Source organism: Solanum lycopersicum, chromosome 8 (genome assembly GCF_036512215.1).
Source record: "Solanum lycopersicum chromosome 8, SLM_r2.1".
Lineage (NCBI taxonomy): Eukaryota > Viridiplantae > Streptophyta > Magnoliopsida > Solanales > Solanaceae > Solanum > Solanum lycopersicum.
In genome coordinates this window covers 20,587,965-20,660,053 of record NC_090807.1, presented here as the reverse complement: position 1 = coordinate 20,660,053, position 72,089 = coordinate 20,587,965, and the positions used below count along the sequence as shown (strand labels likewise).

General features: G+C 35.9%; 1 protein-coding gene across 2 annotated transcripts; it reads right to left on the bottom strand.

Moving 5' to 3' along the window:
• Positions 1-33,730: 33,730 nt before the first annotated feature.
• LOC138337684 (uncharacterized) lies at positions 33,731-66,306 on the bottom strand. Of its 2 annotated transcripts, XM_069287932.1 has the most exons (5): positions 66,098-66,306; positions 49,370-49,434; positions 47,362-48,829; positions 42,283-42,347; positions 33,731-33,801 (listed from the first exon to the last, which is right to left on the bottom strand). In XM_069287932.1, the coding sequence occupies exon 3, from the start codon at positions 48,827-48,829 to the stop codon at positions 47,732-47,734; it is 1,098 nt and encodes a 365-aa protein (XP_069144033.1). In that variant the 5' UTR covers positions 49,370-49,434; positions 66,098-66,306; the 3' UTR covers positions 33,731-33,801; positions 42,283-42,347; positions 47,362-47,731. The 2 variants fall into 2 exon arrangements, with proteins under 2 accessions (XP_069144033.1, XP_069144032.1); XM_069287931.1 differs by lacking the exon at positions 33,731-33,801 and having other exon boundaries at positions 42,092-42,347.
• Positions 66,307-72,089: the final 5,783 nt, after the last annotated feature.

Here is a 72,089-nt window from a genome sequence, read left to right as displayed (position 1 = left end):
TCTATCTTGTTTACTTGATTGTGTGGGGTTATGGTACTTCACATTAACATTTCAGTTTTAAGCTTGGTATGGGACTGTTGGTAAGTGTTTTGTATCGTTATGTTGATATGGTTCTTTGTGTTGAGTTATCTTGATTATGAACACAACTTATGTTGTTGTGATCCTTATGTTGTATATGCTCTCTTGAATGTTCATTAAAGGCTTTCAAAGACTTAGCATGTTTTCTAAAGTATAGGTCCCTTTTCATGAATTTATCAAATTTTTTGTGTTCATGTTTCCATACTAAGTACAAGTGGTGTACTAACCCATATTTCTATGCTTTCTACAATATGTAGGTTTCGGCCATTGAATTTTTAGAAGGACAATTGAAGAAGGCTTGTATTCTCTTTCTCCATGATTGGTAGGTCCTCACCATTCCGAGAATGAGGCTACTATCTAGCTACTTGATATTGTTATTGTCTAAAACATTTAGTTTCCTTCTCTTTTATTTGAAGACTATTATTGTGTAAGCCTATATGTGGATTTTGTTGTAATTAAGTATGGGATATACCCGAATGTTTTACTCATTCTAGATGGTTTAAATGTGAGACATTCATATCATACTATCTTTTTATATTGTGTATGTACCTTAAAAATGGAAGCCTATGTAATCTTTGTATGCCAGAAGTCTAAGTAAACTCCATATGTATATATATTATTAGTAAGAGAGGTCTATGTATACCTTAATATATATAAAAAGTTTGAAATTTTTGGTGTTTTAGCCTATAATATGTGATGACGAATGCTAAGGGCTAGTCTATGTCCTCTCCGAGGATGAAGATGCCGGCTACGTATAGGGGGTGCTCCCCGAATGTGACAGTTCGATAAGTCGATCAAACCCTACTTGAAATTATTTCAATTGTCATTTTATTTTATTCGTTTTGACTTATAGTTTTTTGTTTGTGTCTTCTATAGGTGAATTAGTTATTTTATGTCAAATACGAGAAGTACGAGATCACCTTTGATTCCTTACAATCTTTAATTTGAGAGAACTATTAGAAGAATGATGGATGTACAAGAACATGAACCTTAGAGGCAGAGGCTTAGACCCTAGCGAGGGGTGCTAAAATTAATGCCAACAACTCAAACAAATTTAATGTTGAGGATGAAGTGGAAGATGAGATAGCCCCTCCTGAACGACAACCATTAGAACTAAGAGGTCGAGGCCGAAACATGGCGTGCTTGACATTCGAAGAATATGATATGTAGTTAGATGGAGCTAGATCTATTTAAGTTATTGTACTTATAGCATTGCCGTTAGGAGAAGATGTTATAATTACTAGCACCATGATTCAAGGGTTGAAATTGAAAGGTCTATTTTAGAGGAACAATTAGTGAGCGCGAATGAAATGTTGATGAACTTCACCGTAACTTGTAAATAAAATAAGATCCTAGAGTCTATCAAACTGTGATGAGAATTAGGTTATTTCCCATTGTTTCTAATTGATGCTTCTTCTGTTATTGTGATGAAGGATATTAGCCTACCGTCTGAGTGTGTATAAATCCAAAATGAGTTTAGTATCACAACGAAGGTTTGGGGGGTCGTGTTCCAAGTGTGCGGTAGTGAAAATAGTAGATAAATTAGAATTTTTGTTCTAGTTAGTAATATTTTGAGAAGTTATCGAATAAAAATAGTGTAATTAAGTTTGTGACACTGAAGTGTCAAATATCAAATTAAAGGTTTGTCACAAGTAGTAAAGACAACTAAAATAACAAGGGGAATAAGGTATGGAGAGAAGTTCTAGGGGGTGTGACCGTAATATATCTTGAATTAAACCATTCGTTACATACCTTCGATAGGAAATTTGTAAGATAATAATGACTACACTAAGTTTTAGGGGAAATTAAATTCCCTTTAGGGCAACTTACCCCATATCATATGGGTTCATCTCGAACACCCACTCTTCTAATAAAGACTAGCCTACGCCTTAACAATACACACTCTTTCAATGATGAGAGCTAGGATATGGCACTAGGGTTTACTCTCTCAGGCTGAACCTCATGTCGCCTAAGTCTTTCGGCCATCAATGTAGCGGTTTTGGTTTCACAACCATTCTCTCGAGCAAAAAGAAAACACATGGGTCCTTTTATATTTACAACTACAAACCCATTAAATTAAACAACAACCACTAGGTGAAATAACTATTAAAATGCATCTAACCTATTAGCAAGAAAGACCAAACAATAATATCAACACATATTTCCTATATCACACCCCATGAATGGAGTTATTTAGCCACACATTAAGAAATAAGAAAATACACCTAAAATTATAGAGAAATTAAATGGATATAAAAAACTAAACATTAATATGAGCAAAGAAAGAAGAATGGAAAAGACCCACTTCAAATTTGAGGAAGAAGAGCTCCTTTCTTCAAGTCTTTCACAAAACCGCTGTCCAAACATGAGAGAAAAATACCAAAAACTAATCTTCTAATAGTGAAAAATAATAATAATGTTTGGACCTTTAAATATATCACCTACAACTAATATTTATAGCTTCCAAATTCGGTGCTGGAAGTCCATTTGGTGAAGTTAGTCGGGAATTGCCTAGAAGTTTGGCGGTTCACCCTTCTTCTAATTCATTGCCATTTGTGCTTTGCCTTAACCGTCTATGCATTTTGGATCATTGGGCAGAATAATTATGCTTCGTGAAACTACTTGGTAAAGCGCCGCTTCCTGCTCTTTTTCATCACCTTTTTGATCTACTTTCTTCAAGTTTTGTTTGCTAGAAAAACGGGCGAATTACATCCTTTTCGACTGATCGCCAAGTATACTTTCCGATGATCAGGCTGAAAGTTTAGCTCTTTTCATCCTTTTTGGTCCGTTTTGTGCCCAAGTGTCCTTGCTTACACTAAAACTTCAAATACATGAAACTTAAGAGTTTTGATAAGAATTGATATAGAATGAGCATTTGAGGACACTATTTTCATTAAAAAGAAGTGAGTCCAATTTGAGTACTCATCAACACCCCAAACTTAAATTTTTTTTTGTCCTCAAGTACAACTCATGTTTAGCAATTCAAATACTACAAAAGAACTATATTTACCGACAAACAAAATCCGTCACTATCCAATGAAAATCTGTCACTAAACATGATTAGCAACGGATTAGCAATGACTTATTGATTGTTGCTATTTCGCTCGTTAGTAAGCTCTTAGTGACGAAAATATGATTCTTTCACTAGTTTAACGACGACATAGTGATGAACTATTTCCGTCGCGACTTGTTAGAAACGAACATATTCGTCATTAAATTTATATATTTTGTTGCTAATTTCATTCTTCAACGACGGAAAAATGAGTTCTGTCACAGTTTAGAGACATAATAGTGACGAAATATTTCCATCGCCATTGTTAGCGATTAATATAGTCCTCATTATATTTATATAGTTTTATTGCTAAATTCATAATTCATTAGTTGCTAATCCATTACAAACATTTTTACATAGTAACATCCAAATAGTCACTAAATTTTTTGCTAAAAATTATTCTTCTATAATTATATTAGAAATAAATTAAATTTAAATTACTAAATACTCCAAAAATGACAAGCATTCATATAATATAATACTCATAGACGATTCATAATCTAAATTTCATATTTTCAGTTAGACATACCAAAAGAGAACTATCAAGTACTTTTAAATGAACCTACATTAATCAAAATGTTACTACACAATTAGTAGTTTCCAAAAGACATGTCAATATCAAAAACTAAAGTTGTAGGGGACTAAGGGATACGATCGTCACTTGAAATTGAGGGATCAAACTCATTCACATTAGTAGTAGGAGACACTATGGGTGTCACAAGCGATTGCTTGCCAGAGGGATCAATTTCGCTGCTTCCACTTGCTCAACAGTAATAGGAATAAGATGAATAGCAAGTGTAGGCATCATTTGCTTCACGAACTCATCCATATTTGTTGTTGATGTTAATTGAGAAAATGAAGGTGGTAATGATGATGAGCCACAACGATTCTTCCCATTGTAATTTTTTCCTTCCGATTCTAGATCGTATTTTCTTCTTTTGTTTTCTCCTTCCGCAGCTTGGTAATATGCTTTTTATTAATTAATATAAGTTTGAGACACAATTTTTCCCTAATATTTTTTCATATTTTTCCTAAAGTAAGTAGAGGAAATGAGAAAGAATTAAAGATAAAGAACAAAACAAACTTTGCAGAAATATGCATAAGCTTTTTATTTAAAATGCAATGTACATTTTTCAACCATATAATAGAAACAAGACAAGAGGTTAACACACCCAAACACACACACAAAACACGACAAGAGGTCACAACACCCCCCAAAACAAAAACACAAAAACACTTTACATATGATTAAAAAAAATCATGGAATCAAGTTGCAGGAATTTTCCAATGATGCACAATCCTCAAATTTCTCATTCCGGATTCAAGAAAACCCAATGGTGCCTATTCCAAGTCGCCAAATCCCATTCAAATTGAATTGCGAAAGGAACTTGCAAGCACTCACACTATATACGATCTAAAGAACCCGTCCTACTCAAGATGATAATAAGGAGTTGCACGAAGGCAAAATCAAAGAATAACATATGCAAGTCAATAAGATGAAATCAAGTAGCCCCTTCCTAGCATTAACTTTGATAATGCTTACACTAACAATAATGGTGTAAATGAACCAATTAGCAAGAATGTTACTTCTTTGCAATATGCACTTAAGCATTCCCATAGGGAGAGTGTGATTTCATGTGATTAACTTTAAATTCTCTGTTGACAAATACTAGAACCTAACATCAAATGGACACAAACAGCCTAGGGTAGTCAAAAATCACCAAGAAAAACTTTTTACTTTTAGATTAAGATTGGTGTTATGTATTAAACGGCATATGCAACTTGCACAAATGCCAATTCACATAGGATGAGAGCCTAGTAAAATCCCGATTGATATATTCATTGATTGAAAAAGAGGTCAGGGTCGAGAGCTATAGAAGAAAATAAAAGAAACGAGACGCTTGAATCGTGACTGACCAAGGAACGAAACCGTCACTATCACCTCAAGCTTTAACTTCATGCTAGCAACTTTTTCTTCTTACTAGCACCAACCTTTGATTGCAACAACTCCTATCTATTGCATTCCTTTAACAGAAAGTTAAGTCAATCCCTGAACCAACCCCCTATAGCATTATTCAATCATATGTTGCTCGTCTAAGGCACACTCAGTCTAAAAATGATATTCCTATTGAATTTTACTAGCCTGTTAACACTACTAAACATGGATTGTCAGTAGTGGTACTTTAGAAAGATGATTACATGGTCATGATAGCAGCCAAATGTAAGTTAACTCTTGTTGTATAATGAATCACACCAGAATTACAACTAGCCTGCAACTTGAAGTGTATCTAGAGAGTATTCTAGGCATCATGACAACCAATGAAAAATGCTACATGCTACAACCATGAATATTTAATGAAATTCATAAATATCTCTTTCATAGTTTCTTACTATCCTAAAGATAGATCAGTTTATTCTAACAGAAGCAAAACATAATTAACATTTGTTTTTCATATAGATTGAGTCCATAAACATTCCAATAGAAGCAACAGAAAACAATTCTCAGCACATCACTAACACTTTTGAAAAAAATCCTATATGTACACCTACTTATTGAGTTTATAGTTTTCATTTACAGTAGGTAGTAAACTGAAGTTGTTGCACATGCCATCCGTAGACACTTAACAATGAAGGACATCAGTAAATTATGTTGGGCATTTTGAGCTTCCAGGTTGGAAGTTAACCAATTCCTTCAAAAGAAGTATGACCCAAGCATGTAAATCCAAATATAATATAAATACACTTTAAAAATAGGTACACATATACTTCAAAAATAGGCAGCAGTAACTTAAGATGGAGAAATGACATGATATTAGAAACAATATCACTTTGTTAGAAAATTAGGGAATAACACTAAGTAGAAATATTAGGATAAGTAGAAAGAAGTTACAAGAATAAAATCAAATGAATGGACTAACCCTTTATGAGTTATATAGACAAGGGTCCGTGTATGGCTATTACTAGATTCACCTTTAGTAGTTATGTTGGTATGATCTATTGTATTACTCTTAGAAGACAGACCTTAACCTATTATGTTAATCTGATTTGGTGTAGCAGCAACTGTGTTGGTATGATCAGCTCGGTTGCTCGGAGTAGACAAAATATAATGGTTGGGGTACCACCTTGTTGTGGAGAAACTATAGTAGGCATGACAATAGTAAGCATGTTTTCACAAATAGCAGGATTACTCCTACATGAGGATTTGCCATGACCTCTGCCTCAACCCATGTCTGTAAAAAAATATAACAGTTATATTTTTGTTAGATCATGAATATTACAAAATCGTATAATCCATTATCCATAATAAAGAGAACTATTACAGTAACAGAAATAAGAGTGGAACACTTATCACAACCAATAAATAACTATAAGTAATTCTAATAATGAATTCTCTATATCAACTGTAAGTAATTCTAATAAGGAATTCTCCATATAACTGTAACTAATTCTACTAAATGCATTAAATAGATGATTAATAAATGTCTAATATAATTTTTTTTGGCTTAGATAGAGAGACTATTTTTTAATAAACTCTTGGAGGAAACAATTCTTTTTCTTTCTAAGCTTTTTAATACATATTCAAAACTGATAAGAAAGAGTTTGAACCATAGTATAATTCCTTCAATTTACACAAGAAAAAGCACCAAAAAGTCGAGTCTTTCAAACAATTGCTTATTTAGCGCCACCAATCATCAATATAAACCATAACACATGTCAATTTTAATTGTAACACGTGACATTACGTTAAATCCAATCTTTAGCTCTATCATAATAATCTATAACAGAAAGCTGTTCATTAGGAATAACAACCATAACTTCCATATCACTACCAGGAAAAACACTCATAGTATATTTAAGGTGAGAAAAACATAAAGAACCAGGTTAGAATATCAATCAAAAAAATAAAAAAGAGGTTATATATATCACACAAGTTCAAAAGATACTGAATCAAAATACCAAAATCAACCAGAATCAACTTTTAACACTACATTCAATACTACACCGATATTATATATCAGCAACAGATGAACCCAAAAAAAAGTTTAAACATAAAATTTATATTAACATATTTTTCTAAAATAAAAGATATTGTGCAGGTGAGAAAAAGTGAGAGATACCTTTTACAAAGAGTTACCTGGAGTAGAAAACTAAAAGAAATCAGTGTGAAATCAATGTAATATGCTTGTACCTACCTCAAGATGTTTGCTTGAACCCTAACACCTATTTTAAAAAAAACATTATCAATCTTATTTCAAGCTAAAACAAATAGAATGAGTTCATAGTTAAAATATCATATTTTCATAACACCCAAATGACTAAAATCTCTATTTTTAATGGTCGACTGAAACAATTCCTAGTTAGGGTTTATATTTTGCAATTGAAAAACATTGTATGTCGAGCTGAAACTGAAAAAAATGGTATGTCGAGTTAATATGATATCCTAATACAGGAATTTGACCAAAATTCCTACTGAGTATTCCTGTTATTTAGAGAGAAAGAGTTGAAAGTCATCATATAGAAGTTGGCCTAGATTTAGAAATACTACAAAGTCGAGATAGGGTTTTGATTTTATAACTAATTCTTGTTAAACCCAACTTGGGAAATTGATTCCCCTTGATAGCTGAACAAAAATTTCCATTTGGGGAAATTGAAGTTGTGATATAACAAAATGGAGAGTTGCTTTAGAGCTTCGATAGGAGACTTGCTTCAGAGCTACGAGTGTTACCATCTTCTAGATGAAGTCAAAAATTGAAATAGAGTTTCAAAGATGGTGGATTGGAGTTTCAGAGCTTCATCTTTAAAAAGTGTGAGTGTGAATATTGTGGCCTAAGCATATATATTATAAAAATAATTTGTAACGAAATTCGTGACGGGTTATAAGATCTGTGACTTACAAATAAGTATATATATTTGGAAAATATTATATTTAGGGATATTTTTCCGTCGCTAATTCCGTCACAATATATTAATTTAATTTGTCACCCTTATTTCGTTGCTAAATCCCTAAGGAAAATTAGGCGCCAAACTTTTGCGCTAATATTTAATGAAGAATTAAATATTCCGTTGCGAATCCCTCGCTATATTATAAATCAAAAAATCAATTGTTAATTTTCCAAAAAAATGGTAATTCCATTGCAAATTCGTCGTTATATAGTGATGAAATATAGTTCGTCGCTAATATCCGCCGTAAAATGTTATTTTGTAAGTAGTGAAATATGATGTGTTAAATAGTTCTACACAAGACTCAATCATGAACATGTACAACAAGATTCAATTTATTCATTGAAATATCAATTGTATACTCAAATATTCAAGTTGTGACTCACAATTGACAAAGATCTTGTGCTCGCAATACTTGATACTCATGCAAGTTCAAGCTCAAAACAATATTTACCAACCCTCACACAAAGAATGAATCCATATTCACACACAAGGATTAATCAATTTAAGATCAGAATCAGATGCAACAATCAAACTCACAAAAAGCAACGCAATGCATGTTTTCATCCATAGGTTTGTCAATATTTTCCAATCGATATTCGGCTTGGCTCAACCAAGATCAAAAAGGTCTTTCTAAGGGTTACAATGAGGTTGAGTTTAAAGGTATGGTCGTTTAGTCTCAGTGGCTTTTGATTATGAGATATGGTATTTTCAAGATATTTATTTCTCTTCCTTTTATCAATTCTTTTTCAAGTTCTTCTAAGTCGTCTTTTTAATCACCTCCGTGGATTGCATGGAAACCCAAGTTCTTTCGTGCTTTTAATCCACAATTTTTTCTTTTTCAGTCTTTTATTTTCTTTTTCTTTACTTTTTCTCTTTTTTCTATGGAGGGTTTTAATTTTTTCTCACCACCATGGGTTAAGGAAGGCTTTTCTTGCACTTTTGAACTACTCTTTGTCTTTTTCACCACAGCCCCAACATAGGATTTTGGCCTAAGTTGACTATTCACTTTAAACTACAAATCAAGAGGATTATAGGTTGTAGATCACATTTAGGGTTCATCAAATTTCGTCAGGAGACATGTAAGGCTCAAATGGTGTTCAAAAGAGTTTCACACACTCATGGGTGAGACACAAAATAGGTATAAGATCATCCCAATATAACAACCTTAAAAATAGATATACTAAGTGATGCTTAATGTGTCAAGAATGCCTATGATTAGACTAGGGTTCACACGGGTTGAAGCGCGTAGAACCATACCTCGAAACCCTTACTACAGCTAAGCCAACTAACTTGGGGAGTTAGTGGAGCTTTGAAAGGTTGGGTCCAACCACATAGGGCTCTCGAATACAAAGATTTACTCGAAGGAGTCTTTACCAGACTTAAAACAAGGAAATCTTAGGCTTGGAGGATCTAGGGGTAAAATGGTCTTTTTCCAGGATAAGGGTAATATAGTAATTACCCTAAATATAAAATTAATTATTTAATTAATAAGGTGGAGGGGCAATTTGGGGAGAGAGAGCCGAAATTGAGGTCTTGAAGTGAAGTCTTGCTTCACCAAGGTTCGAACTTAGGTAGAAGCAATTAATTAATGTGATTTTTATTTAAGCTATTGAATTAATATAATTAATTAATAATTATTATTCATTAGCTGATTTAAAATAAAATAAAAATTAGATTTTCAATAATTAAGTAAACCTTAATGGACTAAGTCCTAAAACTGGACTCCTAAGCCTCCTATAACTCCAACTCTCTCACGTTTATCTCTCCATTAACACACTCCATATCTCTTCCTCTTTCATAAAAAAATTCTCTGCCAAAATAAGATACAAAATCATAAAAATAAACCAAGTTCTTCAAATTTGAAGAACTCACACGAAAATATAAGAAAACAGGCTAAGGGAACATGTTAGGCAATGAGAGGGTTTTTCCGTTGAAAGTCTTGTGTTGAAAACTTTGCTTGGATGTGAGTTTTGGAGAGGGTTTGGACAAAAAATTCAAGGTTTGAACATAAAAATAATGTATGGGTTTTCTTCTCTCTAGGTCCCTTTCCCAAGAGACCCCTTAAGGTTCATATTATTCATTCAAAACTAGGATTGTTTCCCCTCTTGCATGCCCCTGTCACTAGCTCCCAATATATGGTAGGTTGGGTATGACTGCTGGTAGATTTAGGTGTATGTTATGTTTTTGTGATGAATATGAGTATGTTTGTGTACTTTAAATCGTGTGAAAAGCAACCATGCATTCAAAATTATGTGCAAGTGTGTGTGTCTCTACAAGTATGTTACTGTAAATGGGGTTCTTGGGTAAAGGCTTTAACTTTGATAATGTTTTGGTTGTGATTTTACGTGAATAAAGCTATGTAAATCGTAATGTTCATTAAAATGAAAGTGTGGCGGATTTGAGTATCAATATTTTGGCTAAAAGAATCTATGGAAATGCACCCCAAAAAGTGTTAAATGATATATGAACTTCCCTAAGATTTCAAGCGAAAATATTGGTGAAAAATAAGCTAAAAAAATGACTAAATTCCAGCAAACATACAAGTTTGGTTTAGGCTAAATAATGATGAATAAATCTAGAAATTTATTTGAATTGAAAGGGATGAGTCCACCAGGATTCGAACCTTTGACCTAATCCGTAAGTACAACTGTGTAATAATTCCATACAACTCTATTTTTTTAGGTACATGCACAGGTGAACGCTAGAGCTTACATGTTGATGTTGCAGCTATCCTGACGTGGAGCTTTCATCTGTACTTGGTAGGCCCTCATGCTTTTGAGGATGTCTACTGTTATTATCTAGCTTAGATGTAGGCTTTAGCTAGTGAAGCATGTTCCACTAGTGTTTCATTTCCCATTTCATTTCAGACTTGGTATTGGTTCCGTTTTAGCAAGTACACATTTAATGTAGTTATGAACTATTTCTTTCATTTGATGATCTTAATTTTAGATGGTTGATGGTGATTAATTATATATGAAATAGAAAGTTTAGTAAGCATGTTAGGAGACAAAAAAAATTTTCAATTTTTCCGCTAAAATTAATCTATATGAAGTAAGAATGACGTATGTAGGCTTGTCTGTGACCTCTAAGAGGTCAACGACGCTGTTCTCATCTGGGGTCTTGAATCCGGTCATGACAAAGTTGGTATGAGAGCACTAGGTTGAATTTCGAGGATAATAAGTTCACATTAACCACATTGAGTAGTTTCTAAGTCATGGTAGTGAAGTGCACTACTATCATGGATTAAAAGACTGCATGATGCGTAGGAAAATTTCCCTTCTTCTGATCTTATCGTGCCTTTCCTGATGGTTGAGATCTTGGTTTTATGAGCGTGTATAAAATAAAATCCTTGTTGTTCATAGAGAATGAACACTAGGAGAGATATTGGTCAAGGGAGAGGAGCAGCAGATGTTAGGGATAATCAAGCTCCACCCCAGGCTCCATCTGAAGGAGTAGACATGCCAGTTAACTGTGCTGGGTTGACTGATGCTGAGGTGAGGGCATCTCTGGCCCAGATGGCACAGGCCATCACCATGCAAGCTCAGGCCATGACTAACCAGGTCAATCGGCAAAAGGACTAGAGAGAGAATTCATCGGTTCGCAGTATGACTGACAGATTGAGGGATTTCACGAGGATGAATCCTCCTATTTTCATAGGGTCTAAGGCTTCGGAGGATCCCCAAGATTTTGTGGATGAGGTGCATAAGATTTTTGTGGCTATTGAGGCCACATATATTGAGAAAGAAAAGTCGACTTCTTATCAGCTCAAGGATGTTGCACAGACTAGGTGCAAGATGTGGCAGGATAGCCGATCTTTGATCATAGTTCTAGTCACTTGGGAGCTGTTTAATATAGCCTTCCTGGGGACATTCTTTCCCAGAAAGATGAGGGAGGCGAAGGTTGAGGAGTTTATCAACATTAAGCAGGGATCAATGACTGTCAGGGAGTATTCCCTGATGTTTGTGAAACTATCCAGGTATGGTACTTCCCTTGTATCTAACATCAGGGATGAAATGAATAGATTCTTGACAGGAATTGCTGAGGAGATCGAGGAGGAGTGTAGGGCAACTATACTTCATGACAACATGTACCTTTCCAGGCTTATGGTCCATTTCCAGCAAGTGGAGGAAAGCAAAATGAGGAAACACATTAGGGCAGGGAACATGTCAAGGCCAGGTGAGGAGAATTTTTCAAGGAAGAGTAGTACTTAAATCAGGGATAAACCCAGGTTTAAGAAGGGATTCTTCTATCAAGGGGAGTAAAGTTCATCCAAGGGTCTCTATGATAGGAATTCCGAGTCCAGAGTTAAGAGAAACAATGACGTAGATACACCTCAGGAGAGACCACATTGTAGAAGTGTGGCGAACAATATGGAGGAGAGTGTATAATAGGCACTAACGCTTGTTATAATTGTGGCAAACCGGTTCATATGGTGAAGGATTGTCCAAATAGGAGAAGTTAAGAACAAGGGAAGGAGAGAACGCAACCTAATGGTCAAAGTGAAGAGGATCCTAGGAGGCAACGATTCTTCGCACTCAAGTCTAGGGGTGCAAGGGAAGACATCTCTAGTGAAGTCTCGGGTGAGTAGCCTTAATTAGTCCTTAAGGTATTTGACTGTGTATGATGTTTATGCAATAGTATGAGGTTAAAATGTTTCAGTCATCATGTTGGTTGCTGATTTTGTATGACTTATATGTTTACTTATATTGTATGCTTTAATGAGACTAGCTTAGGAAAGAGATCCTTAGTCTATTTATGCGAAGCTACTAGTAGGTTTCAAGGATGTGCAACATCATGTCAATATGTGCATCAGATATTCACCAATGGGGAGTATTAAATTACCTATGTATGCATACGTCCTATAAAGGACTTAGTTATTGTTAGTAAAGAGTAGTTTAATTTGGGGATGAATCTTCCTAATGGGGGAGGAGGGGTGGGGATAATGTAACAACCCTAAAAATTTATATACTAAGTGATGCTTAATGTGTCAAGAATGCCAATAATTAGACTAGGGTTCACACGGATTGGCGCGCGTTGAACCAAAACTCGGAACCCTTGCTACAACCAAGCCAACTTACTTGGGGAGTTATTTCAGCTTAGAAAGGTTGGGTCCAACCATGTAGGGCTCCCGAGTACGAAGATTTACTCGAAGGAGTCTTTACTGGACTTAAAAGTGGAAATCTTAGGTTTGGGAGGGTGTTGGGGTAAAATGACCTTTTTCCAGGCTAAGGGTAATATCGTAATTACCCTAAATATATAATTACTTATTTAATTAATAATGTGGATGGGCAATTTGGGGAGAGTGAGAGCCGAAATTGAGCTCTTGAAGTGAAGTCTGGCTTCACTCGGGTTTGAAACTAGGTGGAAGCAATGAAGTAATGTGATTTTTATTTAAGATATTGAATTTATATAATTAATTGATAATTATTATTCATTAGCTGATTTAAAATAAAATAAAAATCAGATTTTCAATAATTAAGTAAACCGTATTGGACTAAGTCCTAAAACTAGACTCCTAAGCCTCCTATAACTCCAACTCTCTCACGTTTATCTCCCCATTCACACGCTCAATCTCTCTACCTCTGTAATAAAAAAAATCTCTGCAAAAATAATATATAAAAGCAGAACAATAAACCAAGTTCTTCACACTTGAACTCACACAATAAATATAAGAAAACAAGCTAAGGGAACACGTTAGGCAAAGAGAGGGTTTTTCTGTTAAAAGTTTTGTGTTGAAAACTTGGCTTGGACATGATTTTATGAGAGGGTTTGGGCAGCAACTTCAAGGTTTGAATGTCAAAAAAAGGTATGGGTTTTCTTCTCTCCTGGTCCTTTTCCCAAGAGACCCCTTAAGGTTCACATTATTCATTCGAAAACTAGGATTCTTTCCCCTCTTGCATGCCCCTATCACTAGCTTGCAATGAATCATAGGTTGGGTATGATTCAAAAACTAGGATTATTTTCGTGATGAATATGATTATGTTTGTGCACTTGAAATTGTATGAAAAACAACCATGCATATCGAAAATATGTGCAAGTGTGTGTGTCTCTGCAAGTATGTTACTGTAAATGAGGTTCTTGGGTAAAGGCTTCAACTTTGATAATGTTTTGGTTGTGATTTTACGTGTATAAAGAAATGTAAATCGTGATGTTCAGTAAAATGGAAGTGTGGCTGATATGAGTATCAATATTTTGGCTAAAAGAATCTATGGAAATGCAGCCCTAAAGGTGTTAAATGATCTATGAACTTCCCTAAGATTTCAAGTGAAAATGTTGGTGAAAAATAAGCTAAAAAAAGACTAAATTACAGCAAACCTACAAGTTTGGTTTTGGCTAAATAATGGTGAATAAATCGGGAAATTTATTTGAATTTAAAGGGATGAGGCCACCAGGATTCGAATCTGTGACCTCCGTACATTGCCTTAAAATCGCAAAAAGGAAAATGGGGTCAAGGGGAATAAATATGGGATATGCTGGCTGAAATTGTAGAGTAAAAATATTAAAAAAATAAAATTGGAGGCATGGGAATCGAACACACAACCTCCAGGCAGCGAGTGAAGGGAAAGAAAAATAAAAGGAAGGAAATATGAGGCATGGGAATGGAATCACGACCTCAAGGCTGGAAGGGAGAATGGGCGAATTAAATAGGAAAACAAAGTGAGGCTGTGGGGGCTCGACCCCACAACCTCACTGCTTACGCATACTAAGGCAAATTTTAAATAAAAATAAATTAAGGAGGCTGTGGGGGTTCGAACCCACAACCTCCCAATTCCCAGCTAAATAAAGAATAAATAAGGAGAGGCTGTGGGAGTTTGATCCCAAAACCTCTTGGTCTAGGCGTATTGGACAACACAATTTTAAATGAAAAATAAAAGGGGTTGTGGGGATTCAATCCCACAACCCTTCGGCCAAATAAGAGGAGAATCCAACGAGAAAAATAAAGATAGAATTTCGATGTGGGGGCTCGATCTAGGGTCCCAATGTCATGAAGACTAAAATGAAAGTCAAGTAAAAATGTAAGTATTGTCTAAGGAGTTCGAACTTGGGCTCCCTTGCACAAATTTCTGTATTGATAGATAGGTCATACATGAATTAAATGTTCATGAATAGTGCCACCTACTTAGATCTAAATGGAGATCTTGTCATACATAAAAGATGCATAATTCTTGTACTAAATAATTTTAGGAAGATATGAATCACTTAAACGAAATATGAATGAAGCCTCATGGCTTGTATGTGTAGACCCATAAGTCTAGCATACGTTTAAAAATAAGTGAACCTAAGATGTGTGCAATGAAATGATGAAACCATAGAAGGGTAAAGTACGAGTGTAAAATACACTAAATGACCAAGTGCATTGGCATTTGATGAAATGAAAAATGAATTGATGAAATCCTAGAAGGGTTAAGTAAGAGTGTGAAACAGACGAAATGTCCAAGTGCATTGGCATATGATGAAATGAACAATGAAATGATGAAATAAACAATAAAATAATGAAATAAACAATGAAATGATGATACCCTAGAAGGGTAAGTAAGAATGTGAAACACACCAAATGGCCAAGTGCGTTGGCATGTGATAAAATAAACATTCACGTAAAAAGAGGTGAGTAATTATGAAGAGAAAATGTTCTAATGTTAATGAATGCGGTGACAACATGATATGAGGCTAATGTAAAAGATAAAATAAACATTCACGTAAAAAGGGGTGAGTAATTATGAAGAGCAAATGTGCTAATGTTAATGAATGTGGTGACAACATGATATGAGGCTAATATAAAAGATGTCCTCATAGTAGAAACCAGCTTCCATGAAGTATGAGTTGAATGTAATGGAACTTTATACTGAACATTGATAGACTAGCTATGAGCGGTGATGCCTTCATTCGAGAAGGGTGGAGGTTCACGTAACTCACATGAGATGAGACTGTCCGGCATTTTAGGTATGTTTCTCCTTATATCTCCTAGTCTTTGAACCTACATGTCCAATATAGGGTTCTGGGCGGTGATTCCACCTCTTTTAGGTGTGGGGGAGGCACTGGATTTCATGATGCTCACATGATCTATGTCGTTTAAAGTTAAAGTTCCAAAAGAATAAATGAGTCCAACCTCAAATGATGCCCATAATGAAATGAACGATACCGAAGGTGTTAGGATAGGATAATGAAGAGGTGAGCTAGACTCAAGTAATGACACTAGGTTATTCTTGATCATTCCATAACAAACCCGATGAAAGTCGTAAATTACACCCTAGGTATAACTGGTGTTCACACTAGCCTATGAATGAAATGAAATGAAGTACGTATGAATGAATCAAGCAGACTCTGTGTTCGCTAATGAATACTCCCTAGTTGAGGTCCCATATGTTGAGCCCTCATTTTGGTAAGTCTTAATGTCAATTCCATTATTCCAAGGTATCATGGCATATGAATGAGTGTTATAAAAGATGTTATGTGATATATGCTATATGATATGTGCTATGTGTAATATATTATGTGCGGTGTGCAATATGATAAGTATGAAGATGCATTTTACTCTCATGGCATTACTTTCCTAATCAAAATTTGGAAAGCTCACTGACTTTCCTAATCCAAATTTGGAAAGTTCACTAACTTTCCTAATCTCAATTTGGCAAGTCCACTGACTTGGCTTTCCATAATCATGTTGTTAGGAAAGAGCTATCCTTTCTCATGAATGTTCTTGATGTGTGCTTGCATATACCCATACTTAGTACAAGTGTGTAATAATTCCATACAACTCTATTTTTAGGTGCAGGCATAGGTGGACGCTAGAGCTAATAGGTTGACGTTGCAGCAATCTGGACGGGGAGCTTTCATTCGGACTTGGTAGGCCCTCATGATTTTGAGGCTGTCTACTGTTATTATCTAGCTTAGATGTAGGCTTTAGCTAGTGGAGCATGTTCTACGATTGTTTCACTTTTCATTTTATTTCAGACTTGGTATTGTTGCCGTTTTGTTTAGATGGTTGATGGTGAACAATTATACATGAAATAAAATGTTTAGTAAGCATGTTTGGAAACAAAAAAAAGTTTCAAATTTTCCGCTAAAATTAATCTAGATGAAGTAAGAATGACGTATGCAGTCTTATCTGCGACCTCTGAGAGGTCAACGATGCCGGTCTCGTCTTGGGTCTAGACTATGGTTGTGACATGCAAGAGGAAATCTTTCTTAATAAATCAGAGTAACCGGGCAAATTCTAGGTATATTCATGCAAGGTTCAAAGTAAGCTCATTACACAAGGCATTCACACTGAAGCCAAACTAGACTACACAATTTCTCTAGTGTGAAATGGTCATTATAATAGGATCAGTTTTATAAATGGCTAATCACAATGACATGCAAAGAGTTTACACATTTCTATGTAACTTAATTATCCTTGTTGTAGCTGTACATTCATGTTCATTTGTTTGATAGCACTATTCAAGTTATCTATATTGATTAAATCAATATTTGAATTTGTATAAAAACAACCACTTTCAATACAAGAGGTGACAAATTTTTTTGAAAATGAAATTTTTTTAGAAGGGTCAAAATTATTTTTGCAATTATACCAAAAGAGAGCCATAAGCTCAAACAATCGCAAAGCAATGTTTTTTTTAAAACTCAGTTAAAACAGACATCCCTAATATACAAAAAAAAACATATAAATATTCATAGCAAGTAAAACAAGGTGAGCTTGATCGTACCAAAAAAAAGTGTTTGTCCTCAAATGCAACTGATAAAATATTGAGAAGTTAAGGTAAATCAAAATTGAGAGGAGGGTAAGGAAAATATCCTTCTTAAGCTGGTTTTCCATCTATCTACGCATTGGTACTTGGAATTTAAGAAGACTGGGGACGATTAAACATAGAAACTACTACAACTGCATCTATTAAGATATTGTCAGTATCTATTGGTTGCTCAGCGTGAGCCTCTTCATTTCTCTCTACTTTTGTTTCAGGACTAGATACCTGGTTAAATTTGGTGATGGACTTAACCTGCTCCATCTCAATTTTCAGTGTCGTAACAACATTCTTTCAAAGCTTGTGTGGTATATATGTGAAGTTCGTAGACCGCCATTCTGACATAAAGTTCATCAAAGGTGGCCTTTAATAGTGTCACGACATCCTTCAGGGCAATTCTGATCATTCCTGTAATGGAGCTCTCTAGAGCAGCTATTCGATGGTTTGTAGATGAAGCAATTTGTGCTATCCAGAATAAATAACTTGTATGACCTCAATATTAAATGCGACAGTGATAATGGATTTGATTGTCAACATAGTGCTACCCAATCTTATTGTACCAGCCAAAGAGGCAGTTGATAGAAGTGTACTTGAAGGTCTAGGGGATAGGGTTAACAAAGGTGCTTCTACCTGATGTGATTTTGTGACTCCAACATCGGTTTAATTCTTTTCCCCCTAATCCATAAGGTATTATGCTCCGATACTCCGGATATTGGTGGAAGATGTAGGAGTTATTTCCACATCCTTCTTGACATCTTGAGTTACTTGAGTGTGTTTACACAATGCTGTGATCAATATGGGAAATGGGAGTAAGGTTTCGCATTGTTTTGTGCGCATGAAAATCTCTACAGCGATGATCATTCTCAGGTTAAGTTGAGTTTATCAATAATACTGCTGTAACAAACATCCTTTTCATGCTGTAGAATAGATTTGTTTTGGGATGGGGTGATCGTGCTGCTAAGAAAACCAAAGTTGCTACATTAAGTTCCCTCTTTTAAATTTCTGCTCTAGCGTCTAAACAATAGGGAATATCAACTGAAATTAGGGAGGCCTAACAACTTTTTCATGTTATCCAGCTTTTCAGTCCTTATTATAGGTTAAGAAGCATCTTCAATGTTCTTAGGATGACCCAATATTGCGTTGATATTGTTAGGGTTGCACCAAACTATTTTCCATTGTACTACATAAAATCAACTAGTTTGCATGCTGCTACTTGTTTCCTTTCTAATTAATTACTCCATCAATGGATAAGCATTTGTTTTACAAAACAGTCCCCAATCCATCAACTTTTGATCTATTACATGATCTGGGTGGAAGACTTTGAATTTGATGTGTTGACATTATTATTCACTCTTGAATTGGAAGACGAACTATAGGAGCTTGAGGGCTTCTTATCCTAGATGTGACATTGTCCATGTCTAGATTAAAATTAGGTACTACATGTACTTTACCTGCGAGTTCGGGTTTGGCCATACCTGCAATCACAATTAGATCTGTTAAGTATGTATACCCAGTTATGAGTTCTAATTTTGAAAACAGATTTTTATGGTATTAGATGAAGTGCAAAATTCTCTAAGAATAGTACAAGTAGGTTTACACAGATTTGTGATGTCAATCAATCGGCAGATCGTGGATGAAACTCATTGAACATGGCATGCCAAATGTCCTAGAAAGCCCGCTCTTACTAGACAAGTTACTCAATGCCCTAATTTTCATTTCGTTCTCATAAGATTGACAAAAAAACCTTTTGAAAGTAGAATTTGAAGCACATACATTTCAAGTTTCAACTAGATCCACAATACCGATGCTAAGAGGTACTTAACAGTCTGCGAGTTCCTCGTCAAGGGAGTTTAGTATATTTCAATGGGACAATCATTTCCAAGAGGGGAATCACCATAGATAAAGTGGGCTATGGAGGACTAACCTTTTCAGTTGAGTTGGTAGAGACTATGATGCTAGGTGTTAGATAGATCCTGATCGAAGCACTAATTTTTAAGCTAAAAATACTTATGTAATGCCAGAATTTTGCAAATACTAAGTATGTGTGGTTTTGTGGAAACTCGAAGTGAAAGGAATTGACATAGGTGGAGCGATAAAGGAGGTCACTTTATACATTTTTTGCAGATCTCACCAATTCGGTGAGATTAGTCAATTTTTCTTAGCTACTCAGCGATCCGCCAAATAATTCTTACTTCGTTGAGTTTTAAAGTGAATTTAAATGGAATAAAGGTCCAAACGACGATCATTCTCAGGTTTGCCAATAGGGTTGGTGTTTCACAGTTATGATTTATGTACCTCATTCTACACCTTGCCGATATTACCCACAAGTGACTCTACAAAATAAAAAACCTTTATTTCAATAATATGAGATCTTAAAAGTATCTAAGAGTTTTGGGTTGCCTCACAAATAGTTCCTTAGTTAATGTCGTGGCACGACGTTAGATGATGTGTATACTCAACTCTGCGGGTATGCCTCCTATTACCAGGCAATTTCTCGTATAAATTTTGATGAAGCTCGGTTCACACTTATGCCATTTAGGATTTTAATGATTGAATGAGCATAATTTGAGAGGTTGTGAATTAATTAAAAACAAAGGAATTCTCCCTGAGCTCTTCTAGTATCCTGAGGTTCTCATTTGACTTCTGCAGTAGAAGTGTGAGCATCTCCTTGAACTGTCCATCACCCTTGTCCTTAATTATCCTTTGCTTATGCAGAGGGATGTAGTTATGTTTCTAAGGGTGCTGTATTTCAAATTCCTTAATTTTTTTTTGCCAGCGAATCAAACTAATTTAGTAGGATCACTTCATGGAAATCTTTCTTCATCGTCTTGGGATCTGGAATAGCCTTACTGTCAGGGAATTTGTTTGCTACTTCTTAGGGATGCCCTATCATATTACTCAAGGTAATTTAATCCCCAAACGTTCTGTTTCCTAGACTTAAACTTCCATAAAAAGATACTAGAATAGCTCTGTCAGGGTTTTCGTGGGTTGTGAAGGTCCACCGGAGTGTTGTGAACCTTACCCGGGTTTCATGCAATTATTCACCTTTTAGTTACTTGAACATCATAATCTTGTCTCGAAACATCGTTACATTAGAAGTATGCCATTCCAACTTCTCATAGGCACAACGCAACATGCTTAACTGAATAATTGAACACACATATTAACATAACTAAATGTAAAGTTAGTAAAACGTACACTGTAAAGAACTAAAAGACAAAGAAAACTACATTTCAAGTGACACTACTCCCTGGCATCGGCACACGCTGCCACAATTTTGATGATTCTTCTGTGATCGTGATCAATGACAGTAGCCTAATGTCTGAGTGTCTACGAATAGAATCGAAGGGTTTAGGCTATTTCCCAAGGGAGAGGTAGTAAATATTTTAGCTAAACTAGAATTTCCATTCGAGTTAGTAATAGTTTGAGAAATTATTGAATAAAAATAGAGTAAATTAAATTTGTGACCGCAATATATGTATAATAAAGGGGAATCAAGTTTAGGGATATTTTCTTGCGGTGTGAGCGCAATATATGTTGATGTAAACCATTTGGTACATGCTTTCGATAGGAAATTTGCTAGATAATGATGACTAGGGTAAGCTTTTGGTGAAAGTATATTCCCTCTTTGGGAACTTACCTCATATCAAATAAGATTCTCTTGGACACCCACTCGTCTAATGAATACCAACCTACGTCTTACCCACACCCATTCTTTCGATGATGAGTGCTTCGATACACGACTAGGATATACTCTCTCGGGATGAAATTCATGTCACCCCACTCCTTAAGCCATATGTCTAGATATCTAGGTTTCCTGGCGTCTCTCTCTCTAGCAAATCACACCCTAAGAATAGGGGTTTTTAGCCACACATCAATCAACAACCAAATACACGTAAAATGATAAATATATCAAATGGGTATAAGAAAATAAACATTACTATGATTAAATGAAAATGCAAAATACCCACTTCCCATTTGAGGAAGAAAAGCTCCTTTCTTCAAGTCTCCCACAAAAAACCTCTCGATACTTTAGAGAAAAATACCAACACTAAAGTTCTAAAAGTGAAAAGTAATAATAACGTTTGGAACCTTAAAAATATCATCTACAACTAGTATTTATACCTTTCAAATTAAGTGCTGCGAAACTACTTGGTGAAGTGCCGGCAACTCCTTTCATCACTTTTTTTAATCTAGTTCCTTCATGGCTTCGCTTGCTAAACAAATGGTGAAATACATCCTTTACAACTGATCACCAATTATATAATTGGTGATCTTCAAGAATCAAGTTCATCTCTTTTCATCCTTTTTATTATCGTTTTACGCCTAAGAGTCCATACTTATAATAAAATTTCAAATGCCTGAAGCTAAGAGTTTTCATTATATATTGAGATAGAATGCGCATATGAGGACACTATTTTCATTAAAATAAGACAAAAAATGAGTCTAATCAATGGAATCATCACTAACTTTGAAGATATGAGCTGGCTTAATGAGTTTCCAAAAGATTCGATCAGAACATAGGAAGCACCGAAGAGGGCATGCAGAGCTTTTTACAGAGGCAAAAGAGCTAAAACTGAAAGTTGAAATAGGTTCTCAAAAGAAACTACCATGTGAAGAGACGTATGTGTAACACCCCATAAATTCTATGACCTATATTAGAGCCTCATGTTGAATAATCACGTTTTAGATCTAAAACCAAAGTCACAAACTTAATTAGGATGTGATAGAGTTATGACGTCAAGGGACGACCAAGACGTCCTAAAACTAATGAAATTGAGTTAGCGTGATTTGGTATGTTTCAAGGGGTTCAAAAGAGTCATATTGAAGTTAAAATTAATTAAGATGTTGGGGACACATGTTAGAGTGTGTTTCGGGTCAAAACGTCTGAGTACGCTCCCCAAGGACCACCCTAAGGTTCCTTGAGGAGGACCCATTCGTTGACCAACAAAACTCCCTTTTGATAGTGTGCAACTATGAGATCAAATGATGACCCTTTGTTTGAGCGACACTCCGTTATTTTGGCTCAATGGTTAAAACTTTTCAAATCCTCAAGAAGCCTGCAAACACCCTTTTTGACCAAGACCACAGACCACCAGTATGGTCTGTGGTCTAGTAGACAAAGATTCATCGATTTGGGTCTTTCTTCACTATCCAATTTCGTTCAAGAAGTGGCTAGGTAGTAAATAAGTTTATTAATTAGTCCAGGATTAAGAGGTGGTTAATTAAGTTAGTTAGGGACTTTATAAATGTTCCAACTCATTAAACTAACCCAACTCTTCTAAATTCCCAAAACCCATTTAGCTCCTACTTCTCTCGATTTTCTCTCTTCCAAACTCAAACCTCTATTGATGGAACATAAGATCTTCAAGAAGGAGACAAATTCACGAAGGAATCCAACTGAAATTCATGGACAATAATCCCTAATGTATGGTTTCTTTCACAATTAGGATTCCTTTCCTCAAAAGGTCCCTCCAAAAGAGGAATTTATAAATCCCCAGGACTAGGGGTTCAATCTATACATAGATCCTCTTTTAAAAACGAAATTGTTATTCAATTGTGATTAATTATAATCTTTTATTTTTTACTATAGAATTATGGCTAATTTGTGATAATCATTTGAGATTTCCCCTTGGACCCTTGTTCTTCCCTAAACTTATTATAGCCTGAAAGTTCGATGTAATTGTGGAAGATGATGAGTGTATATTATGTAGAATGGTAATTGCTATGTATTCCTTCTTGAATTTACCTTGTTTTATGTATTGACTATGTATTCTTTGTAATGGAAGTATGAAGGCCATGAAAGGGCAAGGAGGTATAGTGGTGGAATCTTCTTGAATTCAATAATGAAAGATGATGTTGCTTAGATAGTAATACTTCTATGTCTATTGTGTGTGGTTTTTTGATGATAATAAGTCTTCCTCATCCTTAAACCTAGACATATAAATTAAACATGAAAAATGTATTGCATGTTCTGATAAGATTATTAGTTCATTGATAGTGGTTTCATGATTATAATAAAGTTCCAAGTTGAAGGTTTACTCATTTAAGTATTGTTTTTTAAAGTGAAAGGGATGTCTTCACTTATGATGACCTATAAGATATTATGTTGAAATGTTTTCAGAAGACCCTAGTAAAGGTTAGTGCGAACTTATGAAATAACTAGAGATTGTTACAAGAAGGGAATATATGCTTAGCATTCAAAGAGCATGTAAATGAGATGGAGGTCTCACGTTTTGTATGTTCGGCCTCCCATATGGGTTTCCTCATGTTTAGTAAGTCCCTATTCCCAAGTTATGTGTTGTATCGTGAGATGCAAACCCTCATGTTATTATGTTAGGGTTCCTAACACTAATATCGTTGACCCTTAACTATGTGCCCACATAAAACTATAGCTTAGTGGATCCGCCTAGATAGCTATGTATGAATGGTTACACCTTAGGCAAGTGTTAACCCTCTATTTTTGGTGTGAAAGTAGAACACTGGATTCCATGTAGCTCACTTGGTCTAATGTGAATTATTGCACTTCTTTCCCAAATGTAAAAGTAAATGAACAAGATAAGTGTTTGAACTCTTAATAAAGATTTACTTTAAGGCTTTTGCGTAGTGTGAGGGAGGTATGTGACTTCTCTTTGACATTGCACTTGTGCGGTCATTAGGGATGGTTCTAGTAGTGTTCTTTATGATTTAGTTGATTATATTTTATACATGTCACACTATATTTGTGATGTTTATGGATAAAGCATGTCATGATTAATGATTAATTTATGTGGTATGTATTAAGTGGGTGATCTAATGTGATACTTAGCTTGGGATAGGGTTATGTGATTCTATTCTTGCCATTGCACAAGTACTGCTTAGGTTATCTACATGTCGGGTTGATATTATGTGGAATTGACTTGCTGTGCTTACTAGTGGTTCATGTTGAGATAAATTGATAAAAAGCATGATTTTGACTAAAATGTCCCTAAACTCATGTATTGATGATTTTTGTGAATAAATGTAACATCCGGGGAGGACCCCCTAGACGTAACCGACGTCATCGTCCTCGTAGATGACTAAAATTAGCCTTTTATTGTTCATCATTACATTCATAGGTTAAAGTGAAAAAATTAAAACTTGTAATCTACCTCTACATCATGTGGTTTACATAGACATCTCGCTTACACATCATATATACATAGGGAGTTTATTTAGACTCCTGAAATAAGAACCTTACATAGGCTTCTACTTTAATGCTACATATACAATATACACAATATAGTCTTTATAGGAATATCTAATTTAAAACCATCTAAATGGATTATAACAATTCGGGCATAACCCTTACACAAATATATGGTTTCCACTTAGGGCTTACAACAATGTCTTGAACAATAAAAGTGAAATGAATGACCTTGGACAATAACACGTAACATAAGTAGAATTAGAAAAGGCATCATCTCGCATCTTGAGGACATTCCGACATTTGGAGAAATGATCAATGTCTACGTTGCAAATTGGCCACGAACCCTTCAATGACGGAACCTAAAATGTTGGGGGAAAATTGAGAAATATAGGTTAGTACACCACTTGTGCTATGTATGGAAACCCATGCACACATAAGCTTCGAAATTACGATAAAGGGAAAATTTGTTACAAAGCATGCTAAGTTACTTTGAAAAGCCTTATACACAACCAAGAACCCATAGAAGACAATCATCTTATAATCCTAAAGTCCAAACCATGTACAACACTAGACCAACAACTTCAAGTATAGTCAAGTCAACATGTATAATACCATATTCAAGTACATAACCAAAACAACTCCAACATCATGTTATAACAACAGAGCATATATAAGAGTTCATAACATTACAAAATGTGCATCACCCTTACTCATAACCCACCATTAAGCCTACAACTGAAATGACAAAGAAATATCCCATAACCTTACTCAACTAAGTAAACCAAAAAAAGGATCACAAGTAATGCATAACTTAAGATAACATAGCATCAATAGTAGTCATCAACATAATTAATAATATTAGACCAATATCATGTTAAAGTGAAACTAACATCAAATACTATCATCAACATTTAAATTCAACATATCCACAACATTTTCTTTATAGGACCATAAGAACATAAAACCTTCTAGGAGTTCCCTCAAGGTCAACTAGTGCAATATATAGGTAAATTCCCACACCACTACCTAGACTCTGTAAAAAACCTTAAGTCACCCTACTAGTTGTTCACATTATTACTTCATTTAAATTTCGGGAACACTTCCTTTAACAAACATAGACCATAAAAACTAAATATGGAATCCGGTGTCATTAAAATCGTACACCAAAAGAAGGTTATCTACTTTTCGAAGTAGTACCAAGCATGAACATTGCATTTAGGTGGATCCACTAGCTAGTATTCCTATGGAGGCAACATAATTCAATAACTAGGAGGCATGTTTGAGACCCTTATACTCCACGGGAATCGTAACTTGTTTCCCATGTGTACAGTAGATAACATAACATCCCTACTTGGAAAGGGACACTCCTCATTACTAATTCACTCGGTGCTAAGCTAGAGTCCCCTTTGAACTGTCTTGCTTTAACAATCATAACTTAGTTTAGGTCATAGGAAACTAACCCCTTGTATAGTCATAGTCATTATCTCAATAGGAATTTCATGAGAATGCCTTTTCAATAGAACCCTCATATGTGAGATTTGCACTTTAACATCATCATATCATAATAAGGAACATACACAATTCATAACCAACCTTATATTTACATCTTAGTCATAATCTCACCAATAAAATAATCAAGACATTAAAATTTCATCATCATACAAACCCTATTTAATTTAATTACAAGATACAACTTAATTGAACTTCATGACCAAGTACAAGTCATCATAATCGAAGTAAAGGTTTGATATCACAAAGACTTACCCAATCTCCTTCACAAGCCATCATCTATGGTTTTACTGTAAACAATCCAATTATACAAAAAAATATGTGTAATATCATCATAAAATAGTTTAGAACACAATCTATAGGTCAATTTTATCAATCCTAATCAATCTAACATGAGTTCATAATCTATGGTTAGGGAACTGGATCAAATTCATCGTCTCTACCACATACAAGGTATAATCATCAAGAACTAAATCAATAAACCAAATATATATCATAATATAATCATAATAACCAGTATAAATCAACAACAATACAATGGAAAAGATCAATCTCGGATAAGGAAGAAACCCATATGAAAATCATCTTTTTTGAAACCAATTTTGGAAAGAACCCTTTGGGGAAAGGAATCCCACATGTGAAAGGTTCCTATACCTTGATATTTCTTAAATATTGATGGAGTAAAGTAGTGTATTTCAATCCATACTTCCCTTCACCTTTGCCTCCTATCGAGTTATTCTTTAGGAGAGAGAAAATCTAGAGAGAAGGAAGAGTAATTTGAGTTTGGGAATTGGGAGGTGCTAGTTTGGTTTAGGCTTAGGGTATTTTATATAGTCACTTAAGTAAACTACTTAACCACCCTTTAATACATAATTAAAACCCTAACTAAGTAACTAGTTAAATGAAGTCACTAAAAATCCAATAGAAAAAATTATAGGCTTGACATACGAGACCCCGACCTATGTTTCTTAGGTCAGTCGACGGCCACTGCTCGCCACTGTCCCGCACATCCGTAGTTTGGGTAAGAAGTATGCATTTTAGACAATTTTTTTTTGAAAATGGATAAGTTTTTGTTGACAGAGGCATCGATGCCCCGTCACCTAGGCAACGCCTCGTCGTTTGGCAAGCGTAGGTGTTGCTATCTTTTAATAGCTTTTTGGTCATTTGGAAGGGTCCATTCCAAAGACCCTTAGGGTGGTCCTTGGGGAGTCGTACCCGGACGTTTTGACCTTAAACATATTCACATACATGTTTGACACCTTTTTACAAAATTTCATTAATTTTTGACTCTTCAACCTAACAAAGTAGGATAAGGTACAAGAACACCTCTTTCACACATCTCCGTACGTCATGGATGTTCCTTGACATCTTGACTCTAAAACATCCTAAATGGATAATAACATTGTTGTAGATCTTATTAAGTGTGTAAAATCTTAGATAATCATTTGAGGATGTAGATTAGGTCTTGAACATTCAAAGTGTTGCATTATCCCTTCTTAGGAACATTCATCCGCGAATGACACTAAAATCTTTTTGAAGGAAAGGATAGACTCAATACTAGCAGCCCAACCAACAATAACATAATCAATAAAAGCTACAACACAAAGGAGTGATTCACCACTCCATTCCACATATAATCATGCATTTACACAAGTTACTCAAAAACTTCAAGCACCACCCATAAGAGCTAAAAAAATACAACATGAGGAAGTAACTTCTCAATGAGCACATGAGCTCAACATATCATTAAAGAGTTAATTATGACAAAACTCCTTTCACAATATATCAATATGATCAATATAACCTCATAACGGTAACAATATACCAATTACACAATTAAGTACTAATAAAGTCAAAGAGCACTGTTCTATGAAACTTCATTTTAGCAAAACCTTTACCAGAAATACCCATATATTTACAAAACAAGTCAAATACAAATTAACTTATTATTTTGATTATTAATAGGATAAAATAACCTTAATTAGAAAAGAGATGAGGATAATGAGATTTCATGTCGACCTCGGACTCCCATGTTGCTCCATCAACTAGGAGGTTCTTCCATAAAACCTTTACAGAGATCGAGTCTTTGTTTCTCAATTTCTTCACTTACCGTTCAAGGATTTTCACCAGAACCTCTTTATAGGAGAGGTTCTCATCCACACAAATACTGTCAATAGGAAGATTAGACTCAGGGTCACTAATGCAAGCATGGAGACATGGAATACTTGGTGAACCAACGCTAGCTCATTAGGAAATCTTAACTCATATGGAAACTTGCCAACCCTTTGAAAATTTTCATAGTTACATACATATCGAGGAATAAGGTTATATTTCTTTACAAACCTCATCACCCTTTTCATGTGTGAAATTTTCCAATACACCTTATCGGCTTCTTGAAATTCAAGGTCTCTTCTCCTATTATCGTCATAAGATTTTTGCTTGCTATAGGAAGCCTTCAACCTATCCCTTATGACACGAACTTTCTGAAAAGTATAATAAATAAATTAGGGATTAAAGAGTGAATACTGACCAATCTCAAACCATCCAACCGTAGATCTATCTCTCCTACTATACAAAGCCTCAAAAGAAGCCATGGATATAGTCGAATGGTAACTATTGATATCAGAGAACTCAACCAAAGACAAATGTTCATCCCAACTTCCCTTGAAGTCAATAACACAAGGTCTAAGCATATCCTCAAGTGTTTGAATAGTTTTCTCCGCTTGACCATCCATTGGGGGATGAAAAGCGGTGCTTCACTTCGCTTGAGTACCTAACACATTTTGGAAAGACCTCCAAAACCGAAATGTGAATTGATCACGTCCATAAAAAATGATGGATAAAAAGATCCCATTAAGACTCACAACCTCATTTACACATATCCTTGCATACTCTTCTTCCGAAAAAGTAGACTAAACGTTTATAAATTGACCGAATCTCATCAACCTATCAACAACCACCCATATAGATTCATTTGGCCTTCGAGTCCGAGGAAAACCCACTACAAAGTTCATACTAATGTCTTCCCAAATCCAAGAGGGAACTTGCATTTCTTAAAGTAAGCCACCCAAATTTTGGTGCTCAACTTTCACTTGTTTTCAATTTAGACAATTTGTAACAAATTCCGCTATGTCCCTTTTCAATCCATCCCACCAAAATACTTCTCTAAGGTCATCATACATCTTAGTAGAATTCAGATGATTGGAGTAACGAGAACCATGCTCTTTCTCAAGAATCCGGTTTCTCAAATCATCAACATAGGGCACACATAACCTCTCTTGGTACCTCTAAACACCATCCACCCTAAGGAAAATAACTCATTAAGCTTACAAAGAATTGATTCCTTCGACTCCATCAATGACAGATTAAGGTGTTTCTTAGACTTCATTGCAACCATCAAAGATGATTCAACGTTATGACAGACCATAAAACCACAATTAGGATAATATTCCAATAAAACACCCAAACGAGCTAACCTATGAACATATTTTACTAGGTCTTTCTTGGATTCTTCTACATGGCACACACTGCCCATGGTCATACGACTTAGAGAATTCGTAACCACATTAGCCTTGCTGGGGTGGTAGAAAACATTCATGTCGTAATCTTTCAACGATTCCAACCATTTTCGTTGCCTGAGATTCAACTCCTTTTGGGTAAACACATTTTAAAGGCTCTTATGGTTGATATACACATCAACATCGACACCATAAAGATAATGCCCCCTTATTTTAAAGGCAAACACCACAACTACTAACTCAAGATCATTAGTTGGGTAGTTCTTCTCATGAACCTTGAGTTTCCTATATGCATAAGCTATAACCTTACCATGTTTCATAAGGAAACAACTCAAACCAATTCTATAAGCATCACAATATACCACAAAACTGTTGGTACCCTCCAGTAAGGTCAACACAGGAGCGGAGGTAACTCTATCTTTCAAAACATTGAATCTTCTTTCACAAGCCTCCGACCACTAAAATTTCACATTCTTTTGGGTCAAGGTTGTCAAAGAAGAGCAATAGACTCAAAAGCATTCACAAACCTCCTATAGTAACCTGCTATACACAAGAATTTTATTATATCTGCTGGAGACAAAAGTCAAGGCCAATTCTAACCGCTTAAGTCTTTCTCGGATCGACCTCTACACCCTCACTAAAGATGATATGACCAAGAAATGCAACCGAACTCAACAAAATTCACATTTTCTATACTTGGTAGAAAGTTGGTGTTCCTTACGGACTTGCAATACCACCCTCAAATGGTCCATATGATCACCCTCATTCTTCCAATAAACCAAGATATGGTTAATAAAAATAATAAAAAAAGAACATATATAATTTTGAAACACCGTATTCATTATGTCGATAAAATTCGAAAGGGCATTTTTCAACCCAAATGACATAACTGGGAACTCATTGTTACCATACCTAGTACCAAAAGGCGTTTTTGGGGATATCTTCACATCTCACCCTAACTTGGTTATAACCCGACCTAAAATCAATCTTATAAAAGTAACTCGCACATTAGAGATGATCAAATAATTCATCAATCCTAGGGAGATGATATTTTTTCTTTATAGTGACCTTATTGAGTTGTCGGTAATCAATACACATCATAAGGGACCACTCATTTTCTTTGAGTTGAGCCTTCAACTCTTTCAGTACGGCCGGAGCCATTCGATAAGGAGGAATTTAAATGAGGTTCCTATGTGGCAACAAGTCAATACAAAAATCAATTTCGCATTCGGTAGGAATTTTGGGAAGATTATTAGGAAAGACCTTCAGAAATTCCCTCACTATGGGTACTAAATCAATGGGAGGATTTTCAAAGTAGAAATCTTTGACAATTAAAAAATAGTATTAATACCCTTAAGAGATAATCGTAGAAGCCTTTCAACAAGGAATGATACAACTTCTAGGAATAAAATTTCCCCCCTTCCATTCTTAGACGGATTCTTTAGGAAAATTGAACTTAACAACTCTTGGTCTACACCAAGGAAGCAAAAGAATCATGCAACCAATCCATTCCCAAAATGACATTGAAATCAACCATATTATGTTCTACTTATTAAACATGAGTAACTTTATTGGGAAACATTTTAGGACAATTTCTATATACCCTCTTTACAACCACCGAATCACCTACCGGGGTAGTCACCATAAAAGGTTCATAAAGTATATCAGGCAAAATATCAATTTTTCTAGCTACTTACGGAGTAGCAAAAGACAATGTAGCACCCGAATCAAGTAAAGCATAAACATCAATAGACAAGACTTGTAACATACTGATTACCACATCGGAAGACCTCTCTTGTTCACCCCTAGAATGTATAGCATAAAAACCACTATTTCTTGGAGCATCGACATTAGAACCACTTGCTTGAACTTTCACACTTCCACTGTCTTTCCCTTTTTCATTAGGGCAATCCCTAACCCTGTGACCACTTTTTCCACACCCAAAGCAATTGTCTGTCCCAATTAGACATTCACCTATGCGCTTCTTCCCATACTTTCCACAAGTAGGCTTCTTTATTGGTGGACTAGTACCTCTTCCTTTTTGAGACTTAGGGTTAGACACCCTATCCGCACAAGCCTTGCGGAACATAAAAGAAGTAAGATTGGAGAACCTCTTATTGAATCTAGGGTTATCTTGAATCTCCAACCTTCTCTTTGAAGAACCACTCTTATAAGACTTGGCCCTCTTTACCTCTCTATTCTTTCTTCTTAGTCTACTTTCTTCCACTTGTTGAGCATGAACCACTAGACAAGAGATTTTTATATTATCATGAATAATAGCCTAATGAAATTTGTCTAACAAGTCTTAGGAAACTCCAGTAAGAAATGACCCATCTTATCCTTTGGGTTAGACACAAAGGATGGAGCATACATAGAGAACTTAGTAAACCTCAATGAGTAATCAAGTACACTCATACCTCCTTGACGAAGGTTTATGGATTCTTCAACCTTATATTCCCTCAATTCTCTAGGAAAGAACCTATCAAGAAAATCCCTCTTGAATATATCCCAAGTCACCGGACAACCTCTTAGCACTGTATTGTCACTCCATTGTGTGTACCATGTTTGGGCCACATCCTTGAGTTGATAGGTTGCCAACTTGGCCTTTTTATTTGAAATCACACCCATAAAAAAAAAGATCTTGTAGACCTCATGAAGAATGTCTTGGGGTCTTCACCCTCTTTTGACCCAAAGAACATATGAGGGTTCAACCTAGTAAAGTCTCTCAAATGAGAAGACATAGTACTAGCATGTTGAGGATTATGAGGTCCAACTTCCTGTTTGACTTGTGCCATTATATCTTGGACATGTGAAGTTATAGTATTAACATTAGAGGGCATGGCTTGAGCAAAGTTGAGAAAATCTGACCTTATCTCTTCATCCCTCACAGGTGGAGGAACAACCAGAACTCGAGCACCTATAGGAATTTTCTCAAGTGGAGGCACTGGATTGTCTTGCGGAGGAGCTTAATTTTCATGAGCTTCCTTACTAGCAACCCCTTGTTCGGCCCTTCTTGCGGCTTCCCTTATAGTAGTCATACCTATAATATCAATAAAATGTTTAGGTGAAATAATACATAAAGTAAGACTCTAGAGGCACAAGATAGGAATAACAAGAACATGAGAATTTCCTAACCATCATACAGTCTCTCACTTCATAAGTATGGCACACTTCCAATTATAATGAAAATCTACAAAGTTATGGTTTAATGAGACATATATCTTAGGGATATATAAACCCATGCTTTGACACCATTTTTGTCACATCGGTGAGCATCCCCTAGACATAACCGTCATCATTGTCCTCCGAGAGGAGTTAACAAGACTCTTAGCAGTCATCATTACATTTATAGTTAAAAGTGTGGAAAATAAAAAAATTTCATCTACACCTACATCCACATCCTGAGGTTTACTTAGACCTCTCACTTACAAATCGTATATACATAGGGAGTTTACTTGTACTCCTCACATAAAAATCTAATATAGGCTTCTACTTTTATGCCACATATACAATATACACAATATATTATTCATATGGATGTATCAAATGAAACAATCTAAACGGAATATAACAATTCGGGAATAGCCCTTCAACAAATGTATAATTGCCACTTAGGACTTACAACAATATATGGAATAATAAGAGTTAAATGAACATCCTTGGACTATAACAAGTAACATAGGTAGAATGAAAAAAAGGAATCATCCATGAATATTAAGAACATGCCTGTGCTTGGAGAAATGATATATGTATTCCTTGCCAATTGGCCAATAACCCTTCAATGATCGGAAGCTAAAATGACGGGGAAAAACAGAGAAATATGGTTTAGTACACCACTTGTACTAAGTATGGAAACACATGCTCACATAAGCTTAGAAATTATAATAAAGGGAACATTTGTTCAAAAGCATGTTAAGTTACTTTGAAAAGCCTTATGCACGACGAAGAACCCATAAAATCCAATCATCACATAATCCTTAAGTTAAAACAATGTAAAACACAAGACCAACATCATCAAGTATAGTCAAGTCAAAATGTATAATACCATATTCAAGTATATAACCACAAAAACTCCAACATCATGTTATAAAACCAAAGCATGTATAAGAGTTCATAACATTTAAATATGTTTAAGACCCTTACTCATAACCAATCATTAATCCTACAAGTGCAATGACCAAGAAATGTCCAATAACCTCATTCAACCAAGTAAACCAAACAAATTATCACAAGTAATGCCTATCTTAAAATAACATAGCATCACTAGTAGTCATCAACATATTTAGAAATATTAGACCAATATCATGTTCATAAGTGAAACTAACATCATATAGGATCATCAACATGGAAAGTCAACATAGGCATAAGATTTTCTTTATAGGAACATAAGACCAATCTTCTAGGATTTCCCTCAAGGACAACTAGTGCAATGCATAGGTAAAGTAGAGTCCCATACCCCTACCTAGACTAAGTCAAACCCCTTAAATCATCCTTGATAGTATTCACATTATTACTTCATTTTAGTTTTGAGAACACTTGTTTTAACTGACATAGACCACAATAACTAAATGTTAAATCATTGTTATGAAAACATTACACTTAAAGAAGGTGAGTACTATCCAAAGTAGTACCAAGCATGAACATAGACTCTAGGTGGATCCACTAGCTAGTATTCCTATGGAGTCAATATAGTTCGAGAACTAGGATGCATGTTTGAAACCCTCTTCATTCCATGGGCATTGTATTATCTATCTCATGAGTACAATATTGAACCTAACTTCTCTACTTGGGTAGAGACACTCCTCACTACAAATTCACTCGGTGCCAAGTAAAAGTCACTTTTGAAATGTCTTTCTTTAACAATCATAACTTTGTTTAGGTCCTAGGGGATTAACAACTTATATATTCATAATCATTATCTCAATAGGAATTGCATATGAATTCCCTTTCAATACAACCCTCGTATGTAAGATTAACACATTAAAATCATAATATCATAATAAGACACATAGAAAATTCATTGCCAACCTTATATCATTATATCATAGTCATAATCTCACAAGACACATAATAAAGACATTTAAATTGCATCCTCATACCAATTGTACTTAACTAATGACAAGATACAGTTCAATTGACCTTCATCACCAAGTACAAATCATCATAATTGAAGTAAAGGTTTTTGAGTACAAAGACTTACTCAATCTCGTTTAAAAGCCATCACCCATGGTGTTTCCATCAACCATCAAGTTTCAACAAACAATAGGTGTTATATGATCATAAAAGAGTATATAAAACAATCTATAAGTCAATTATATCAATCTTAATGAATCCAACATGAGTTCACAATCTAGGGTTAGAGAATTAGGTCAAATTCATCAAATCTACCACATATTAGGTATAATCATCAAGAAATAACTAGATTAAAAAATAATATATCATAATATAGTTATAATAACCAATATAAATCAAGAACAGCACCATTGAAACATTTTAATATCAGATTAGGAAGAAACCCATATGAAATTCATCTTTCTTAAACCCAATTTAGAAAGAATCCTTTGGGGAAAGGAATACCAAAGGTGAAAGATTCCCATACCTTAATATTTATTGATGTTTGATCAAGGTAAGTGGTGTTCTTGAATACCTATTCACCTTGACCTTCACCTCCTACGGATTTCTTCTTTGGGAGAGAGAGAATGTAAAGAGAAGGAAGAGTAATTTATGCTTGGGAACGGGGAGGTGTTAAGTTGGGTTTAGGCTTAGGGTAGTTTATATAGTCACTTAAATAATCTACTTTAAAGACACTTAATCAATTATTAAGACCCTAACTAACTAACTAATTAAATGAAGTCACTTAAGACCCAATAAAAAAATTGCAGGCCTGACCTATGAAACCCCGACCTATGGTCTGTAGGTTAGTTGACGGACACTGCCCCACACCATCCTGCACATCCATAGTTTGGGTCTGATAGTATGATTTTTTTTCATTTTTGGAAAATTTCTAAGTGTTGTTCGACAGAGGCATCGACACCCCGTCGTTTGGCAAGAGTAGATGTTGCTGTTTTTTGATAGCTTTTTGGTCATTTTGAAGGGTGATCTCCAACGACCCTTAGGGTTGTCCTTGGGGATTCGTACCCAGACGTTTCAACCTCAATAATATTTTAATACATGTTTTAAACCTTCCTTCCAATTTTTGTCGATTTTCGAATCTTAAACCCTGTGAAATAGGCTAAGACACACTAGCACCTCTTTTTTCACATATCTCTGAACGTCATGGATGTTCCTTGACGTCTTGCCTCTATAACTTCCTAAATAGATTATAACCATCATTTTAGGTATTATAAAAAATTTTCAAGTCTGATATACTCATGTGAGGCTCTAGATTAGGTCTTGAAATTTTAGAGTGTTAAAATAGATGTCATACTTTACGTGTGATGTACCAACAGTTTTCCCAAACATTTTAAGTTCGAACGTTGAGGATTTCATGGCCATTGCCAAGGAAGACTTGTATCATTTAACAAGTTTATTGTGCATCCTTAATGTTTCGAAGATGGTGTCACATATCTAACTTTTGTTGTATTGACTATGTGTAAAGAAACTTATTCATTCCTTATGTAGAGACTTTGATGTAATCCTATATATGGAATATTGTACTTGTAAGGTCTATGCCCAAATGTTCTAATTCTATTTAGATGGTTATATGTGAGAAAAAAATTAGACTATGTTGATGATGAATATTCCAAATGAGAAGTCTATGTAAACATTATAAGCGAGGAGTCTATATAAACTCCAGATATGATAAGTGGGAAGTCTAAGTATACTTCACTATGTAAAAGTTTTAATCTTCTACACTTTTTCTCTTCATATGATATGCCATGATGTATTCTAAGGGATAGTCTAAGTCCTCTTCATGTACGAGTATGCCGGTAATGCCTAGGGGTACTTTGAGTCGTTATAAACATGGTATCAAATCATGACGTTTAGTAACAATTTGATGGATGTCTCACCAAACCACATTTATCTAGGGTCTTATTAATATTGTGAAGCGCCACACTTATGAATGAGAGGATATGAGATGCTTTGGAACTTTCACTCTTTTGTTTTTCTTTAGTCATGCCTAAAATTCTTAAATCTATCAAGTCCTTTCTCCTAATCCTTTTATTGTGCTTATAGTTAATGAATACAATGATAACAATGCTCGAAGAGCTGAGGAGGAGTATTTGAATGAGGCAGTTCCCACTCAATCATCTCAAACCATCAAGTTCCTATTGAAGAAGAGACTATGTCTAACGTTGAGATAATGACGACTATTGGTAGCTTGACCAAGTGCAAGAAACTGAAGTTGCTAGGGATACTAGGGTACAAGTGAACCCCAAAGCTAGCACTACCGCTTCAAGGATTAGGGATTTTACAAGGATGAATCCCCCTACATTATTTGGTTCCAATATGGAGAGGACCTACAAGGTTTTATTGATGAAGTTCTTAAAGTTCTTGATGCTATGGGTGTGTCTTCTCAAGAAAAGGCGGAACTAGCCGCCTACCAAGTGAAAGATATGACTCAAGTTTGGTGTGAGCAATGGAAGGATGAGAGGCCGGTTAGAGAAGGCTGGATTACATGGGAATCTTTAAAGATGACTTTCCTTCATAAGTTCTTTTCCTTGTAATTAAGGGAGAGTAATATTTAAGAATTCATCAACTTTCACCAAGGGTATGAGTGTGTATGAGTATATCCTAAAGTTTACTCAACTATCAAAGCATGTTCCTACTATTGTTGAGAATTCTAGGGATCAGATGAACAAATTTTTTATGGGGATATTTGACCTTGTGGGTAATGAATGTAGGTATGCTATGTTGATTCCTAGTCTTGACATCTTTCGCCACATGGTTCATGCATAACAAATTGAGGAGCAAAAGCTTATGCAAGTTGGTAGGGAGTTGAAAAAGATAAGAACTGAAGATGGGAATTCTTCCAAGACTAGAATTGAGGTTCAAGACAAACAGAGGTTCAAGAAAAGGTTTTCCAACCAAGGACCTCTTAAGAACTCCAAGGGTAAAAAAGAGTAAGGTATCTATTCCCAAGACTCAAGTGGGAAAAAGTAGTGGTTCTTATTTTGAGAAGCCTATTTGTGCAAAGTGTGGTAGAAAACATGATGGTAAGTGCCTAGTTAGAATAGGTAATTGTTATGGTTGCGGAAAGAGTGGTCACATGAAGAGAGATATCCTATGATGAAAGCTCAAGGAAGGGAAAATGCTGAAGCACAAACAAGTGCCCAAAATCCAAAAGCCCCTAAAAAGAATCACTGTTATGCTCTCCGATCCCGAGTCGATCAAGAAAGCACTCTCGATGTGGATACCGGTATGCTACAATTGTTTTCCTTTAATGTATATGCACTGTTGGAACTGGATGCTATGTTGTATTTTGTTACCCCTTTTGTAGCAATGAAATTTGATATACTATCCGATATCTTAGATGAACTCTTTTTATTTCTACACAGGTGGGTGATTCCGTTGTGGCTAAAAGAATCTATAACGGTTTTCCTATATCCTTGCACGATAGAGTTACATTAGTTGACTTTATAGGACATGACATGCTAGATTTTGATGTCATATTGAAAATGGATTGGTTGCATGCTTGTTTTTTTTAATTGCTATAGGACAAGGGTAGTCAAATTTCAATTTCCTAATGAACCCATTTTTGAGCGGAATAGAGGAAACTCAAATCCTAGGGGTAAGATCATTTCGTGTCTAAAAACATGCGATATTATTGCAAAGGGTTGTCTCTATCACATAGTGAGGGTGAAGCATCTTGAATACGAGGTCCCTTTCATAGATTCGGTACCCATAGTGAAGGAATTTCAAGAAATCATTCGCGATGACTTGCTTGGAATTCCTCCGAAACAGGAAAATTACTTCAGCATTGATTTATTATCGAATACAAAACCTATTTCAGTCCCTCCTTATTGGATGGCCCCATCCAAGTTGAAAGAACTTAAGACTCAACTCAAGCATTTTCTATATAAGGTTTTTTTTTCAACCAAGTATATCTCCATGTGGTGACCCAGTATTGTTTGTGAAGAAGAATGATGGGTCTTTGAGAATGTGTATGGACTATCGTCAATTGAACAAGGTAATCATAGAGAATAAGTACCCACTCCGTAGGATTGATGATTTGTTTGATTAACTCCAAGAAGAGAGTAACTTTTCAAAGATATAATTGATGTTAGGTTATCACCAACTTAGAGTAAAGGATGTTGATATTACGAAAACAGCACTACAAACAATATATGGTCACTTTGAGCTCTTAGTTATGTCCTTTGGTCAAACGAATGCCCTGACAACTTTCATAGACTTTATGAATCGAGTTTTTAGGAATTATGTTGATATGTTTGTGATTGTATTCATTGATGACATCTAGATATTTTATAGGAGTAAGAATCTTCATATGATCCATTTGGGGATAGATTTCCAAGTTCCCAAAGATAACAAACTTTTTGTTAAGTTTAGTAAATGTGAATTTCTGTTGATACAGGTTGTGTTTATTGGTCACATTTTCCGTATGAAGGTTTATAGGTGTATCCGAGGAAGATGAAAGTGGTCAAAAGTTGTCCTAGACCTTTGAATCCTATCGACATTTGATGTTTTCTAGGGTTGGCTGATAATTATAGGAGGCGTAATACTCCAAAAGTCTAAAACCTAATATAGAGACTCATATGAGTATATAAGGTTTGTGACACTATTTAAAGGTCAATAATAATGTATAAAAGTCAATTAAAAAGTCTTATAGTCAAAACGTGAAGGAACGTCCACGACGTCCTAAGATTAGTGAAAGAGGTGCTAGTGTGTCTTAGCCTATTTCATAAGGTTTTAAGAGTTGGAAATGGATGAAATTTGGTATAAATGTATCAAAAACATATATGGGTAGGTTTAGGGTTAAAAGTTTTGGGTACGATTCCCCAAAGATCACCCTAAGTATCCTGGAGGAGGACCCCTTCATTTTTACTTAAACCTTCTAAATAAGGGAGAGCATGCAGTAGCTACCGCTAGTTATAGGTGACGAGGCGTGGCCTAATAGATGGGGATTCGATACCTACGTGATGGCGACTTAAATATTTTTTCAAAAAGGACAATTTGGCAACACTCTGATCCAAATAATCCTCGTGCAGGATTGTTAAGGATGAAGTCGTCGACTGACCTACGACCCATAGGTTGGGGTCTCGTAGGTCAGGACTGCCTTTTAATGATAAGTTTTAGTTTGGTCACTTAATTAATTTAGTAGTTAGGGATATAATTAGATATTATAGGTTTGTTAATTAGGTTAGTTAGTCAACTATATACCCTACCCTAAACCTAAACTCAACTAAACACCCAAAATTTCCCAAACCCAAATTTCTCTTCCTTCTATCTACTTTCTCTCTCCTAAAGAAGAACTCCATTGAAGGACTCAGTCAAGATCATTAGGGAAGAAATGATATCACTTTCCTCCTAAATGTTAAACAAATACAATGGAATTGGAAATCTTCACCTTTGGGATTCCTTTCGCCAAAGGGTTCTTTCAAAAATTGGTTTTCAAAGAGAGGATTTCATATGCGCTTCTTCTTAATATGAATTTGATCTTCTAAATTATATTACATAAGGTTTATTTTGATTATTATGGTTATATTATGATGTATTATGATTCAATTGTGCTAGTTCTTCATGAGTTAACCTACTATGTGGAATAGATCATAAAATTGATCCAAGTCCCTAACCATTGGTTATGAACTATTGTTTAATCAAGTTGTACTGATGCAATTGACTTCATTACTGTGTTAATTACTATTGTGTGATGATTTTAAAACCATTTTTTGGTTGACTTGGATGGTTGATGGTAAAACCTTGGATTATGGCTTTTGAAGGATATTGGGTAAATCATTGTGATCTCAAACCTTTACTTCAATTATGGTTGCATGTACTTGGTGATGAAGTTAAATTGAAGTATACCTTATGATTGAAGTAATTGGGTGTTGGTATTATGATTAAATTAAAATGTATTTATTATGTATATTGTTACATTATTTTAATATCTAATTATATAAGGTTTGTTATGGAGTACCTACGTTCCTTACTATGATATGATGATTTTAATGTGGTAATCTCACATGTCAGGGTTGTAATGAAATGTGCTCTCATGAAATTGTTATTGAGGTAATGACTATGACTTTACAGGGAGCTATTCTCCTATGACCTAAAATAAGTAATGATTGCTAAAGAAAGACATTTCAAAAGGGACTCTAGCTTAGCACCGAGTCAACTAGTAATGGGAAGTGTCCCTTCCCAATTAGTGAGGTAAGTTCACTACTGTACTCGTGAGATTAGAGACTATAATGCATGGTGCATAAAGTGGGTCCCAAAACACATCTCCTAGATCTTAAATGTGTTTCCCCCATAGGAATAATAGCTAGTAGATCCACCTATATGTTATTTTCATGTATTGTTACTACTTTGGCAAGTAGTTCACCTTATTTTGGTGCAGGGTTCTATGACATCGGATTTCACATTAGCTCATGTGGTCTATGTCGGTTAAGTCAAGATGTTCCTAAAAGTAAAATGAATTAATAAAGCAAACTCTAACTAGGAGGACTTAAGGGGTTTGACTTAGTCTAGGTAGGGGTATGTGACTCTATCTAAACATTGCACTAGTTGGCCTTGAGGAAAATCCTAGGAAGTGATTCTTATGAAATTAATGTTATGCTTATGTTCATTCTTCATGTTAATGGTCTATATTTCTAGATATGAGCATGAATACTTATAATGCTATCTTATGTGAAGTAAGACATTATTCATCATCCTTTCGTTAGTTGGCTTGGTTGAGTGGAGTTATTGGGCTTCACTTGACCATTGCACTAGTATGCTTGGTGAATGGTTATGGTTAAGGTTTTACTTATGTTATAATGTTAGAAACTCATGAACATTGTCACGACCCAAATTGGAGCCGCGACTGGCACCCACACTTACCCTCCTATGTGAGCGAACCAACCAATCTAAATCTTAACATTTCAAGGTAATATCAACATAAAGAAATGCGGAAGACTTAAACTCATTAATAAAATCAATAACTATTATTATTCCAAAAATCTAGAAGTCATCATCACAAGAACATCTATAATCAAATTACTAAACTAAGAGTATTCTAAGAAGCTAAAAATACATAAGAAGCTAGTCCATGCCGGAAGTTCAAGGCATCAAGACTTGGAGAAGAACATCTAGTCCAAGCTAGAAGCATTAGCTCACCCTGAATTTCTGATGTAGTAAGACTGGCTTGAGTTACTGTTGAGTCGAAGATGACGGCACGTTTGCTGCACTCCACAAATAAACAAGAAGAAAACAATAAAAGTAGGGGTCAGTACAAAACACGGGTACTGAGTAGATATCATCGGCCAACTCAAAATAGAAAACAGTATGTATTACGCAATATCATAAAATCAACTAATATCCTTAGCATGCAGCATTTACAGTTACCATAACCCTTGGTTACAACACCAAGCACATCAATGAGGACTCACACCTCCTCATCATACTCATTTGGGAATTTAGTTCATTAGATTGGATATATTAACATATTTCAAGATTCATTATCTTTATTCCCCTCGTGTCGGTACGTTACACTCCGCTCCTCAATATACTATCCTGGTGTCGGAATGTGACACTCCGATCCTCATTCTATCCTAGTACCGGAACGTAGCACCCGATCCATATTCTATCCTGGTGTCGGAACGTGACACTCCGATCCTCATATACTATCCTGGTACTGGAACGTGGCATCCGATCCATATTCTATCCTGGTGTCGGAACGTGACACCCGATCCATATTCTATCCTGGTACCGAAACATGGCACCCGATACATATTCTATCCTGGTGTCGGAACGTGACACCCGATCCATATTCTATCCTGGTACCGGAACGTGGCACCCGATCCATATTCTATCCTGGTGTCGGAACGTGACACCCGATCCATATTCTATCCTGGTACCGGAACGTGACACCCGATCCCCTAATCTCACCACTTTCGTTCATCAAGGCATCATCATTAACAAAGTAGATTAGGGTTTCTTTTAAAGATTTGGGATTCAATAGCTTCATCATGCTTATTTATTCACAATTACATAATCACATCATTCATGCAAGCATACAATTAAACATATAGAAGGTTTACAATACTACTAACACATATCATTCGCTATTAAGAGTTTACTACGAATAGCATGAAAACCATAACCTACCTCCACCGAAGAATTGGAATCAACAAGCAATTTCCCAAGCTTTGATATTACCTCTGCCTCTTGATCGATCAATATCTCTATCTCCTTGTTCTCTCTATTTTCTTTATTCAAACCCTCTTTCTTTTACCCTAATTAACATATAATTAAGAATAAAAGATGGCAATAATACCCCACTAATTAACTTAGGGTTACCTATTTTAACCCCCAAGAATTTGAGTTATTAATATAAACCCACAAACTTTATAATTAAGGCAAGAATAGTCAAAAACGTTCCTTAAGACGTGTAAGGAAATCTGATTCTGCCTAGGATTTGCGCAACCTGTGACGGGCCGTCGTGCCTGCGATGGTCTGTCCTGCTGTCCGTCGCATAGTTCAGAAACTTGATTTTGGGTGAATGGCCTGTGACGGTCCGTCACACCTGTGACGGTCCGTCCTGCCACTCTGTTACAAAGTTCAGAGAGTCAATTTTCAGTACCCAATTTCAGATTTTCTAAGTGTTTTGAAACGAGACCCTGCGACGGTCCGTCGTGCCCATGACGGTCCGTCGTGGGGTCCGTCGCCTCAGCCTGTTTTTCCAGAATAAAATCTGCTACTCAAAACGACTAAACAGGTCGTTACAATAGATACCAATTTACCCATCGTTCGTCCCCGAACGATCACAAGAAGAAAAAACAGGGGGGAGAAGGAGCACCTAAATCTTTAAACAGATGTGGGTATCTTTCTTGCATATCTGCCTCCTTCTCCCAAGTGGCTTCTTCAACGGGTCGATTCTTCCATTGCACCTTGATGGATGCAATCTCTCTTGACCTTAACTTGCGAACTTCTCTATCTAAAATAGCAACAGGCTCCTCCTCATAAGACAAGTTCTCATCAAGCAAAATTGAATCCCAACGGATGATGTAGTTTCCATCCCCATGGTATCTTTTCAACATTGACACATGGAATACCGGATGCACTCCGGACAGCCCTGGAGGCAAGGCTAACTCATAAGCCACCTCTCCTACTCGCTTAAGTACTTCAAATGGTCCAATGTACCTTGGACTTAGTTTACCCCTTTTACCAAACCACATCACCCCTTTCATTGGTGAAACTTTCAACAAGACTTGTTCACCCTCCATGAACTCTAAGTCTCTAACCTTTCGATCTGCATATTCTTTTTGTCTACTTTGCGCCGCTAGAAGCTTTTCTTGAATAGACTTCACTTTCTCTATCGAATCCCTCAAAAGGCCAGTACCCCAAGGCCTAACCTCAAATGCATCAAACCAACCAATGGGAGACCTACATCTCCTACCATACATTGCTTCAAATGGAGCCATATCAATGCTTGAGTGATAGCTATTATTGTATGAAAACTCCGCTAAGGGTAGGAAGCTATCCCAATGACCACCAAACTCTATCACACATGCACGAAGCATATCCTCCAACACTTGAATCGTTCGCTCAGACTGACCATCGGTCTGAGGATGGAACGCAGTATTAAGGTCCAACCTAGTACCCAATTCCGCATGCAATGTTTTCCAAAACTTAGAAGTAAACTGCATACCTCTATCTGATATGATGGATAGTGGAACCCCATGCAATCGAACGATTTCTGAGATATAGATCTTGGCTAACGTCTCGGCATTGTAAGTCACCTTAACCGGAATAAAATGAGCAGACTTAGTTAACCTATCAACAATTACCCAAATAGAATCAAACTTTCCCAATGTCTTGGGAAGACCAACCACAAAGTCCATTGCAATTCTCTCCCACTTCCATTCAGGAATGGGCATTCTCTGAAGTGTTCCTCTGGGCCTCTGGTGTTCATACTTTACTTGTTGACAGTTTGGACACTTGGCAATAAAGTCAACAATATCACGCTTCATTCTACTCCACCAAAAGTGTTGCTTTAGGTCACGATACATCTTGGTTGCACCCAGATGTATAGAATACCTTGAACTATGAGCCTCTGTCAGAATAGTGTTGATCAAATCATCGACGCGGGGTACGCATACCCTTCCCTTGATCCTCAAAACACCTTCCTCATCAATTTGTGCTTCCTTAGCCTCTCCTCGCAATACTTATCTTGAATTCTGCGCAGTTTCTCATCATAAGACTGTCTTCCCTTAATCTTGTCAAGAAAAGAAGATCTTGCCTCCACAGAAGCCAACAATCCTCCCTTCTCGTTTACTTCTAATCTCATCAAGTCATTAGCTAGAGTCTGAACCTCTCTAGCCAGTAGGCGTCTAGAAGCTTGCAAGTGATCTAGACTTCCCATGCTTCCCGCCTTTCTACTTAAAGCATCTGCTACAACATTCGCCTTCCTCGGATGATACAAGATAGTGATATCGTAGTCCTTTAGTAACTCCATCCATCTCCTCTGTCTTAAGTTCAAATCTTTCTGAGTAAAGACATACTGAAGGCTACGATGATCCGTGTAGACCTCACACTTAACCCCATATAAATAGTGTCTCCATTGTTTTAATGCAAACACTACCGCAGCCAATTCCAAATCATGAGTTGGATAGTTATGTTCATGCACTTTTAATTGTCTTGAAGCATAAGCAATCACACTCTTCTCTTGCATTAGTACTGCACCCAAACCAGAATAGGATGCATCACAATAAACAATGAAGTTCTTACCCTCTACTGACAAGGTAAGGATAGGTGCGGTAGTCAACAAAGTCTTGAGCTTCTGAAAGCTTTCCTCACATTCGTCCGACCATACAAATGGAATATTCTGCTTAGTCAAGTTCGTCAATTGGGAAGCAATAGAAGAGAATCCCTTGACAAATCGACGGTAGTAGCTAGCTAATCCAACAAAGCTCCTTATTTCTGACACATTAGTAGGTCTTACCCAATTCTTCACTGTCTCAATCTTAGAAGGATCCACCATCACTCCATCCTTGGAAACCACGTGCCCCAAGAAGGACACTGCATCTAACAAAAACTCACACTTAGAGAACTTGGCATAAATCTTTTTCTCCCTCAACATTTCGAATACCATTCTCAAATGCTCTTCATGTTCCTTCTTGATCTTTGAGTATACCAATATATCATCAATAAATACGATCACGAAGAGGTCCAAATATGGCTTAAAAATCCCATTCATCAAGCTCATAAACGCAGCAGGGGCATTCGTAAGACCAAAAGACATCACTACAAATTCGTAATGCCCATACCTCGTTCGAAAAGTAGTCTTTGGCACATCCGTTGCCCGTATTTTCAATTGATGATAACCGGATCTCAAGTCAATCTTAGAAAAGACACAAGCACCTTGTAACTGATCGAACAAGTCATCAATGCGGGGAAGAGGATACTTGTTCTTTATGGTGACCTTGTTTAGTTGTCTGTAGTCTATACACATTCGAAAGCTCCCATCCTTCTTCTTTACAAACAAAACCGGAGCACCCCAAGGAGATGCACTTGGTCTAATAAAGCCTTTGTTCAGTAACTCTTGAAGTTGCGCCTTTAACTCTCTTAACTCTGCGGGAGCCATTCTATAAGGGGGTATAGAAATGGGGTGTGTGCCTGGTTCGAGATCGATACAGAAGTCAATATCCCTATTTGGTGGCATACCAGGAAGATCTGCAGGGAACACATTCAGAAACTCACGGACTACTGAAACCGACTCAATCGAAGGCACTTGGGTAGTGCCATCCTTGAGATGTGCCAAGAAAGCTAAACACCCTTTACTAACCATTTTCTTAGCACGAAGAAAGGAGATAATACGCACCGGATTTGAAGTGTAGTCACCTTCCCAAACTAACGTATCTGTCCCAGGCTTGGCTAACGTCACCGTTTTAGCATTACAATCCAAGATTGCAAATTGCGGAGAAAGCCAAGTCATACCCAGAATCACATCAAAATCATCCATTTATAAGATAACCAAATCTACATAAGTGTTGCTCCCCACAAAGTTTACCAAACAAGACCTATATACCTTTTCAACTACCACAGACTCACCTACCGGAGTAGAGACACGAATAGGCATATCAAGTAATTCACAATGTAAATTTAGACCATTAGCAAATGAGGAAGATACATAAGAAAATTTGGATCCAGGATCAAACAAAACAGAAGCCATGCAATCACAAACCAAAAGATTACCTGTGATGACAGCATGAGATGCCTCCGCTTCAGACCGCCTAGGGAAAGCGTAACAATAGGCCCTATCGTTTATCTGTCCGTTGCCCCTACCTTGTTGTGATGTAGTGGCTCCAGTTTGCCCATCACCTCGGCCGTTTTGGTGACCACCATTTCCTCGACCACCACGTCCTCCAGAATAACGGCCTCTGCCATGACCACCTCTACCTCTAACATTTGGAGGTCTGTAACTCTGTTTTGGACAATATCTCTTAATATGTCCAATCTCCCCACATCCATAGCACACTCTGGGTTCATGCATAGGTCTCTCAGAGAAGTGTTGACCGGTCGGAGGTGGACCCCCAACTACAGTCTGTAGTGAAGACTGAATGGGTCAAACTGCGTAACTTCCCGAACCCTGTCCTTTAGTGTAAGAACCATTAAACTCACCTCCCTTTCGAAACCTTTTTGATGTCGATGTTGTGGTGAAGTCGTCTGGCTTCACTCCTTCCACTTCTATCACAAAGTCTACCACTTCTTGGAAGGATTTTGCCGTTGCCGCTATCTGTAAGGCCGAAATCCGCAATTCTGACCTCAACCCCTTCACAAACCGGCGAATCCGCTCTTGAGGACTGAAACAGAGTTGAGTGGCATATGTGAATAGTGCACGAAACTTAGCCTCATAAGCATTAACCGACATCCTACCTTGCTCTAGGCTCATGAACTCATCCCTTTTCCTATCCCTCAAAGTCCGGGGGATATACTTCTCCATAAAGAAACTAGAGAATGAGGCCCAAGTCATAGGTGGTGCCTCTATTGGTTGACACTCGATATGTGACCGCCACCACATTTTGGCGTTCCCTTGAAACTGATAAGTCACAAACTCCACACCAAACCGTTCTACTATACCCATCTTGTGTAGTAGCTCATGACAGTCAACCAGAAAATCATAAGCATCCTCCGATTCAGCACCCTTGAAGACCGGAGATTTCAATTTCAAGAACTTACTGAAAAGTTCATGCTGATCATTTGTCATTATAGGCCCAGTAGTCAGACGTGGAAATATGCCTATGTCCAATGGAACATCCATGCGGGGAGCCATAGTAGCCGCATGTTGTACTTCTGAAACCGGAGGTGTTGGCGCAGAAAACACTGGAGGTGCCTGACCTTGATCAGATAACCCGCTAAGATAAGCCAGAACCTGATTGATCATCTCTGCGGTAGGTTGGGGTGGCATTTCCTCATTTTGCACTTGTTCAGTTTCCCTATCCTCCCCTTCTCTTATTACTTCCTCAGTCGGTGGAGGAGTCACTGCCCTAGTATCAGATGAGCTAGGTGTTCGTCCTCTTCCCCTAGAGGACGTCCTCCCACGACCTCTTCCAAGGCCCCTCGCCGCTGTTCTTCCTCGAGCCACAGCCCCAGTGGCTGGCTCAGTTGTTTCTTGTCTGGCCGGTGTTGGTGTTGACGTAGTCGTTGCTCTAGTTCTAACCATCTGCGAAAGAGAGTGAGGATGGTCAGATACCAATTCGTATCGCCTAGATACCAATTGGACTCAAGTAGTAGCACGAAAGAAAGAATGAAAGAGTGAAATTTTCCTAAAGTCTTATAGCCTCTCAAGGAAAAGTAAAGGCGTCCCCCTACCGTTCCTTAAGACTCTACTAGACCTGTTCTTGTGTGATGAGACCAACGAACCTAATGCTCTGATACCAAGTTTGTCACGACCCAAATCGGAGCCGCGACTGGCACTTACACTTACCCTCCTATGTGAGTGAACCAACCAATCTAAATCTTAACATTTCAAGGTAATATCAACATAAAGAAATGCGGAAGACTTAAACTCATTAATAAAATCAATAACTATTATTATTCCAAAAATCTGGAAGTCATCATCACAAGAACATCTATAATCAAATTACTAAACTAAGAGTATTCTAAGAAGCTAAAAATACATAAGAAGCTAGTCCATGCCGGAAGTTCAAGGCATCAAGACTTGGAGAAGAAGATCCAGTCCAAGCTAGAAGCATTAGCTCACCCTGAATTTCTGATGTAGTAAGACTGGCTTGAGTTACTGTTGAGTCGAAGATGACGGCACGTTTGCTGCACTCCACAAATAAACAAGAAGAAAACAATAAAAGTAGGGGTCAGTACAAAACACGGGTACTTAGTAGATATCATCGGCCAACTCAAAATAGAAAACCGTATGTATTAAGCAATATCATAAAATCAAATAATATCCTTAGCATGCAGCATTTAAAGTTACCATAACCCTTGGTTACAACACCAAGCACATCAATGAGGACTCACACCTCCTCATCATACTCATTTGGGAATTTAGTTCATTAGATTGGATATATTAACATATTTCAAGATTCATTATCTTTATTTCCCTCGTGTCGGTACGTGACACTCCGCTCCTCAATATACTATCCTGGTGTCGGAACGTGACACTCCGATCCTCATTCTATCCTGGTACCGGAACGTGGCACCCGATCCATATTCTGTCCTGGTGTCGGAACGTGACACTCCGATCCTCATATACTATCCTGGTAACGGAACGTGGCACCCGATCCATATTCTATCCTGGTGTCAGAACGTGACACCCGATCCATATTCTATCCTGGTACCGGAACGTGGCACCCGATCCATATTCTATCCTTGTGTCGGAACGTGACACCCGATCCATATTCTATCCTTGTACCGGAACGTGGCACCCGATCCATATTCTATCCTGGTGTCGGAACGTGACACCCGATCCATATTCTATCCTGGTACCGGAACGTGGCACCCGATCCCCTAATCTCACCACTTTCGTTCATCAAGCCTTCTTTTATACCAAGGCATCATCATTAACAAAGTAGATTAGGGTTTCTTTTCAAGATTTGGGATTCAATAGCTTCATCATGCTTATTTATTCACAATTACATAATCACATCATTCATGCAAGCATACAATTAAACATATAGAAGGTTTACAATACTACTAACACATATCATTCGCTATTAAGAGTTTACTACGAATAGCATGAAAACCATAACCTACCTCCACCGAAGAATTGGAATCAACAAGCAATTTCCCAAGCTTTGATATTCCCTCTGCCTGTTGATCGATCAATTTCTCTCTCTCCTTGTTCTCTCTATTTTCTTTATTCAAACCCTCTTTCTTTTACCCTAATTAACATATAATTAAGAATAAAAGATGGCAATAATACCCTACTAATTAACTTAGGGTTACCTCTTTTAACCCCCAAGAAATTGACTTATTAATATAAACTCACGAACTTTATAATTAAGGCAAGAATAGTCAAAAACGTCCCTTAAAACGTGTAAGGAAATCCGATTCTTCCTGGGATTTGTGCAACCTGTGACGGGCCGTCATGCCTGCAACGGTCCGTCCTGCTGTCCGTCGCGCCTGCGACGGTCCATCCTGCTGTCCGTCGCATAGTTCAGAAACTTGATTTTGGGTGAATGGCCTGTGACGGTCCGTCCTGCCACTCCGTTACGAAGTTCAGAGAATCGATTTTCAGTACCCAATTTCAGATTTTCTAAGTGTTTTGAAACGAGACCCTGCGACGGTCCATCATGCCCATGACGGTCCGTCGTGGGGTCCGTCACCTCAGCCTGTTTTTCCAGAATAAAATCTGCTGCTCAAAACGACTAAACAGGTCGTTACAAACATGCTTTGTGGTTATAATATGATGGTAGAGTTGCATTGGCTATGAATTCTATTATGCCATACACATGTTTACTTGGATTAACTTGAGTGTGTTAGTCTTGTGGTTAATATGCTTGTATTATAAGGAATATATGATTATTTTCTTATATGTGTTCCTCGGTTATGCATAAGACTTTTCAAAGTAACTTTGCATGGTTTTATCATATGTCCCTATTTAGCATGATTTGTATGTGGTGTGTCCATCTGTTTCCATAGTAAACATGATGTGCTAACTACTATTTCTCCCTTTTCCCAAACATTTTAGATTTTGATCGTTGAAGGATTCGTGATATGAGGCGATAGTTCGACTCATCTAGAGAGGTTGAAAACGACTTTCAATCGGCAAAAATATTATGCCGACAATAGAAAGAGAGATCTTGAATTTGATGTAGGATATTAGGTCTATAAGAATATTTCACCCATGAAAGGGGTCATAAGGTTTGGAAAGAAAAGGAAAATTAGTCCGCGTTATGTGGGCCCTTATGAAATTTTGAAGAGAGTAGGGCAAGTGGCATATGATTTAAATTTGTCAATTGAATTGGCCTCGATTCATCCTGTGTTCCATGTGTATATTCTCAAAAAGTCTATAGTGATCCAGTGTCGATTTTCCCTGTGAAAGGTTTAGGGTTAAATGAGAAGATTTCTTCTGAAGATTTTTCGATTGAGATCTTATATCATCAAGTTACGAGATTGAGAAATAAAGTGGTTTCCTCTGTAAAAGTTGTATGGAGGAACCACCTAGTTGAGGGTGAAACATGGGAGGCTGAGGCAGACATGAAGTCCTGCTACCCTCATCTTTTTCCTCTTACTCCTAGTCAAGGTTAAGGTTATTAGTTCCCTTAAATGAATATTATGAATTATGTTGAACTTATCATGTATATCTAGTATGTGGATATTCTTGTAGATGTTCATGCCTAAATAGAGTTTTCATGAAATAACTTTCTCATGGTTTTACATGCAGTTAAATATGCAATGTGCTACATTGATTTCATGCAAATTGTGTGGAACATGTTTAGTGGTGTCTTGATGAGAAATTTTCATGTCAACTCTTTGAAGGGGTTCATGTTGAGCTCATGTTAATATGGGTCATGAAATGTGGATTAAATTTTTGTATGTAAATGGTATGTTTATGTGTGGAAAGTATTTGAAACTCCTCCTATGAGATGTGAGTCATTATGATATTTCTTGTTGTTGGAATGCTAGGGGTTAAGGGGTTGTTAATTAAGTTATTTTGGGATTATTTAGAATTTCAAACTCATAAAACTAACCTAACTCCTCCAAATTCCTGAAACCCACTTAGCTCCAACTTCTATCTACATTATCTGTCCCCAACTCAAACCTACATTAAAGGAACACTAGAGCTTCAAGAAGGATATGAATTCACCAAGGAATCCAACTCAAATTCTTGGTGAATCATCCCTAAGGAATGGTTTCTTTCACTCCTGGGATTCATACCCCAAGAGGTCCCTCCAAAGGATGAATTTCTAAATCTCCCAAGACTAGGGTTTCAGTCAATACATAGGTCAACTTTAAAAACGAAATTGTTATTAAATTGTGATGAAATATAATCTTTTATTTTTGATTAAGTATGAAATTATGGATAATTTTTGATAATCACTTGAGATTTCCCTTTGCACCATTGTTATTTCCTAAACTCATTATATCGTGAATGTTCTATTTAATTGTGGAAGATGATGCGTATAGATTATGTAAAATGTTAATCGTTTATTACTTCTTAAAGTTTCCTTGTTATATGTATTGATTAAGTTTCTTTGTATTGGAAGTATGAAGTACATTAAAGGGTGAGGAAGTATGTTTCTTGAATGTTCTTGATTTTCAATTATGAAAGATGATGTTGCTTAGATAGTAATACTTCTATGTCTATTGTGTGTGGTTGGGACGATGATTATAAGTTTTCCTAATCCTTAACCCTAGACATCTAGAATATCCATCAAAAATGTATGCATGATATGATATGATTATTATACCATTGATAGTTGTTTGATGATTATAATAAAGTGCTAAGCGGAAGGTTTACAATCTTGTGTATTGGTTTCTAAAGTAAAAGGGACGTTCTCACTGATGATCACCTATGAGCTATTATGTTGAAATTTTTACATAAGGGCCTACTAAAGGCTACTATGAACTAACAAAATAACTAAAGATTGTTATAAGAAGGGATAGATGCTTACCACTGAAAGAGCATGTAAATGAGATGGATGTCTTACGTTTATTAAGTCCCGCCTCCCACATGGGTTTCCTCAGTTTAGTATGTCCCAAATGCCAAGTTATGTGTTGTCTCATGATATGGGAACCCCCAAGTTAGTATGAAAGGATTCCTAGCAATAATCTCCTTTACCATTAACTATGTGACCACATAGGACTATTACTTAGTGATCTAAACATCCTGAATTCAGAAAACTCGAGAAAGGTCTCCTACTCACTTCAGTAGCGTAGATACATGAGAAAATAGATGAATAGATTCTAGCACCGAAGGAAATTCTAACTCATAAGCCACTCGTCCTAGCCTTCTAAGGATCCAGTATTTCCCAATGAATCTTGGATTAAGTTTTCCCTTTTTTTCAATATCTCATAACCCCTTTCAGAGGAAAGACTTTAAAAAATACCATGTCATAGACACAAAACTCTAAGTCTCTTCGTCTCACATCGAGTATAACTTCTATCATGTTTGAGATTTTAGGAACCTCTCTCAAATGATCTTGACCTGCTCATCCTTGACTCACCTACCTTGAACGATGTTGTATGGGATGTACATTTTTGCCCATACAAAGCCTCATGAGGTGCCATCTGGATGCTAGAATGATAACAATTATTGTATGCAAACTCAAAAAAAGTCAGGTGGTCTTCCTAACTTCCCTTTAAGTCTAGCACGCACGCCCGTAACATATCCTCGAGTACCAATATTGTACGGTTATCCTAACCATTAAACTGAGGATGAAATGTTGTACTAAGATTAAACTATGTCTAAAGTCCTTTATGAAGGACTTCCAGAAGTTGGCGGTTAATAATGCTCCTCTATAAGAGTAATAGATATAATGGGACACAAAGTAGCTAAAAATCTATCTAATATGGAGCATGCATAGTCTTCTTCAGTAAAAGAAAGATTGACTGGGAATAAGTGGGCTGCTTTTTTTAGCCTATCAACAATCACCTAAACAGAGTCAAACTAGAAACAGAATCGAGGTAACCCTCTAATAAAATACATATTAATTGCTTCATAATTCCACAAAGCAATGGCTATATCTTGAACTAGCCCATTGGGCTTTTGGTTCTCAATCTTCACCTGTTGGTGATTAGGACACTATGACACAAACTCAGCAATGTCCTTGTTCATCTCGTCTCTTTAATATCATTGTACACCTTCTTTGAACCCGATGAATAAATTAACGGGAATGATGTGCCTCTTGCATAACCAGATGTCAAAACACTGCTACTTTCGGAACACACAATCGACCACTATATCTAAGACTACATATCCTTTTATATAAAATGCTAAAGAATGTTGATTTTGAACCTTTTTTGTGAGTTTCACTAGGATAGGATCCTCTTGTTTCCTTGATCTTACTTCTACAAGGTGAGATGATATAGAAGTTTCTTGAATTGTTACCCACTATCATCTGCCTCTAACAATCTGACTGCCAAGCTAGCTAATTGATGAAGCTCTTGCGCTCACTTACCCTTCTAAACACCTATATTGGAAAAGATACTCTTAGATCTTTGATTAAGGAAGTATTCTACAACATTCGCCTTTCCTAGATGATATAAAATATCCACATCTTAGTCTTTCAGTAACTCAAGCCATCGATGATGTCAAAAAAGTAACTCTAACTGACTAAAGATATATTGAAGGCTACTGTGATCTGTGAAGATGTCAACATGAACGCCATACAAATAGTGGCTCCAGATCTTTAACACTTTTAATACTGCAACCAACTCTAAATTGTTGTTTGGATAGTTCATGTTATGCTTTCTAAGTTACCTCAAGCATATATAATAAACTTAACGTGTTGCATTAGAACACATCCTAACCCCACACCAGATGCATCACAGTACACCGCATAGCCTTCTGAACAATTTTGGAATTTTAAAACTGGTGTTGGTGTGAACTTATCCTTTAACTACTCAAAACTATGCTCACAAGCCTTAGTCAACTGAAAATAATATGTTTTTTTTTAGTCAATTCGTTAATGGTGCTGAAACTGCGGTATACCCCTCTACAAACCTTGTGTAGTATCGAACTAACCCTAGGAAACTATAAATCTCAGTAAGAGTCATGGTTTTGTGGCAAGTGTTTATGGCTCAATCTTTTTTGTATCAACCGCAATGCCTACATTTGATATTATATGTCCTAAGAAAGCTACATACTCCAACAAAAACTCACACTTAGAAAATTTTGCATAAAGTTTTCAGTCTCAAAGAACCTGAAGGACTGCTTGTAGTTGATTTTCATGCTTACATTTTGAATGTGAAAAGACCAAAATATCATTGATAAATAAAATAAAAAAAATCTAGATACAGACTAAATATACTACTTATAATATCCATGAACAACTGTTGGGTATCAGTTAATCGAAAAGACATTATCAAGAACTCAAAGTGTCCATATCTAGTTCTAAGAACTTTTGTAACGTCTTTCTCCTGGCCTAGGAAGGGGATACTGATACTTTATAGTTGACTTACTCAACTGTTGGTAATCAGCACACATTCTTAGTGATCCATCTTTCTACCTTACAAATAACAGTAGCTTACCCCATGGTGAAGCAATAAGGCTGATATAGCTTTTACCCAGAAAGTCTTTTAGTTGAGCTTTCAACTTCATTATCTTGGTTGGAGAAATTCTATAATGAGGGATAGATATGGGTTGTGTACTTGGTAGCATATCGATAGCAAAATCAATTTCCCATTCTTGAGTGGTACTAGGGAGCTCGTCTAGAAATACGCCTAAAAACCCTTTAACTATTAGATTAGACTAAAGAGTCTGTGGTTCTAAATCTATACTCATGAACGCGAACTACACGATAAATAAAACCCTTAATAATCATCCCCTATCACCTTAAGATAGGAAATAAATATACCTTTCGCCGTTGTTGCATCGCCTTTCAATTACCAAACCGCCTTCCAGGAAAGTGGAATATAATAATCATATTTGTCCGGTACTCAGCATTTGCATGATAAGAAGCTAACAAGTCCATACCTATAATGATGTCAAAATGAAATATCTCTAACTTTACCAAGTATACAGTGGTGTGGTAGTCTATAATTTCTATCGCGCAACCTCGATACATTCTCTTAGAAATCATAGAGTAACCAAGTTGTGTGGATAGAATAAAGGATTGATCTAATATCTTTGCTACTATATATACCTTTCCCACAATAAACAGAGTTACATAAGACATAATAGGTAAAAGATCTATCAAACAATAAATTGAATTGGAGCAAACAATTAATGCACATGTCACGATATCTAGTGATGTCTTTGAGTCTTGCAGGCCAACTAGTGAATATGTACTGTTCCATACACTACCAAAACTAGATTCTCACTCCATGCCTTCTCCCTTGCCACTATTTTGTAAAGTCTAGGGTCTACTCCCTATAGACAGTGCTGATGAAGAAGAACCTAAAACTTATCTAGTCATCTACCCTATGCCACCCTAACCTATGGTTTCATAGTTCCTCCACCCATGCCACATTAGTCCATAAGAATAAGAACATGTGAAAACCTGCCTACCCCTCTCGATATCCATCCTATCACAAGTAGTGCGACGCGGTGCTGTTGTCCTGATCATGCTTGAACCCCCTACTGCTGAGAGTCTAATGCTCACGAACCCTCACCTGGGACTGATAGTATGTGACGATAAAATCTTTAACTCTATAAAAATTGTGGTGGAGGTCTAGGTGGCCTACTAGAATATAAGGGTTTGGGACAACCCTGGATATCTCCATTTGAACCAGCGGGCCAGTTCTTTTTTTGTATATCGAGACCCTCTCACGCATATAATGTATATGTCGATGATCCTCTATGTCATGTGTAAAAGCTTAAATTCTCAAGATATTATTATTATCATTTAGTGAAGTGGTAGAACAAGTGTCTGTATAGTATGAGTCAAGCCCTCCAACAATTCTATGCAACTTATCATGCATTGTATAAACAAATGCTGGGGCACAACTAGCAAATGAGTCAAATCGTAGCTCATACTCTCGAACACTCATGCCACATTTTCAAAGGTTCAGAAGCTGGTCCACCCAGCCATCCCTAATCTCAGGAGGAAAAAAATAACCTATGAAATCTTTTGTAAAGCTATCCTAAGTGGATAGAGCTGCACATTTTCCCTTATATCTCTCCAAACATTCGTACCATAATACTATAATATCGTTCAATAAAAAAATTGTTAACTCAACTCACTCCATTGTCCAGGTGTGCATGACTCTAAAAATCCTATGAAGATGATCAACAAACTCTTGAACATCAAGGTCCCTCAGAAGGTCCGGCAATATCAAGCCTAACTGGCTGGCATTGTACATCTACTAAATGGACTAACATACATACTGCACTCATGAAATCCTGATCAGCTGGAAAGAAAGGGACTAAAGAAGGTACTATTTATGTATCAGGGGATCCAGTAGAGCTCGAAGGCTCCTAAAAAGAATGAGAAAATAGGGGGATGAAAAAATGTCTCCCCCTAGGTCTCACAATGGGATACCTCCATTTGTGGTAAATATTTGAGACCCTCGCCTGCAGATGTATCTATCCCTTTTCTAGGTGTAGTCTGTCTACTGTCAATCATCTTTATCTGCTTACAAACATAAGTTATTGAAACACTTCGGAAGTTACTTGATGTTGAAAAGATCCTCACATAGTTAATAATTAATATTTTACACCTTAACTAGGAAAATTTACTTGATAAGGAAATATTAAATCCTAAATATCAAGGAATGACCATTATGTCCGAGGACTAGGGAAAATATACTAGTGTGGCTTAAGGTTTTAAACAGGATTTGAAGGATCATATGGAGGTACAAACTTATGATACTTCTTAGTGTACACATTAGATTGTGTTTAGGGTTAAAAAATCTATGTACGACTCTCCGAGGCCCAACCAAAGGTCCCCCGAGGATGACGCAAATGTTTCTCCAAAAAAGTTATCAAAAATGTAGGCAAATGAAGGGGCAAAATCACACCCCGACGACTAACTCAGGCTCCCTCGTTGGAGTCTTGAGTCCACACATAGATTTTTTGAGACAAGTCTCCATTCCAATACTCTCTGAACCAAACAACGCATTTCAGGGATGGTTCATTCATAAAACAACAGACCATCGACTGGAGGTCATTGATGGTGACTTCGAGCTGGTGAAAGTCTCTGCCAGGTTAAGGCTGAATTAGTAAATTCCACCATTGACCAATTAACTGTCGAGTTGGTCTAATTTTGTAATTTAGATATATTAAATGACTTAAACTTACTAAACCAGCCAACATTTGATATTTCCCAAATAAAAAATCAAAACCCATTTTCCCTCTCTCAGAAATTCTCTCTCTAACCCACCATTGAAGAACAAGGAAGAGCTTAAGCTAGGGCACTCAAGATCCGTCCTTTTCAATTCAAACTCTTAAAATATCATCAAATAATTTATGGGGATTTTTATTCATGGATTAGTTTCTCCATGAAGTCCTTCAAAACTTTTATTTTTAAAATTGTTAGGGTGACTAAAAACTAGGGTTTTCAATCTAGCCGTGGGTTCACTCCTGTATCATTTGATTTATGTTATGTGACTAATATAATGAGTATTTTGGGTTTAATTGATGAATTCTATTATGAAAATATTTGAAGAACCCATGTGTACCATATGACCTAATTTCATGAATGTTATCGAATTAATTGGATAGAGATGAATATGATGTATTGTAATTGATGATTATTTTGCCATAGAATCCGTTTTGATGTATATTGTTATTTATATAGAGGTGATTATGATACTTGATTCTTAACCTTGAAAAGAGGGTAAATCTTAGGGTTTCTATATATATGTTGGAGAATGTAGTATATAAACTTTGAAGTTTCTTGCAAGATACATGGCTTATGAAAAGATGAAAGAAAGGTATTGTGAAGTGGTTTATACTCTCTTTACCCCTACCTATTATGTTGCATGAATTGTGTGGGTTGAAACTAATCTCATGCGTTGAGTGAAAGTATTGTTCTCATGGAAACACCATAATTGATATTGTGAAAAGTACTATCCCCACATGTATGTTGATTTAGGAATGAAAGTGTATTCTCACCTAAAGAATCTAAGAGATTTATGTTGAAGTGTATCAAATGAAAATGTATTTCTCTTCACACATGTACATACAATGAAAGGAACTAATTATAGTTTGTTATGAATGCATAGTGAGCACCGAAAGGATATGGCCAATGAGGAAAATACCCTCCCGTTAAAGCAAGAGGTTGGGTCATCTTAGTGATACTCATGAGACGGGGACTCCCCCATTAATGAAATAGGTACAGTTCCTAGAATCAATCTCCCTATCCTTTAACTAGGTGCCCCCGTAGGACATAACTAGTGGATCCACATAGAAGCTAGTATGTAGATTCTACCTAGGCAAGTAGAACACTCTTTATTTGTGTAGGGTTCTATAACACCTGATTCCATGTAAGCTTTCCATGTCTATATTGGTTATGGTTGATCTTCCCTAATTAATAAAGTAATGAAAGAAGTATGAACTAGTCTATTATATCCCTATGATATTACTAAGTAGAAGTGGGGGTATGGGACTTCACTTGAACATTGAACTAGTAGGTTTAGAAGGTTGTTGTTTGTAGTTCTTTGTAGATATCAAATGGATAATGGTTATAGTTAGTATGTTTATATATTCAAATGTTGTTCAGGATGTATGTGTTTAAATCATCATTATGAAAGATAGTGAATGGAAAGGTAATGTTGTGGCTAAGGGGAGTTCTATGGATCACTTAGTAGAGTTGGTATAATGAGATGCTAACTCTACATTGCACAAGTGAGTCTTAGGATGTTCCAAAGCTACAACTTCATTGTAGTAGGACATGATTTGGGTATTTGCCTTATGTGTTGTATTTAGGATGTGAAAGTCTTTATAAAACATCATTATTGCATACTTTCATATAATGTCCCTTTCTCATATTTCAATGGTTTTCATGCATTTCTCCATACTTAATGCATTAGTTGCTGTAATCCCTTCACTCTTTTTTCTGTAATGAGTATAGGTTCCACCTAATAAGTTTTCTCCTACCTCTTCGATGAAAGCTTGAACTTCTTATGTCAAAGATTTGTGGTTGATCCTCAAGGCTGCGAGGACTATTTCATCTTATGCAACTTTACGATCTTTTTATTGATGTTATAGAATTAGTAATTCTTTCCTTTTGTACATTTGTTATAAAGATTCTTGTGTCCAAAGGACTAAGGACCCTATTTGAAGACTTCTTATTGAACTCTTTTTAATAGATGGTGTTTGTGTGACAATGGTATTACGTTATTACTATTTTGCTTATGAAGTGAAAGTTTGAACTTCTATTGTAAATTTTTTTAAATTTTGTGTTATTTCAAGTTAATTATGCAATGATGATTATGCTAAGGGCTTGTATAAGACCTACTCGAGGTTGAGTACGCTGGTAACGTCAAGGGGGTACTCTCCAGTGATTATAGTTATAAACCTCAAATCTCAACCTTTAAGATACAACTCTATTGCACGAAGTGAGCAAAAAATTAGTCATTCTAACAGTTCAAGTAGCTTCATGCTTATCGAATGCGCTGAAAAATATATTTAAAAACATGACTCAACTAGATACGGCTTACATACTACATCAAATAAGACTCTACTCGAATACCCAATTTGTGATCCCCTAAAATCAAGGGGCACAATTAGCTACTAATTCCAAACTCAGGCCTGAGGTTTCACTCTTTAACCGTTTGCTACTAATAATGGTTGATAACCAAATGCTATAATGAAAATAAACAAGTATATATATCAACTTAAAACTAAGCCCTCGGTCGGTAAGTCCCCTATCAACAAATCTATAAGTGAAATAGCTACTCCCAAGAGTTCATATAAAGAAATAGACAACTAGCACAGAAGTACTTATTGGGTCGTCAAAGCAACCATGATATTTATAAAAAAACTGAAAGCATGTATATATGAATAAAATATATCAAACAACTCACAAGTTGAAGTAAAACTAAGAAACTAGGTTGGCATCGCCACAACATAGATATACAGCCCCACACGCTAGTGTGCAAGCCTCTATGAGTATCACACATTGGTGGGACAAAGCCCCAGGATACCTATAAAAATAGGTACGACAAACTCTAACAAACCTCCAAAATGTGGCAGCTTTGGAGTAAATGAGTTAGCTAAACGAATAGAAGTAAATCCTATTGCTGAGAAGGTCCTTAGGTCTTCTGTCGAGACTACCATGCATGAATGCATTGCCCCCTACAATGGGTTGTTAGTACGAATTATGTACAGAGTATGAAAGAAAATAGACTACAAGCATGTATCTTAATATATTGGAATAATCCGATAAAAAAGTCAAGGACAATATAAGTGTACTAACATGCTACTAAATCTTATATTATCAAAAATAATAAAATAACAACCTAACCAAGCTATCATAAGCTCGATAGGTACAAACGAGACACAATACAACCTACCTAGGCCTCCATAAACCCAAAAGGTTCCAATCAGTCTATATACCCCTATCGATAGTCAGCTAGAACCGTAGGCAGTCACATTGACCTCTTAAGCATTAACACAATCCCGTAGGAAGAATATAACTCTCTTAGGCATCAAAATAACTTATAGAAAACTCATAGACATTTAGAAAGTAACATGGCTCTATAGAAAGCACATAGCCTTCTTATGCATCAATATAGACCTGTATGTAACACATAGACTTTCTAGGCACCAATATATCCTCGTATGAACCTCATAGACTATTAGGCATCCTTATAGCCCCATAGCAAGAACATATCGCTTCTAGGCATAGAACAAATTCCTGTAGCTAACCAAAATATCTCCAAGGGAAACACTACAAAAACAATCTCTAAAACCAAACAATTTAGTCATAAGAAACCTATACAAATAGCTTCTAAGTTGTGTATAACATAGGTATAATGCATTTTGAATACAAATCCCGACATGGGAGGATTATATGATCTTCATCAACAACTAATAAACAACAATGCTACATTTATAAAATTGATAACAACCCAAATATATTGCTCCTAAGCTTTAAGGAAACATGTCTTAAGTAAGGAATAACCTTAACATACCTTTTTTCACTGAATTAACGTGGACCAACAAACTTTAATCACAAACACCCTCAATACTACTATAAGGAAAGACCGTAATCAACACGCAAGAATTGAGGATACAACGATAATCTAATAAAAGATATGTATTTTCGTCAAAAATTACTATTTGCAGCTTACTAAAGGTAGAAGCGATGAAATTAGGGCCTTACCTTGACGTTAAGGTCATAATATTCCTCAAAGCTTGAAAATATTCCCAAACCCTTGATATATAAACAACAAAGTATAATATGGTAAAGAATTGATAAAAAAAATCATACCATGATGACGAGCTTATCACATGGAACAACTTCCATCAAGAACTTAAATCAACAAAATCTATAACTTTGATGATTCCAGAAGTGGGTTTTGTGATTTTTCTTGTTCTTTACTAAGAAAAATGATGAAAATTGAAGAGGATGCTATATAATAAGTTACACTAACCTAGGGGACCCACCTCACATGCTAGATTGGACAGTCTAGCAAAAACGTGAATATCTCTCTGTTCTGAAGTGGTATGATCAAACGGTTTGATGCTTTAGAAATTAGACTTATAGACCTTCAATTTTAGAGTTTATGGGACCCATAAATATATATAGATTGGGTTAAAACATCCAACATAGGTGAACCAAATTTTAGAGAAATCATTATAAAGGAATTTATGGTAACTTTCACCAAATTTCATTTAGAAACTTACCTACCTTCAAAACATAAGATACAACCCATAACCCTTTTTTTTCATGACAATAACAACCTGTGGAACCCTAGGTGCACCTCCCAAAATGCATTCTATCCCAAGTGGTGTAACACGGTGCTGTTATCCTAGCCTGGGACTTAACCCCTTTGCTACTGGGAGTTTGGTGCTCGTGAACCCTCACCTTGGCCTAAGATTCCCTGACGATCAAATCATCTACCCTAGAACTACTATGATGGAATTCTAGGTGGGCCTACTAGAATATCAGGGTATGAGACCACCCTGAAGATCCCCCTGTGAACTAACGAGCCTATCCCTCTTCGGTCTCTCTGGAGACACTCTAAATCATATATTTTAGATGTCGATGATCTTCTATGTCTTGTGCAAAGGCATAAGTTAACGAGATTTCTATATTATCATTTTCTGTAGTAGTTGAACAAGATTTTATATGGTCTAAGTAAAGCCCTCCCACAAATCAATAGACCTTGTCATGAATTGTATCAACAAATTTGGTGCATATATAGCCAATGAATCAAATCTCAAACCGTACTCTCAGACACTTAGGCCGCCCTTTTAGAGGTTTAAAAACTGGTCGACCATGCAATACCTAATATCTTGAGGAAAATAATTATCTATTAAATATTATGTAAACCTATCCCAAGTGGGTACAACTGCATCTTTTCCCCTATATTTATCCCAACTTTCATACCACAATACTTCAACATGGCACTTTTGAAATACTTCTAACACATCTGACTCAGTTGTTGAGGTGTGTATGATTGATGATCATATGAAACTGATCAACAAAGTGTTAAGGGTCCTCTATGCGATCTATCCCTGTAAACTATAGAGTATTCAATGAAAGAAATTCACTGACTCTCTAACTTTAGGGCCCCTCAGAATGCCCAACAACATTTGGCGCAACTGGCTGGCGTTGTGCAACCACTAACTAGGCTAACATACATATTGAAATCTCGAAATCCTTATAAGATGAAATAAGAGGGACTCATGGTTGTACTGTTGGTTGAGTAGGGGATATTATAGCCCTCGAGGTCTCGTAAAGCAATAGAGAATCTACAGGGGGTTGAGAAAATGTCTTCTGTTGGGTCTCACAATGGGCTACCTCCACCTTTGTTAACTTGTCGGTTCCCCTATAGATGTATCAATCTTTTGTCTAGCTATAGTCGATCCAGTTTCATTCATCTCTATATGTATACGAATATAAGTTATACGCCTGAAACATCAACCCTTAAGACACCTTTTTATATCATGATATGAGCAAAAGAAGGATAGTCAATCTAACATGCCCGGTAGCTTCTTGCCTATCAAATGTAGTGCACAACACACTTATAAACAAGACTCTACTAGACAAAGATTGTAGACTTCACAGGATACAACGTTGCTCTAATACTCAGTTTTTACGCCCCAAAAATAAGAGGCTCAACTAGCTCATAATATAAAACCCAGTCCTAAGCCAACCCTTCTGAACCATTTGCAACTAGCGCATGGAAAATATACACAATTAAGAAAACAATCAAGTATATCTATGCTTAAAACCAAGCCCTCGGCCGGCAAGGACATTGCCAACAACTCTATAGATGAAATATCTAATCGCAAGAGTTCATAAAAACAAATAGCTAACAAGCAAAGAAGTACTTATTGGGCCATCTTGGCCGCCATGATCTCTATAGCAAAACTGAAAGCATGTATATATCAAGACAATATATCAAATAACTTACATGCTTAAGAAAACCAACAAGCTAGGCTAACATAGACGTGATATAGCTATACACCAAATAGAGTAGCCTACGAACCTGTAAGTGTAGTAAATATCGGTGGGAAAGAGCCTCGGCCTACCCAATAATAATATATACAACAAAATCTCACAAACCTCCAAACTCTGCCAGCTCCAGAGGAAAGGAGCAAGCCAACCAGATAGAAGTCAATCTTACTGGTTAGGAGGTCTATTGGGTCATCTTTCTTAATCTACATGCATTAATGGAGTTCTCCAATGCAATGGAGCTAGTGTGGATAATGTACAGAGGATTAAAGGCAATATATTATCAGTGGGTTTCCTAATATACTGGAATAGTCCAAGAAACAAATCAAGGAGTGGATAAGAGTACTAACATGATCTTAAATAAAAAATTATAAAAAAACATAACAAAGACCCTATAAGCTCACATGTACTAATAGTACACAAGAGAACTTACTCTGGACCCTACAAGCGCAAAAGGTGCTAATTACTGTATATTCCTATGGGTAGTCCCCTAACCCCACAGGAAGTCACATAGCCCTTAGACATTAATACAACCCCGTAGGTAGTACATAACTCTATTAGGCATAAACGTAGCTTATGACTACTCATAGCCCTCTTATGTAGCAACATGTCAAAGTAGGAAGCACATAGGCGTTTTAGGTATCAATGTAGCCCTTTAGGCAACTCATAGAACTTCTAGGTATCGATATAGCCATATGTGTAGCTCATAGATTTTGTAGGCATCCTTATAGCCACATAGGAAGAACATATCCCATCTAGGAATAGATCACATTCATGCAGCTAACCACAGTAGCACCAAGGTCAAAAATAACAATTCTATCTCTAAAAGCTAACAATTTAGTTATAAGCAACCTATACAAATATCTTCTAACTCGTTTCCAACATAAGGACACTTCTAACTTAATAAGAATCCTGACAAGGGAGGATTTTATCAACTCGAGTAGCCAAGAATCAACAATAAGGACTTCAAGTAATAAGGATGCAACCCAATTACATTTCTCCGAAGGTTCAAGGAAACATGTCGTAAGTAGGGAATAGACATAACATACCATTTTCACTGAAATCACATGGCCTAAATACTTTTAACCACAACATCCTTGATAATACAACAATAATGGAACATAATCAACACACAAGAATCAAGGATACCACGATAATCCAAAAATAGATATGTATTTTAATCACAAATAGTTATTTGTGGCTTATTAAAGCTATAATCGACGAAAGAAGATTCTTACCTTGAGCATAACTTCTTAATCTGCCTCAAAACATGAAAATATGCCCAAACACTTGCTGTCACAACGCCAAAGTATGATGCTACGAAATCAAAAAAAATTGTCCCATGGTGACGAGCTTAACGCATAGAAAAACTTTCTACAACTTCCATCAAGAACGTAAGTCAAGAAAGTATATAACTTGGCTGATCCTTGTAGTGGGTTTTGTTATTTTTTGTTCTTCACTATGAAAAATGAAGAAAAGTCAAAGAAGATAATATATAAAAAGTTCCACCAACCAAGGGGACCCACCTCACGTGCCTTCTTGCACGATCTCCCAAAAGCATTAATATTCTCTATTCTAAAGTCATAGAAAAATGCCTTGGAAACTAGACTCATAGAACATCATTTTCATAGGTTGTGGGGCCCTTAAATCTATATGTATTGGCAGAAATTTTTTAAAATATTTTACCCAAATTTAAGAGAAATGTTCAAAAAGGAACTTATGAAAACGTTTGCCAAATTTAATTTTCTCAGTTAACTGACTTCAAAAGTTGTGATAGGACCCTTGAGCTCTAAAATAAAGACATAACATATCATTCTTAATTTATTACAACCCTTCTAGTATTTCCATGAAGATACGAGTGATTTTTTACATTAGGAAAAGGCGGGTGTTACATATATTTTGTATCTACAGGTGATAATATTGTTCTGTTGAATCATTTAAGTTGCACCTAGTAGTTATATGTTGGGACGGTTTATGTTGATTTTCCTTTTATTGAGCAAACTCTTGGGGTATAGTTTAAGGACAAAGTGTACGAGTAACAACTAATGGATAGGGAATTTTGTTAGTGTGTTGTAAGTACTGAAAGAGAAGTAAAGGTAGTGTATGTGATTGAATATGCTTAGGTGAGTTTCACCTTTGGTAAAGAGATTGGGTTTAGTGGTAGGGAAGTTTTTTGTAGGATACTATGTGACGTAAAATTGAGTAATATTACTATGAGTTTAGAGTACATAGGGAACGGTAAGTTGGAGTGCTCATGGGAGGAACTGGGGTCCTTTATGAGTAAGAATGGTTAGTTTATGATCAAAAAGTTGATGCATTAGTTTTTGAGAAGGTGGAAAAGTGGGTGGCTTATTTTGTGATCCTATTAGTTGATTTCCAATGTTATGTTGTGCGTGTCAAATTGATCAATGATGCCTAGTAGTACCTGTGTTTGTGCGGATAGTACTCTTGCTATGTCTTTTGGATATAGTCTGGATGCAGGTTGGTGATGTTTCCTTGGGTGAAGATGAATAAATTCTCTGGTAACTTCCATTCTTCCTTCTGCATTATGGGAGTAGTGTATGTTATTAACCTTCTTTACTGGTACACTTAGTATCTTGTGTGCCTCTTTAGACTACATCCTTAGGTGTGTTAATTACTTTTGAAGTCCTAAGTTTAAATTGTTTAAAGGAATTTTGATCAAGAATTTCGTTATTATATGATTTCCTCTTATTTAATTTTTTGCATGTTTTAAGTTGTTTGGATATGAGGGATTTCTTACATTGGTTGTAGTATGTAGGTTCCCACACGACCTGGTGAGTTGGGTCATGACACTCTACAAGGTGTGTTCAATTCCAATTATGATTGTCGGAGGCTACTTAACCCTGAACCCTAGTTTATTTGTATATAAAAAGTGTTATATTCCCTTGAAAATTAATCACAAATATTTCACAAATTCGAGGATTATTGATAAAGAGATAGATATAGATAATCTATGTTCAAAAAAAAATATCACTAAAAACCTTCAAATCATAATCTATGGAATAATACAATTATACCCCAGATTATTTATCAATAAATATATGTTTCTTCATAGTCTAGTTGTAATTGTAATTTATTTTCTATTGCTTTACAATTGATTGTAAAAAAATTGACACGCCTAGTGGGATAAAATTTTCCCTTCATATCTTCTTTTATAGATCACTATCTGTAAATCTGAAGTCACAAAACTTCAAAGGTAGAAGAATGGATAATTCAAGTCTCGTCTTTGAGTTTTATAAAATCTACACTCCAAAAAGGCTTGAAGCAGTGCGAATTTGTTGTCATTGAAAATTTGTAGGAATATAAATTACATATTCAATTCGAGTTGCGAGTGTGCAAGGTTTATTCAATTTCAATTAGAGTTTTTGGAGGCTACTCAACACTAAAATTATAGTTCATGCCTATAAAAAGGGTATTATACTCCCTTGAAAAAACATTGAAAGTGTCCCATCATGTTATATTCATAAGAATATCAAATTCGATTCATACTTATTTCAGAAATACGCCAGACACGACCCTCGAATCATGAATAAGTACCATATGACAGTAGAATAAAGGGAGTAACAAAATAGTATTTGATCTATTTATCAATAACGTTATGTTTATTTATATTTATTTGAGATTGCAATTTAATTTCAGTCATTCTAAAGTTTATTTCAAGCAAACTGGCAAGACTAGTGGCCTAAATTTCCTATCATCTCTTCTCTCACATATCAAATCTGCAAATTTGAAGTCCTGTCTTGTAGTTGTAAGGACATTCTATTAACCATGCATTTTGATACAATATCATTATTGAATATTATTTATTCATTTATTCAATTCAATAAAGTGTTTCATTAAATAGATCAATTGTCATATAAGTATCCTTAACTTGTACAATAGATGATTGGTGTATGGAGTTTAAGCTTATAAAAAGAAGATTAAATCATTGATTATTAAAAGTTAAAACTTATATTTCACAATCATTGATGGAAATCTAGACAAAACCATTAGAAAGATTGTAGCACAAGATTAAATATAATTTATCTTAATTATGAGAATGGTATTGTTCTAACTTCTTGTACTAGTGCAATTGGTATGTATTAAACGGGATCGAGCAGATATAGATGTTTTAGAATGTATGATAAAACAATATTATTTAAATTGTTAAATTTACTTATATTATTAATCTTGATATAACGATTGTGATCAATTTATATTAATTATCGTTTTGATTTATTAATAGGTGAGATTCCAAGATGGGTCAATATGTCTGGTAGATTATATGATAAAAATATATATTGGTGAAATAATTAGTTAGTTAATTGAATCCATGTCTCAGTATAGAGATTGATGATACACCTTTTATGAGAAGCTTATGAGCTTTCATATGTTAATCCGGCTTGTAGATTTAGGAATCTAGCCCATGAAATAAGTTCAGTATTGCTCTAAGGAAGTTAATCATTGAATCAGATTCTTCAGTAAGTAATTTAATTTATTAATTAGTATCAGTAATCTTAACATGGGGAATAACATAACTGTTTGATGGTGAATTTCGAAATAAATAGAGGAGTGCAATTACAAAATTTTCGTGGAATGATTTGTAATCTATTATTATAAGAATAATTCAAACTAATTATTTTGAATTATTTCAATAATATGAAGCCTCACTTATAAATTCTGCGGTCCCTCCCATGCTAAATTCGACTAGAACTCATAATTCTATTTTTCTAGTAGAAGAAGGAAACGTAGCGTGTATATTTTCTTCCAAGAGGAAACGTGTGTCTGAGTTTTTATAGAAGAAAAAGGATTTTGCACTTTCTTCTTCTCTTTGGACAAGAAGACATCTCTATAAATCGGGATACTTCTAACCTAGAAAGACAATTATGTATTCTATACAATACTTTTCCACCAAAGTATTCTGAGAGTTTAATTGTTAATTGGGATAACTATAGAAGACTCTAGAGCTGGAGTTCGATTTACTTTAAGATATTTTCACACGCTTCAAGAGGTAATCCTGACTTAGTTTTAAGGAAACTTTGTATATGATGTGTATTGTGATTGTTGTTTGTATTCATGCAAGATGTATGATTATGGAATGTTTTCATTGTGTATGCTATTTTCTAATAATGGCATCAAAATTCATACTTGTATCTTTATAGATAACCTACAATATGTGTATGTCAAATAGTATGCATGAATCGTGGTTAGTAGATTTTATTTTATCACGAAAAGTACAGAATTGAAGAAACTTAAATTGGTTTGCTTTTTTGGGTACATACGGCTTAAAGAGAGGCTTACAAGATGGCGGCAACTTGATGAAAATTTTACATCACTTTGTTACGTATGTTGGTTGCTTTTCTTTAAATAATGAAATATTTTCTCATAATATACTGTTGGTTTCCTTTTGATTAACAAGAGAGAATAATAAAAGTTGTGGACTAATGCATGATTTTTTTGGTAGTAATGCATGTTAATACATTATAATAAAAAATATGATATTTTGTTTACCATTATATTTTTAACCATACTTTTATCGACATAGATTTTATACATTGAAACTACAGTTCTTATGTGCTTGTAATTGTTTGTGTGTATGAGATTTATAGTGACTGAACTAGAACTTCTAGTTGCCAATTTTTTTGTGGAAATTTTTGTATAAAATTTGGAAAAAAATGGTGATTAGAGTTCTTTTCTTTAATTACCAAGATTAAATAGTAATATAGTATTATGTTTATGTGTTGTCATAGTCCTTCCTCCCCATCGGATGAATTTAATACTAGTCACTGCGTATTTCATCACTAGTTTTATAATCCCTATTAACTCTCCTAAATTTAGTAATATATGTTCGGATCAATGTAATATATAATAACGATTGTCGTATAATCTTTAATAAAAATCTTATCTCTGCTAGTAAATTGATTGAAGGTTTTTTTTATTATTAATGTCTCTCCATGTTACAACAAATCGTATAACTAAATAATGTTAACCTTTTAAGTAAAAGAAAGTGTTCTTCTAATTTTAATAAGACTTCTCCATGGAACTTGCGTCTATGTGACATAAATCTAGATAGGATTTCATTGTTGGTTCGGGATGGGCCTTTAGGATCACTAAAAGTGGATGAACTACCAACATGTAAATCTTGTTTAGAAGAAAAAATGACTAAGAGACCTTTCCCATCAAAAGGAAATAGAATCAATGATGGACTAGAGTTAATTCATTCTGATTTGTGTGTCCCAATGAACATTCAAGGGAGAGGTGGGTATGAGTATTTCGTGACTTTCATTGATGACTACTCAAAATATGGATACATTTATTTGTTGCGACGTAAGTTTGAATGCTTTGAGAAACTTAAAGAGTTTAAGGCTAAAACAGAGAAACAACATGGAATATATATCAAGTCATTTCAATTTGATCATGGTGGTAAATACCTCTGTAATGAGTTTATTAGTTACTTATCAGAACAAGGAATTACATCTTAAATGTCTGCACCTAGAAATCCACAACAAAATGGTGTAGTAGAAAGAAGAAATAGAACTCTTTAAAAAATTGTTAGATCAATGATGAGTTAGTTTTGATTTGCCTTATTTGTTTTTGGGGATATTCCATAGAAACTTTAAATTACATTTTGAACTTAGTTCCTTCTAAATTTGTTCCTTTGACACCCATTTAACAGTTGTCTGGGCAAAAACCTAGTTTGAAACATATTCGAGTTTGGGGATTGTAGCACATGTGCTGAAAGGGAAAGAAGAAAAATTCAAACCTAAAACAGAAGTATGTGTTTTATTGGATACCCTAAAGGAACGAAAGGTGGTGTGTTTTATAATCCTAGAGAAAAGAGGGTCATTGTGACTACCAATACAATGTTTCTTGAAATTGATTTTTTAACAAACCATATTTCAAGAAGCAAACTAGTTTTTCAGGAATTAAGAAAAGAGATAACAAATTAGTCTACTGAAAATAATGAAAATCAAATTCAAACCCAACACGTTAGAGTTAACATACCATTGCATTATAGTATTGTGAGAGATGTTAATAAACATAAAAATCCACAAGTAAAAGATCTTGAAAATTCATTTCATAAAGGTAGTGGGATTAATAATGAGCAGATTGTATTGGAGGAAGAAGGTGCAAAAGATAAAATGGACACTCAAGATCCTATAAATGATGTGGTTCGACCACAAGATCACAATAATGCAAATGTCTATGAACCTGCCCCTACAACTGTAG

What these genes read in the sequence shown, in the direction of transcription:
- LOC138337684 (XM_069287932.1), bottom strand. Translation starts at nt 48,829, where the DNA reads ATGGTTAGAACTAGAGCAACGACTACGTCAACACCAACACCGGCCAGA.